The sequence below is a fragment of the Cyprinodon variegatus genome, unplaced genomic scaffold (assembly GCF_000732505.1).
Source record: "Cyprinodon variegatus isolate N-32 unplaced genomic scaffold, C_variegatus-1.0 Scaffold246, whole genome shotgun sequence".
NCBI lineage: Eukaryota > Metazoa > Chordata > Actinopteri > Cyprinodontiformes > Cyprinodontidae > Cyprinodon > Cyprinodon variegatus.
This window is the reverse complement of record NW_015150699.1, coordinates 901,638-965,019: the sequence shown is the minus strand read 5'-3', so window position 1 is coordinate 965,019 and position 63,382 is coordinate 901,638. Positions and strand designations below refer to the sequence as shown.

Genomic DNA, 63,382 nt, shown 5'->3' with positions numbered 1-63,382 from the left:
AAAACTGTAATATTACTTGAAAAAATATCAAAATAAATTTAAGATAAAATAAAGTAGAGATGGAGATCTAAACCAGTTGAAATATATGTAAAATATATGTCAATGCCGACAAAGTCAGTGCATAGATGCTTGAAGTCCACCAGCCAGTGGCAGTTCTCAGTAGGCTGCATCCAACTAGTATGCATCTTTGGACTTCTTTTTGACCTCTATCGGGTTTAGGTCAGATGGGTTTTTTTTGCCAGTGAGGCACAGTGTTTTCTTGGGCATTAAACCAGAACATGGCACTTTCACCTTGTGCACAGACAACTGTCGGAAAACACCATCTCCATTAACAGTGACAGCAGAAGATATATTGACATTCTTTAGATGGCTCCCCATTTAACTTATCTCATATTTTGATGCAGCAAAAGTGATTATCTTTATCTGCTTCTCGCATTGTGGAGTGTCAATGACTGCTGGTCAGCTGTCAAGTCATCATTCTTTTCATTATGATGTAGATTTCAAAATAAACATGACGTCCAAGTCCAAATGTAAATAAACATGACGTCCAAGTCCAAATGTAAACCTTTTTAGGGCCTTTTTTAATATTTTAATTTTCTTATAAATTCCACTTAAGTTTTCATTACATTTTATTCACAATATTCAGAGTTGAAACAAATATAAAATATGTGTATTAAATATTAAATTTATCTCACTTTTAAACAGTATTAAGCAAATTTCCCTTTTTCTGCTGAGATGCATCTGAGTCCATTGAAACCTCACAAATTAAACTTGACTTAAAGAGAAATAAAAGACATAAGAGGGTCACACAAATTAAGAAATATATTCCAAGTAATGAACATTTGTAAGAGGCTAGACATTTTAGAGAAACATTTTTTTCTTGCGATGACCTTCTTGGGCAAAACCAAATAATAAGCTCTAAAGAAATGATCGGTACATTAAAAAGAAAAACAGAACAGGGTAATTAAGTATAGATTTCACTGCAGGAATTCACAAAATGATGCCTTAAAGAATAGAGCTGAGAAGAAAAATGGTCTACTATTAATAAACTTCATGTGTAACAAAATACATTTGACAGATTTTAGCATTCTCTAGCTTTTAGTTTTGTTTAACCTGAAAAATAAATTGAGTTTTCATTACATTAGGCTAAAGAGCTTGTGATGCATCAGTGCAATGTCTGTGATTATTTCTCACCTGATGTAATTAATAATCATTATGTTGAAGTAATTAATTAGTTTCTTTTAAACTGTGCTATCTTTACCATTGTTTGTGTTTTTATTATTATTAATTTTGATCACCAAGCTCCCTGTTATATTTTATTTAAATCATTTTTTAAAATATGTTCATTTTTGTTTGTCACCTGTGCTGCTCAAACGCGTTATCTCTGGTGGGATTAATAAAGTGGTCTTAATCTAATATTTTTGAATGTTTCTAAACATTTCTCTCTTTCTCAGCCAGTGTAGATTACATAAAAAAAAGCTTTGTAACATCTGTATTAAATTTGGTAATTGAACTGATTCTGTGCACTGTAAGCGATTGCAATTTTTGAGCAACTGAGAAAGTTTTTTTTTATTTTTTTATATGAAATTCAATAATGTTTCTTATCCAATTAATATTGTTTAGACTTAACAATAACATAATAATTGAACTTTATTGATCTCAACGGAGAAATGTATCTCGGCATTTAACCCATTTCCTTGGGTGCAGTGAGCTGCCACTGTGTGGTGCCCAGAGAGCAGTGTGGGGTTGAGGGTCATAAAATCCCACTTGAAACTACAAAACAAAACAAAACTGAAAAACAAAAATTGACAGTTTAGGGCCAAAAAGATACCATAGAACCCTGTTGATAAGTCCTATAATTGGGTTTCATTTTAATGGTCTGAATAAAAGTTCAGCTTCTATGAGCTACATTATAACATACTGGAAAAACAAATATGCAGAAATTGCTGGGTGCTCTATCAGATGTTCATTTTAAAGCAAAACAAGAAAAAAAACTTATTAAATACAAAAAACTCATGCACAACCCCCTGTATTGGTAAATTACTGATTCAATTACTAGATAGATTACTTAGTTAAATTAATTACCTTTTTATAGAAGAACATAAATAGTCACTGCAATTTCCATTTCTAAAATCAATACCTGCAGTTCTCTCATTATTCTGATGAGCCTTCAGTTAAAATAAGGCATCTCTTTGATTCACATAAAACATGTCCTTAACAAAAAGGTTGTGATTTGAAAACATTAGAAGTTGCTATAAAATGTTTTCAAGAGAATAAATTCAGAGAGATTTTTGCAAACGGAGTTGGTTGTTCCAACTCAGATGGGTTCACAAAACAATCTAGAGTAAGAACAAAGACAATAAGATGGTGGGAAAAGGGAAACAAACACATTAAACAAATACAGGTAAGATATTTTATGAAGATAACTTAGAGTAATTTCTCTCGAAAATAAAGGCTATAAAAGTTAAAAGTTAATAAAAACAATGTTAGCCTGAAACATTGCAAATCTGCTGAAGGAAATGTGGACAAAAAAAAAACAAAAAAAACACGCTTAATCCATCATTTTGAGATTAAAGAAGAAAAAATGCAATCAAATAATAAGGTCATTTTTCAAGATGAGTAGTTACACCACTGAGGACAAAGCAATAAAACGTTTCTTTCTGAAAGTTCATCAACTAAAATCATCAACTAAAATCAACTCAGTATCCCAATAAACTAACGCAAAGGGCAATTTATAGTAGAGATTTCCAAAACTCCACCCTGGAGAGCTCATCTGGTAGCTGCAAAGCAATAATATTGGAAATTGATATTTGAGAAAATATAATTTTTTTCATTCTTTTGTTTGTGAGGATGGAGTCTATTAATCCCTTATATCTCAGTCTAAGAGTTGGGTCAGAAATCATTGTTTGTAGGTTTTCTTGCCCACCAGCTCTATCAAGGTTTTGGAGTTTTAATCTGTATGAACACATAACTGCCCTGTAAAAAAATTGCACCAGCTTAATGCATGCTCCAGCTGACAGAAGGAGCAGTGTCATTGTTGTCACAAGCTGTGCTAAAATATATCAAACCTTAATACAGTCAATCTTTTACTGCCCAGATTTCTGTCTGAGCAGTTTGACTCATATATCTTAGTTTTTGGGTGGTTGACTAATACTGTATGCTTCTTTGCATCATGTTGTTTCCAGGGTTGTCCACTAGATGTCCTCTTAAGTCATAATCTGAGTGCATACTGTGTTTGAGAAGAGGAACATATGACTCAGTTTTTTTCTGGTTTTATTTATTTATTTATTTATTTTTATTGAACTACGATTCAAATATTTTCCATTTTAGTAAAGGGAAGCCAAAATGTCACTACAGACATCTGAAATCTAAAACATTGGTGAAATATATCATCAGGCATTCAAACTTCATGTATTAACTAAGCATACATCACAACCATTCAAAGCAGCAGGCTTGGTAAACATAAGCAGCTAGGGGAGCACCAGAGAGATAAATGAAAAAGAAGCAGGAAAACATGGCTGTGACACACAACCATCTAAGAACTGTAACAAGTAACAAAACAGTACAGATAGACTTACATATGTACACTTATCAACTATCTTAATTGGTAATTTGTATTTATATCCCTTTAATTCCGAAACCCTAATGGAAATCCAGTGGAACCAGTCTCCTTTAGAAATCACCTTATTAATTAGTCCACTTGTGCCCAATCAGTTTGAATATACATATATATGTTCTGTGAAGCTCTTAGTGGGTTGGTTAAAGGACATCACTGTAAAAGAAGCATCACAAAAACAAAAGAAGACACCAGACAGACAAAATTTAGTGATTATATATAACACTGAGGGTTATAATAAAAAAAGCAGCCAAAGATGACCCCTGGAGGAGCCACAGAAGTCCACAGCTTAGGTCATGCACACCATAAATCACACTATATTGTAGACAGCCACTCAGAGTTTCCTTTGGAGTTTGCGATTGTTTTTTTAGATTGTTACATTTGTGCTAAAGTCAAAGGTTGGTCAGGGTTCATGGGAAGACTGATAAAACCCAATTAAAGGCTTGAGGCTGGGACTGAGGTTCCCTTTCCAGCAGTTGACCCTAAAAATATTGCCAAGGCTAATCTCTAATATTTTGTTTTGCAGCTGATTCATGTATCAGAATGACCCATTAAATATGGGTCCAAGCATCCAGGCTTGAGTCAAGTTGAGAAAAGTTGCTAGACTTGAATCCTTATATTTACAGATGCCTCCCATTTCACCAACTGGAATTTAGCTCTTTCCGAAGAGTCGAGGACAAATATCGCTGCCCGTAGATGCTCTGGTACAGATGAGCTTTAAAAGTTCAGTTTATGCAACTGAATGTAACGTTTTCTAGAAAACATTTCACCATTCATCCAAAAGGCTTCTTCAGTTCTAGCTGGTGGTGGAGAGCACTGAGATTGATATACATTAAAAGTAAAAAGATTTAGGGAGAACAAAAGCTGGCTCTGATCCCTCCTACTGGATTGTCCATGGAGGTCACCTGGGGGGTGTTAATGGTCATTAGAGGATTCTGTTGGGTTGTTAACTCACTTATCAGAGAGGTTTCGGTCACACACCTCATTGAAGTGTGAGTCAGGTGAGGGGAGGTGAGAGGTGGATCTTCTGGGTATGTTCCTAAAACTGCTTTGTTAGTAGCTGACAGGTCACTTCTCTGTTAAAAGATGGTTTCCCCAGATTAACAAAGGTGCCTTCTTTAACCCCTCGCTCAAACCACCTGTATTTCTAGGCCAGATATGGACATTTTTGTCCTTAAATGAGTGTCCTTTAACCTTTAGGTGTAGGTGAAGAGCTGAGTCCTGTCCTGAGGAGTTCTGTGTTGAGCCATGCACCCGTGTAGTGGTTGCCAGTTGCCTTAAAATGAACTTTTCAAGCTTGACCTAGATGACCAAATATCTTCACAGATTCTGGTAGAGACATACACCAAAGAACTTGGACCTGGAATTCAAGGGGAAAGTTTATTTTTTTGTTTTATTTTATTTTTTACAAAGAACTAATTCAGGAGTCTTCAAATAAAAGCAGTCTCTTTTGCATCTTTTATGCTATTTTTTTCATTATTAGCAGCTTGTTTTCGTTTTTCACATACAACTACCATAAAGATATTGTGTTTGTGCTGTATTACTCAAAACATTAAAATGAAAAAAAAAAAATCATGTTTTATTTGTGAAAATAAATGATACAACACTGCATTAATCATTACCAAAATCTTAATACATCAAAGTAAAGAAAAGATAGGGAAAAAGTAAGAAGCAGCATGTGGGCTCAGATATCATCTACCTACAAACACAACCCAGCCTTTTACTATCTCCCAAGGTGGTTTTATTATCATTTACATCTTAAAACATGTGACCAAAACCCCTGAGATGTTGATCAATTGGGTAATCTCCTCACAGGTTTCAAAGACTCAGATTAACAAAAGAAAGACTGGGTGGATCAGGACCACATGTGTATCTTTAACAGCTCTGAGGAATGTCCCTAATTATTTCTATGACTTTAAACCCATCATTGGCTTTATAGTCTAGAATAGTCAGTCGCAAATGAAAAAGATGTTTTGGAAGAGCAGTGAAGAGTCTTAGAAAAGCAAGCAGGTCCAGATGCACTTAAAAATGCAGGGCCATGTGTGAGTTGAAGGTTTATTGATCTGTCTGTGACGTTGCCTCATGGGGTTATAGGTTACTGACCTCATGAAAGGAGTCATCTGGAGGTCTTGTGCAGACCATAAAAAGAGGGAGCATTGAGGTTTTTTGCTCGGAACTAAAGATCATTGTTGATTTTTTAGTAAAGTGCTTTGTGTATATTTTTTGTTATTTGTGTAATATTTATTAATTTTTTTCTTTTTAGGTTTTAAAACATAACGACACACTTTATTGCATTTTATTAATTAGTAATATACATAACTGTCCACAGATTTCAACATTTCATACATAAACCTAAAAAAGTTCTATACATCTATAGCTTCCTGCATGGAGGATGACGTTTGATTTGAACCAAATATTGTAGTTTCCGATTTTGTTTTGATTTAGAGATTCCATAAAGGTTTCAGAGGTTCTTAGGCAACAATAGCAAATAAAATGCACCATAAAGGGCAAATACCAAACCAGGTGGATTAGATATATAAAGTTATCTAAAGTCTAATTCATGAAACAGCATCCCAAGATTTAGACTTGTCAAGGAGATGTTAAATCAAACATCTGTAAACGAATATAGCACCAAGGCAAACCTACTAAGACATCTGTCAACATTAACTGACTTGAGTATGAGGCATATTGTGGCTCTGAGGAAACTGCAGAGATTCAGTGCTCAGGTAGGAGGATCTGTCATCAGTAAAGCTGTTGTTGACTCAACAAATCTTGGTTTTATGTAGCCTAATAGTAGGAGGAAAAAGCAATTTGTTTAAAGAAATAAGTCCTTCAGATTGGTAGAGAAAAACTGGTCAGAGTTGAAAGGAAGCTGGATGGAGTTGAATATGGTGCAATCCTGGAAAAAAACCTATTAACACAGAGTGGAAGTCCATCTTCTGGGAGGAAAGGCAGACTAATACAAAGCCAGAGCTATACAATAGGAAAAAAACAAAAACACAGCATATTTATCTACTAGAGACCCAGAGTCAAAGTCTGTTCCATAAATTAAATCTCTGGCAATAACTGAAAATTAGCGTTTACACAGACTAGTCATCCATCTCACTGAGTTTCAGCTCTTTTAGAAAGAATGATGGTCAAAGAGACCATCGTTCTCAGAGTCGCAAAGGTGGTAGAGAAATGACAAGCGGCTGTAGATAATTTGAATGTTTCTTTCTGAGAAATGTTGCACTGGAGGTAAACAATGATGCATCAGCACTTTTCCTTTTTTATGTGTAGAAGATTTTCCTTTTATTGTATAGCTAAGTGCTATTTTGTGTTAGTTCCCCACATAAACCCCCAATGACTGATAGTCTAATGTTACAAAACTAAAACAGTTGCTTAAATGTTCTGAATAGTTTTACAAGGAGCAGTCAATTACTGGTTCTGAAAGGACAGCGTGTATTTCATGATTCATGGTTGTCTGCTATTAAGGAAACACATGGACTCAGTGGTGTTAAAGCTTAAGGGAAACATTTATGAAGGATTATGCAGATATTTCATTATGATTCAATTATGTTTTTATTTCAAACAGTCTGTGAAGGACAAATACTCCAAAATGAGGAGCTCCATCCAGGCATTGGATAGGGATCTATGTTATTTTTGACACTGCTGTATTAAAGATATGACAGTGAGGAACATGTGTTGGCTTGGTAACCAATCTAGTATCCAGTGGCAACAGAGGTCTATTGAATACCGGGTGGCTCTGTATGTGCTGCTGTGCCCACCACTCTCCTGTGTCATCAAGTCATGGAGGCACATTTATGAAGCAGATCTTAAAAACGGTGGGGGCTTTAGGTGTGTGTGAGACAAACCTGCGCTGCCACCACAAATGTTCAACGTGTAGAACAACTTAATGCTCTAACCTGCAGGTGGTAGCACTCTCTCTGTGTTGCTTCCTCCATTTGTCAGGTGCACAATCCTATGAAGGTCTATATTTAATTCCTGCTGTTAAACAATCCCCCCTTTAATCAACTGTCTTCTTTCTTCATGATGCAGTTGAGCATCGTTCTCATTTCTGGTCATCGTTGACTCCATTGCCATCTAAAGGCATCTGCTGCTGCAGAGGCAGACACAACAGGATAAGCGTCTTTGTCTCAGACTCCTGTCTGTCAGAGACACCCCACAACCGGCAGCCCCTACCCCCCTCCCAGCTTCCCTTCCATTTGGGCGGCTGAAACAGAGAGGGCAGATGGCTCATTACCATAAATAGGACAGAGAGAGAGAAAGAGAGAGTGAGTAAGGGGGCCATGTGCACCAAACCAACAGGACCACTATGCCCGAAAACCAAGAAAATGGGAGTCCGTTGCTAGGAGAGAGAAAAGACTGCTGTATGGCAACAAAAAACTGATTCCCCCTATCCAACCTCGGTTTGCTCCCGCCCCCTCACACCCCGGTTCTGGGGACCGAGACTTGAATCTCCTGGTTAGAGACAGATGGTCAATGGGCCCCACCATCCTACAGCTGGACACAAGCTGCACCAACACAGCAAGTCCTGGCAGAGCTGCATCACACCTAATCCAGTCCAACCTATGAGAGGAAGGAGTGGAAAGTGATGAAGTCGTGGCCATCAGCTAAGAATAGATCTGCACTTGTTGCCCACAGGAAATGTGTGGCTGCACAATAGATGTTAATTCTTTTAAAGAGGTTGTAGTGGTGCTTGGAAGAAAGCTTTCACAAGCGTAATCACAGCTTACCTTACCGCACTCAGATTTTTGCTCTATTTTTATCATTATGTTTTTTGTTTTTTTGTTATTGATGTGACGTCAACATATTTATGGAATTTACCAAAAAACAAAAAAAAAAAGAAAAGAAAACAGCAACAAAGTTAGGCTCTAAGAAAAATGTGTGATGAGTTGACGTGACTGAAGTGATGTGTTTTTGTATTTCATCAAGTCTAAGTTTCTCAGTGTCAGAAGATGGTTTAATGTAGGTATTTATTTCTTAATGTGTCCAAGATTAGATTGTATGGGTGGGATTTCTAGAAGGAGGGGGTAAGCATACGTGTCCTGAGAATCATTAACTTGTGTGAAAAACAAAGACCTTCAGAGGCCAGGAGAACCCTTTAGTCTATCTAGAGCAGGGGTGGGCAATTCCAGTTCCTCAGGGCCGGTATCCTGCAACTTTTAGATCCATCCTTGGTCCAACACACCTGAATCAAATAGCTGAATTACCTCCTCAATTTGCAGTCAATTCCTCCAGAGTCATTTCAATCATCTAAGTACAGGATTCAGGTGTGCTGAACCAATGGTAAAAGTTTCAGGACACTGACCCTCATGAACTGGAATTGCCCACTCCTATACAAGAAGGTTCTGGTTCACCCAGTGACAAATGGCTGGAAAACCTCTAAAAGAAATTGCCAATAAAATACTCTAAAACTCTCAGGCTACCTTAACTTATTTTTTTTGGTAGGCAGCAGAGCAACAGTTCTACATCAAGGTTCCAGGGATGAAGGATGCCCCCAGACCGCTGCTGCTGCTAAGCTCAGTCACCTGATGCAGCAAGTTTATTTCAGCTTTGTTTATCTTGGATTTTTGGTAATGATCTATCTATGTTTATGCATTTAGCGGACGCTTTTATCCAAAGCAACTTACAAGGTAGACACAATATTACAGTTATTATCAATATTACAATAGGTTCTCTAGGCAGAATCAGCAGTGACAGCAAAGAGAGAGAGGGAAGTGCAGAAAGAGCAGTAGAGGGTCATAGAACTATGGGGAAGAATTAGGATAGAAGATGCTCTTTGAAGAGGTTGGTCTTTAGGAGGTTCCTGAAGATAGAGAGGGATGCTGCTGATCTTATAGCGCTTGGTAGGTCATTCCACTATCTTGGAACAACCCATGGAAATAGTCTTGATTGTCTTAAGCGTGATGATGATGACTGGAGTGACCAAGTTGCGACAGAGGCCTTTGCTAGAGAGCTCAAATAGACTGAGCCGTACACTTTGTAAGCTAACATCACGGATTTGAATTTGATCCAGGTAGCCAGGCGTAACCAGTGAAACTTAATGACAAGAGGGGTGAAGTTAGATTTTTTTGGGGTGATTGAAGACCAGACGCACCACCGAGTTCTGGATAATTTGGTTTTACGGTACAGGCTGGGAGACCAGTCAGAAGTGCGTTACAATAGTCAAGGCAGGAGATAACCATAGACAGTACCAGTCTAGGTAACATTGTCTGTTAAAGCTAATCATCATTAGACCTCTCATGTTTAGTGACTATCGTAGCTAAGCCGAAGATTTGAAATTTTCCAAATCACTACTGAATATTTAAACCAAGTCCTTTCATTTTTTTATTGGTACTCAGGGTATTCCGTGACCTTTGTTCATTTGGTCCATCATTATGTAAACAAATCTTGCACCAGAATAGGGCAGGCTAGTCCCACAGGAGACTCTTCCTTTTATATAGGGAACCACATTAAAGAAACTACCTCTGAAAAAAAAGGCACATCTGTTCTTGCCTAAACTTCTGGTTGATATATGAACTGATTAGTTTAGAAAACAGTTTTATTTTTAGAAGACTGAGACATTTTTGGTCATATTGTAGATTTAAACATGCACATTACTTCTACATTATTCATATTTTGTGTCTATATAAATTCAATCTGATAAGTAGAGACTCTGGCTAATATATGGTCTAAGATGATGTAAATGCCATGTTTTTTGGTTCAAATTCTTTAAACAAAGAAAAAATAAAAAATGTGTTGTGTAAGATTTTTTAGCCCCTTTTGCTCATTGCCTTAAGAAGCTGCCTTATAAGTGCATCAGTAAATAAAGTCCACCTGTGTGCAATCTAATCTAAGAACACTAACTGCTGCTCTATGACAGCCCTTAGGTCATGGTTAGGAGAATATTGGGAATCAAACAGAAACATGAAGTCCAAGGAACCCACTGGACAGGTCAGGGATAAAATTGTACAGAAGTTTAAAGCAGGTTTTGTTATGAATAGATTTCCCGATATTTGAAAATCTCTCAAAGCACTGTTCAGTCCATCATCCAGGAATGGAAAGAGTATGGGACTACTGCACTAGATGCAGCCAAGGGGACAAACTGAACTCTGGACAAACTGAAGAGACCCTGAGCTCAGGTAGAGCAATCTGTCCACAGGAAAACGTTTTAGTGCACTGCACAAATATGGTCTTTATGGAAGAAGTCCTGTTTGCTGTTCCAACTCCTGTCACTAAGATGTAGAAGAAGAGCCTTTGGTCAGACGAGACCAAAATGTAACTTTTTTGTCAAAAGGCAAAACACGATGTGTGGCATAGAATTAACACTGCGTATCAATCTGAACACACCGGCCCAACTGTCAAACATGGTGGTGGCAGCATTGTGCTCTGGAGGTATTTCTCGTCAGCAGACACAAGGAAGATGGCCAGAGTTAATGGGGAGATGGATGGAGTCCCATAAAGGTCAATGTTGGAAGAAAACATGTTGGAGTTTTCAAAAGAGTGAAGACTGGGGCTGAAATGCAAAGGTATATAATAAAACATGTTTATTTGTTAAAATGTCCCAGTTAAAGTCCACACCTAAACCCAATCCAATATCTGTAGAGAGATATGAAAACTGTTGTTAACAATCACTTCCCATCTGATTTGACTGAGATTGAGCTGTTTTGCAAAGAAGAATGAGCAAAGATTTCAGTCACAAGATAAGCAGAGCTGATAGAGACATACCCTAAAAAGACTCTCAGCTGTAATTGCAGCAAAAGGTGGTTACACAAAGTATTGGCATAGAGGGGGTAAATACCTTTGAAAATGTCCTTTTTCTACTTTTTATTTTGAAGAAACTCTTTTAAATCAGGCACACTTTTCTTAGTTCTTCACAACTGTATATCACTTTGAGTGTGTCTTTCATATGAGATTCCAATAAAATAAATCAATTCTTGAGGTTTTAATGTGACAGGATTTAGAACGGTTCTAGGGAATTGAATACATAAAAGCCACCGTATGTGTGAATATGTAAATACTTACAAGTAACACAGTTTATGAATACATTTGCATGTAAGAACAGTATGCTTCTTTTTTTTTACATTTAAGACTAGAGTTGTTTACGATGAGCTAAAAAACCTTAGACAAAAAGACTCATGACTTGAAAATGTATGTACTGCTTATTACTGCTGATGAAGGTGCATCCCATTAGCTGCTAGAAGGAAACAGTGATTAAAAAAAAGGTTAAAAAAAGGAGAACTGTCCAAAACCAGGGAAAGACAGAATGTAAGTAGCATGAGAAATAAACAGAAAAGTGGCGTTCTTGCATCACCTCACCAGCCGACCTGGTTGCATAGGAACAAGAGGGCCATGCCTACCCTGCAGACACACTCCTTTCCTCTCTCATCTGCCATGCTTCATTAAACAGTGTTCATCCAGGCACGGAGAGGCACTGCACCACTTTCTCCTTGCTACAGCCATGTGCCCGCTCACAGCTTTGCCTCTCGACGAGGCTCCCCTCAGACCAAGGCAGGGTATATTCTGTTCCTCAAGCATCAGTCCACACTGAAGGGGGTCAGACAAGGACTTAACATGTGAAGCAATGGTTTTAAATGTTCTTTTTAGACATACTGTACCTGCATTATCAGATGTTCATATCCTTTCAGTTTGGTTATGGGATATAGGGAGTACAGTGAAATGTCTTAAATGCATAGACAAGTAAAGGCCAGAAAAACATTAAGGAACCAAAACAAGGAGAGAGTTAAAAAAAACAACAACCCGAAAACAGAAGTGTATCTTGTTAATACTTTGCATAATTTCCATTAGTTGTTTTTTACTTGTTATGGTATTTTATGTTGATTTTCTTAGGGGTTTTTTTCTTTCAGGACTGTTCAGTTTGTATGATCCTGTCATCTGAATGTTTTTTCCCCCCCATCATTGCTAGGATTTATGCATCTTACTTATTGCTGAATTACAGAACTGAAAAAAAATTCTGATGTATATTTTAATTTTTGTCCCTGTTCACCTAAACAGATTGTAGTTCTATCATGTAAATTAATTTGCCTCTTTTTTTATTTATCAGACCCAACTATTTCAGCCTCAATTAATTCAAACCTTTGATTCTTTTGATTGTTGACCTGCTGCCTAACCCAAGGGCTCTTGGGTCACAAACTGGACATTATCTCTTTTTTACTTTTAGCTTTCCTGAAGCAACACAGCAGCCCCACATCATAACACTACCACTACCATGTTTGACAATCAGTATGATTATTTATGTTTTGAATGTTAGTTATATAAATCTCAAATGGACCACACACCCTTTAACAATAAACCTTCGTTTCTTCTCAGATCACAGAATACTCTGCCAAGAAATCTTGTGGTTTTTAAGATGTTTTTTCAAGCCTTTGGTCAGCAGTAGTTTTGGCCAAAATCCAAAGTATCTACAAACCAGAGCAAAAAGTCCTACCTTTTAGAAAGGAGTCCAAACCAAAAAGCAAAGAGAATAAAAACACAAGACTTTCATTAGAAATTTAACAAAAAAGGAATGTACCATAAGGCAGACCCAAATAATAACAAACAACAGACCAATAAACAAGTGGGTTTTATATTGTTAAAACATTTTAAAGTACAGTAATTCATTTGTTTATTTTTTTTTCTTTCTAACTCTTCACTATTGTATTACATTTATACACTTTTCTAAGGTACACATTTGTGTGACCATTTTCTTCTATAATCTTTTGCTGCTATGAACACCAGAATTTCCCCATTGTGGGACAATAAAGGGATTTTCTATTCTATTCTATTCTATTCTATTCTATTCTATTCTATTCTATTCTATTCTATTCTATTCTATAAATTAGGTGAATATGTTGAGTCATTTCTAACAATGATAAACAACCCAGAAATGATCAAACTATCATAAAATACCAGGACACAAACACCAGTGTAAACAATAAACATTGTTTAATGATGCTCACTTTATAGACATGAGTGATTTCTCCAAACTAAACTCTGGAGGTGAGATGAGAGCATAGGGGATGGGTGGCAAAATGTGATCACTTTTTTGGGGTAATCTAGTCTACTCATAATTTTAATGGACACCGAGCTGAATGTTGGTATAACACTTTGCAGTAAATAATATTATTAATGACAATACTTTTGTAAAAAAAAATTCAAAGCATGGCAGAGAGTAAGTTCACTAAAGATAGCTGCTTACAGTTCTAGTTTGCTTAGGCTAGCTACAATATTCAACATTTGCACTTTTCCCAAGTAAATGGTCATAGAGTTATCAGAGGCAGGCACTACTTAACAAAGAGTTATGAAGTAACCTAGAGTAATAACCAGTTAAGTAAGTAATAGAAAAAAAAGAAGAAAAAAACAACATATAAATCCAGATGAAATTATGTCTCAAAATAGATCTCATTACAAATTTATTACAAAATTTTCTCTTTTTTGTGATTAATTTTGGGCTGCATGTTAGTAAAGATGTTAGCACTGCTGCAAAAAAATGTATGTTCTCTTTACCCAATCTGGTAGCCTTAGGTTAAGACAGTTATTGCTTTACCCCTGTTTGAAGTATAAATCCCAACCCAGTGTGTTGAGTAAAACCAGTAATTCTCCTCCTTTATAAATCAACCAAGGCCAGGATTGGCTCTAATTTGACTCAGAGCAGGGTTGGCAAAGAATCCAAATTGGTTTGTTTTTTCCCCTGGCATTTTCAGCTGTGTTCAACTTCAAACATACAGGATATTTAATTGATCTATTTGTTTGTTTGTTTTTTAGTGGGAATTACTCTAATATGGTAAATGATGGGATTGGTGATGTGAATATAAGAGTGAAAGGCTTTAGGGAGCTCGCTTATTGCAGTGTAAATACATGAGAAAACAAGACACCAACTCATTCACTGTGCCCGAAAAACACGAGCAATCCCTCTAATGTGTCACTGCCCACTACAGAGCTGGTTGTGTCAGACGACACTACAGGGCACAAGACGTCTATTGTCCCACAAGATAAAGTGCTCTTGTGACCAAACTGTGGTGGAGCCCAGCAGATGCTGTGAAAAGATAAGCGAATGTCAAAGGACAACGCTTTCGGTGTTGTTTGGTTGTTTATAGTGACACCCTCTGCTGAATGCTTCAACATACATCTAAACCGTATTTTTCATTGTTGGTGGGACTTGTCAGTCGTCTTTCCTTCATCATCCCCCTGCTTCACAGCTAATTGACTGCAAGTGTTCATTTGCCCAGAGGAGCAGTCATTAGGGCTGAATAACAAAATCTAGCTCAGCAATAAAGCAACTAAGGATCAATGGGTTAATCCAATTGCCCCTGCATGTGGTTTATGGGTATATTTTACAGGAGGTCAATTTGAAGATCTTTATACTTGAGTCATGCAGGTTTAATGTTTTTAAAGCGCAGCAAGATAGCATTCTGGGAGTGAAATAAAAAAAGAACAAAGTTCAGTCATGCATGCTTAGTGACATTTAAACCTGTTATATACTGATAGGTTAAAAGAGCCCTATGTGTACTGTATGTGTGCTGTCACTGTATTCAGGAATAAGATTAACAAGTTAGTGATTGCATAAAGATTTAATCACGGGAGTCAACCACACAAACGGATTTACCATCTGCTTATTTTGAAATAAACAAAATAAATTTTGAAATACATGAAAAATATAAGCTGATTTTTCTTTTCTTTTTTTTTTTTTTGAGCTCTTCATCTGGCCTGTCGACATGCACTAATAGTGTTTTTTGATTGTGACATTATGTGACAACCCATTAAAGCGCCATCTTAAGAAAATATGCCCCACTTCTTGAAACATCAGGCACATATTCAAATGCTTAACAGCTTTTCTTCTTTTTCCTTCATTCTAAGTAGCTGCTTAGTCTAATCATAACTTTACATCACCAGTATTACCCCACAGTGTGTCACAAATGTATTTTTTACCCTTGAACAATTTTACATGTTGTCACATTACTATTGTAAATTTTTGTGTTTTTTTTTTTTTTTTGCAATTATATGTGAAATACTAACATAAAGAAGAGCATGATTTATTTACAAATCTAAATACTAACAAAATTACCTGTATTTGTATTCAGAGCTCTTGATTCTATGTTTTGTAAAATCACTTTTTACTGCAGTCATAGTTGGAACTGCTTCGGTATGCCTGTAGAAGTCATTAATGTATCTAACACATTCTTCTTTTCAAAACAGATTAAGCTCAGTTAGATTGGAGAGGTCATATTTCTAAGTCTGGTTGGTACAGATTCTCAATTTCTTTGATGATTGATTCTCTGTTGGTATTATAGTTTCTACTTTGACTACACCATTCTAGCATTAATATTTCCCATTTATGCAGTTCAGAGCTGACAGCATCTACTGCAACTGTGTTTCAATTCAGAGATTGTGTGCTGTCTTGGTTTTCCATCATACACAGTATAGGGCCAGATCTCCAAAGACTCCAAATGGGAAGCTCCAAATTGCACGGGCAAAAGAGAGGGGAAAAAAATCAGCATGTGCAATAAGTGGCCATGTTGCGCGAGTTCTACAAAGCTTGTAGGTACAAAAGTTCAGATGTGCAATCTGTTCGATCCTCCCCACTTAAATGAGCGAACTGTATGCTACTGGCAGTTTGACAGTGGTCATAGAGGAAAGATGAAGTTCTAAGCCATGGAGTTGGAAGTAATAATGATTATATTCTATGTCTGCTTCTATCTCCCTGATCCCCCAGTCGGCCACAGCAGAAGGCAGATCACACTGACTCTAGTTCTGGTTCTGCTGGAGGTTTCTTCCTTTTAAAAGGGATTTTTCCTCTCCATTGTTGCTTTATGCATGCTCGGTTCGAGGGATTGCTGAAGAGTCAGCAACAAAAAATAAATGAAAATCGTCGCTGCAGACTCATCACAGAGGAACATGTCTTGCAAGTCAATGACTGGATACAATCAACCGGTTTTCTTTGACAGAAATTCTTAACTAATCTGACAGTATTGTTTGTGTTAAGTGCCCTCAGATGACATGTGTTGTGAATTGGTGCTATCTAAATTAACTGATCTGAATTAAATAAATAATATATATTTTTTAAAATGTTAATGATAAAGATTTTACATAATATTCATAGAGTGCTTTGAATGAGTATCTCAAAGTGCTACAACAAAAGTAAAACATACAATATGATAAAGAGACTGAAATTACAACACACATATCAAAAAGATTAAGGATCAAACATAAAAACTCCATAACCATTAAATAAGCTCCCGCCAACCCCCCTCTCTCAGAAAAGGAGCCATAGTCAGATTTACAGCAAGATTATGCTGTACAACAGCTGGATTAACTTCCAGAAACTACTCACAACGGCCGCTTGAACCAAAATGTTGCAAACCAAGGATGAACGGTGCCCTTAGCATTAACCTATACTGTCTATGCCACTGGCACTGAGGACTGGCACAATATGGGACTTTCAGGTGCCCCCGCCAAACCCAAATGCGCCTTTACAGCAGGGACCGATGTCAGTTCCTGAGGGACAGTAACCTGTAACTTTTAGATGTTTCCTTTCTCCAACACACCTAAATCAAGTAATCAGATGATTAAGATTACTGTAGAGAAACTGAGTGATACTGAGTAGGTAATTCAGCCATTTGATTCAGGTGTGTTGGACCAAGGATCAATCTAAAAGTACCCACCATCGATCATTAAAATTGTTCATCCCTATTTTTTAGGCTCTTTGTGGATGATCTCTTGTTTTGTTTTTGTTTTTCAAACATGCTAGAATATTTAAGTCCAGTCATTGTACTTTTTGTTTTGGTTTAATTGAATAGAGTTATTTGCAGTCCTGTTGCAATGACTGTTGATGGTGCGTCTATTTACCTACTTTTAGTCTTCTTTTGTCATTTCTGACAGTCCAAATATATTAATAATATTTGCAGACTCTTTGCATCGTCATTCATTGTACAGCATTCATTGTACCACGTCCGTTGTGGCTACAATGATAACGGAAATTTTTGAGTTTGAGTTTACACCTGACATTCAAATGTACTAAATATAAATGCAAAATTGGCACCTGCAATCACTTTAAGGTTTGATACACTGCTTTGCAAGAGGTAATTTGCATATCCTCCACCTATAAATGTGTGTAGTTTAGTCGTTAGAATACGATCTGCATATTCATAAAGGCACATGCACAATAAGCAAGTTTGCATGCGCTGTCTGCTGAATTAGATCTGCTTTATGGATGCAAACAGGTTTGCACATGTTTTAGTTCACAAGATCAGGCCCCAAACGGCCTAATATATTTTAGTCTCAGTCTTCCCTCCGTTTGTTTGTGATAGATGGAAAACCTCCCCTTTAAGGCTTTTTTAAACTATGGTTTTCTTCATGAAACTCTTCCATAAATCTCTAATTTCAAGAGTTGTTAAATAACAGTTGTCCTGTCAAGAGATTCTCCCACCTAAGCCATGGATCTCTGCAGTTTGCCCATAGTTACCATGGGCCTCTTGGCAACGTCTCTCTGTTTTCCTCTTGAATGGCCATGTCCTGATTGGTTTGCCGTTGCAATATACTCTGTCTTCTCCTCTAAGAGCCCTCTGTACAATGCAAGTGATGTTTTAATGATCTCAGCCTGCTATACATTTTTAATAGAGCTGATAGTCCTTTTCTTGTTTGTTTTTTTAAGATACTGTTTTTTTTTTATTATTGATGTTTTAGGCTAATTTTAACTAACTAACAAACTAACTAACTAACTGGTTGATTTTTATTCTAGCGTATCAGAGGAAACGGGGAATTGTGTCATATATTTATCAGACTTTATGGGTTTTGTGAATGTTTTAACAATTTTCTTCAGATATAAACCTAATAGAGTTTTTAGCCTTTTAAGAGATGACATAACCATTGAATCAATCCTTTGTAAAAAAAAAAAAAAAAAAGATATCTTTTTAAAAATTCAACCCATTGTTTATGAGCTAATTCCCAAAGTGTATTCCTCTGATGTTTGGCTCTGTCACTATTAGGGTTTTATCCAGTTTTATCTGCACATAGTGGAATCAATAGAGAATTATGGGACATTTGTTTGACTGCAGAAAAGATCATTCCTCTGTTAGATTTTATTGCATGTGCATTAAAGTAGGCACTTATCTGCTGCCAGATAGCAGACAATCAGCACACTGCTGACACAATTCATGAGACGAGGTTGGCTGAAAGGATAGTCAAACAAAGGCTTCTGTAGGCAAACACACTCCTTAGTTGTGAATAACTGCAGGCAACGGCTCCGAGACCCTCTAGAGAAAACAACCTGAGAGACAAAGGCCGAGCTGCATTGGAGACAAGCTGACCACACCTGACTGCAGAGCTTGTAGTTAAAGGGTGTGTCCAAGTCACATTTACAGTCTCAGACTAAAAACTTATAATTATCCTCCTTGTGTTTAATAGGTTATTTAACAGGAGACACTTAAAGAAAGAAATAAGCAGTCTGATGCTCTTGCTTTGAGCTTTCTCCCTTGATGAGATGCTTGTTCTCCAAAGCAATTATGTGTGCACCTCCAGTGTGAATCCTGTGTCCTTGGGTAGCACCAGAAACTTTGCAGTCAGTCGTTGCTCATGTTTTGGGGACAATGGATATGTTCACCTGTGTAACCAGCTATAAGAGTACTTATGTCTAGGAAAATGACATGCCACAAAGCCTCCATGCCCACATGCAAATACCTTTATTTCAACATGAACACCTGCACTTCTTCAGCGTTCATCCCAATTCTCTTTCTTCACAATTCAAATAGGGGTCAAACTAATTAGGTCAGGGGTCAGGTTTTCTCACAGTTTGCCAAAGAATCTTTCCTTTAATAGTGCACTCTAGAGAGCTTTAATTGGGAAAAATAAAAATGAAATCACCTTAATGAGTTACGTCACTATAATGTCAAATTACTGTGAATTAAAAATACATTGCAAGAGACTACTCCCCTATGCCACAGAGGCAGTGTGGTATTTCTTTTGGTTACAGAACAACACAAAGTAGGGCCTCTAGAAGTCACCTAATTTTTTACCAAAGTCAGTCTTTGACTAATTTATTTATAGTAAATATACAAATATTTTGTGGATATTTTTCAAGGATGGTGCCCTGTTCAGATGAGGCCAAATTTTAAATCTTTGGCATTGGTTAAAAAAAAAAAACACTCTCCCCATTATAAAACATGGTGTTGGCAGCATCATGCTGCACAGAGGCTTTTCTACACCTGGGACAGAGAAGCTAGTCACATTTAATGTGAAGACAAATTAAACAAAGACAAACAAAAGAAAACCGGCGAGGGAGCGTAAAACACTTGAGGTTAAGGTTCAGCTATCATCACTACATGACCCAATAAACATATACAGCCAGTGCTAGAGTGGAATGTTTCAATCAAATAACATTTATGGGATATATTTCTACCTCTAGAGACCTAACGTTGTGCCTCTTAGTCTATACTGGAAATAACACTGCAACTGTTTTAAAGGAAATTCTACAAATTATTTTGTCACTCAGGGAATATAAATTTGCACTTTTCATGCTTCTGTTTGTAGATGAAAGAAAGAAAATATTTTACAGAACTTAAAAAACATCAAGGTTTTCAAAACTCTATTAAGATCAACTTACAGATAAAATGACTCTTTTGTAATCACTGATTAGATTTCCTTAAAAAATAAAAGAAAAAACTGGAATCTAATTTTTATGTAACCACAAATGCATGCCTCCATTTTTAGGTATTTTGGAGATTTTTTAAATTCTTCATCATTTCATGAACAGAAGTCTTCTGGTGACACATACCCCTTTGACAGACTTTTAAAATGTAGAATACACTGAAAACAAAGAATGTTTGTTTTTTTCTCCAAACTGTGATTAATCCTTAATGTTTACACCCCATTACTGACAGTGTGTGAAAGTGTTTCTGTTCACACCCCTGGAAACCAAAGGTGCAATGACCAAAAAAGGGAAAACAGAGAAAACGAACAACAAAGGCAAGGGGTACATACTGAATAAAGAACGGTGAACAAACACAGGTAGCCCTTAAAAGAGATTTTTATGAGCTCCAGGCCTGCTAAAATGGAGTGCTGCGTGTGTGGAGCCACTCTTATCGGCTTTGCTGGAAGCAGGGCAAGGGAGGGCGAGAGCTTCCACAGTCGCGATCCGTAAAAATGGTCTGATTCATTTTCTGCATGAGAGGGTCTCAGAGGGGCAGCATCAGACCAGCCATTCCGCACAGATTTATGGACCATTAAAGCAGCAGGCCTCCTTGCCACTATGGCACTGTTGGCTGCCTTCTAAGACACACTGCCCCCTCATTCATGTTTGGTCAGTGCTCTCCATCACAGACATGCATCCCCATTGTTCATCCCTTTCTCAGTCACACTTTTACTGTCATCCATGAACTCCTCTCACAGTTTGTGATTCCGCTTTTATTCACAAAATGTTTAATAGATGGAGATGTCTGAAATAATTTTCTCCTCCGCTGATTAGTTCAAATGTTCTTTTTTATCCATCTTATACAGCACCATAACCATAAAGTGGCTATCATTTTACAGATCAGGAAAGGCTCTAGCATCACTATGAAAGTCACTGATGGTGGTCAATGGGCTATGTTGTTTTAGCCTAACAGTTTCACAATCAGATTAGCACCAGTGCAGGCACACAGACTAATGGGTCTGTCTTTTTAAGTCATCCTCAATCAGCTGTTTCCGTGGTGATTAATGCATCTTGCTCTCCTATTTCTCATTCGCCAGCTTTGTAACTTCATCATCATCCCTAGGAGTGATAGGAAAATGGGGCAGATTCTGTGCTGCCTGACACAGTGGCCCTAAGAATAGCTCAGTGCACAAAAGAAAAAGATGCAAATGCTATAGCAATACATTTGTCACTTTCATTTAATTATTCGCCTTTATACAGCTGTTTCATTAGCTCAAGTTTATGAAAAACACACCACAAACAATGAGTATATGTAACTGATAATCATCTTAAATACAATTGCAGGCTGACTCACCTGCATTCATTTGAACACAAAACACACAACTACTACCCAAGCCTGTTTGTCTGGTTCAAAGAAGAGGAAGGAGCGACGTGTGCACCAACACTGTTTCAAAAGTATTTACAGTGCCAATGCATGGCAGGCTCTTGGAGCTAAAAGAAAACAGAGGGGCTATTAGATCAGTTCACAGAGAGCTACTCATGTGCGCTTATGAAATGGAGTGGCTTAGATGATGAGTAAGGCATCACCATTATGTGAAAGTTACAGTTTGGTGTGAAGTCAGTTGGCCGGCTGCACTTAGATGATAGTAAGGCATAAACTGTCAAGGTACCTGTGGGGAGTTGGGGGCTCAAATGTTCAGCCTTAAGGTTAAAATAAGTTTATTAAGGAAAGTAACTTAAAAAGCTGCTTCTTTTTCATTAATATTTAGTCTATATGGTCACACATGTTTATCCAGGGGTCATGATGTCTGTATCATCGTTGATTCTAGGAGGGGCCCAGTTGAGGGTCCACTATCGTCATGAGGCAGGGCGCGGTGACACATCCTTTCTCTCCGCCCCGAGGTGTTTGTGCAGCCTGGCCTGAATAACGCGGGACACGTCCGGCTGCTTTGCTTTCACTCTTTAATAACAGACAAATCACCCCATTATTCCTTTCCAAAGACAAGAGTCTAAATGGTTCTTAGAAAACGTTGTTCTCCTTCTAATAAATTAAGAGCGCGGGGAGATAAAACTAAAAGAAAAAAAAAATCCACTATGCAAAACTGGACAGCGTGCGCGTTCGCGCCGGTGCGCCCCAGCGCTGCGGCAGTTGCCAGGGGAGATAGGAAGGGAGGGGTTTTGATTGGCTGAAGCGGACCTGTTACCATGACGACGGTGAGGGGTTTGGTAGCGTTGCTGTGCGCTGTGTGATCTGCGCGCTGCGTGTATGGAGGAAGCAGCTGCTGATCTGATCTCTGACATTGTGCGAGACAGACATCTGAATTAAACTCTGCCTTTACAACACACCGCTCCCGGGTAACGACGTGTATGATTGTAAGTATTTTTTTATACATATTATTTTAATATACGCGATCAAAAATGGGCTCGGCTTGAAGGGGGGTTAGCGTTCTGAACAAGCTAAAAGTAAAATTGGTCAAGTGACTTTGCTTAGAGGAGCCAGCATGGCATTAAGCGACAGCATGTGGCCAACCTAGTTAACGTTACTTCTCTGTTTTCTCCGGAAAGAGGACAGGGACACATTTAGAGAAAACGAGAACAAGATTTGACACTTTTTATGTAATCTTTTATTAAACCGCTAAGCTATGTTAAATACTTTAAATGTCATGCTAAAGCTAGCAGCAGTTTTACCTTCACTGACTCACTGCTAACGCTACTTCGCAGATAACGAAACATGGTGAACTTACTACAGTAAATAGGGAACCAAACTTGGTGAACGAACGGATGTAAAGTTACTTCGTTACCATTCTTGTTGCGTACAAGCTGCCACTTAACTTTGAATCCGTCTCTTTATTAGTGCTTTGGTTTCTGGCAAGTTGTGCTCTTAAAGACAAGAAGCTACAAAGCAAATATAGTATTTTAACGCGAGCAGCACTTTCTGTTTATATTTTTCTACTGCTTTGGGATTGAATTGCTTTGAACGCTTGTGTTTATCTTAAGCTGTAACTAAGTATATCCCGTTAATTCGTCGTTCCTTTTTTTTCAATTTTTTTCTATCTTAAGCTGTAACTAAGTATATCCCGTTAATTCGTCGTTCCTTTTTTTTCAATTTTTTTCTTTTTTTTTGCTATCTATAAATAGTTGAATATTTCATGGTATTGACAGCACCAGAGGTTGAGAGGTACAGTGGCTAAGCTAAGCACATGATGTAATGGATTATCACAAGATTGTCCCAGATACAGAGCTCTGCAAACAATGTTGGTTTAGAAAAATATGTCTGCTGGGATTGCTTTGCTTATACCATAGGTTAAAAAAAGGTTATAATATACCTAAATTCAAGTTAAAGTGAGATCAAGTAAAACATTTTCAAAATAAAATGGTCAAATGAGCAGGTATGTGAAATTGTTTACTAAACAAAATGGTTTTAAGATGGTCTTGCAGAAGTTTTGACAGGCGTCATAACTGTTTCAAAGGCACAAATTGTTTTTGAAAAGATGCATGTGTCAAATCTTCAACTTTGTTATGGAATCTATAATAACTATCTATATTTAAAAAAATATTGTGTATTCCCCATAGGGAATTTGTAATGGACTCATAGAGGTATGCAGCTACAGTCTTTTTATTGTTTAAACAGGATATTTACAAGATGTAGGATGGTGCAAACAAAGCTGGTGTTAAGGCCTCCAGACCAGTAGGGGGCCCACTGGAGCATTCCATGTGTTAAACGGGATACAGGTTTCAAAACCTGTAGTTATGTTCATGAAGAGTCGGGATACTTTTATTGCTTTTTTTTTCAGAGGATTTATAAATGTCAGATATAAAAGATTAAAAATTGCTAAAATGTCAGATTTCTTTTGGATATACAAATGACAGGTGTTGTACTTGTAATTCTATAGAAGAAACAGTAGTTTAATATTAATTACTTTAGTCTACTGAATTAGCATTTCCTACTAGACTGTACTTGTAATACTTTTTTCTTTTTCTTTTCATAAATTGGTTTTATTTTGTCTCGCTGGTAACCCCGTAAATATTGGCTTCTTAAATATACACCACTCCTTTAAGTGAAACTTGTGGAAATGGAAACCTTATATTATTGGTGCAGTAATAGATAGCCAGTTCTGTATTGTTTATTAGTCTGTATTTACAATTTCTTTGCATATAAGAAAGCCTTATTTTTTAAGCGTTTTTGTTGCATTGTGAATTTTCAGTTGTTTTTATGAAGGCTGGAACTAGCGATTATTTCGCAAATTGATTAATCCGTTGATTATTTTTTTGATTAATTGATTTATAATCGGATAGCCAAAGGTTCTTTACAGAAGACTTTTTACAAAAATAAACCAGTTAAAACTAAAACTTTCCAATTGTGGAGTTCTGGATAGAGCATATTGACAGATGAAAACAGTTTTTTTTTATCTAAATGAAAAATGTTTATATATAAATATTTTTTTATAATTTTGATATAATTACTGCACTAAGTGGGTCGCTCTGTCAGCTAAAGGCCTGTTTTAGAGTTTCTATACTCCACTTAACGATTAATCAATAACTAAATTAGTTGACAATTATTTCAATAATCCATTAATCCAATTAATTGTTTCAGTTCAGTTTTTGTTCACTCGGACTTGTTGCTGTGGGTCAAATTAATACATCTCTTAAGTTCTGCTGCTGGGTTTTAAAACCAGGGTTGGTGACATGAACGGCTTTTTTTTTTCTCAAAATTTTGTAGTTCCATTGCCCTTATACCCAGAAAGAGAACAAATTCTTATCCAGTGTTCTAAGTTTATTAACAATATGAAAGATAAATATCAGGATCTTCATAATAGATAGCAGCAGGAGGCATAGAAGTAGTTGACAGCGTGTTTGCCCTAAACCTACCGTCATTTCATTTCAGTTTACGTCCATTCTTTACCTCTTGATTAAACCTCTTTTTAGTTGTGCGTTTTAACATTATGTATCAGTCGATTTCTATAGTATTAGAGAAATGGTCTTACAAAGTCTAAAATCTTACTATTTTTGGTTATTCATATTCATCTGTTTGTGTTTTTATTAATTGCAGCTCTGACGGATTTTTTGGCCGTTTACTTATAAAAACATGTTAATAATGATCAGTGGTCAAACGAGTATTTATTTTATCGCCACGTTAGATGCATTCAGCTGTAAAAGTCAACCTATTAAAGTGGTCGATTACTGACTAAACTTATTAGAAGAAAAAAAAGATTTAACCGTCTACCTGATAGCTTAGCCCTGACAACGTTGTACTGTACTGCTGTGCTTGATAGGTTTACTCTCTCCAGGCGTTTAATCCTCTTTTCTTGTTGTCTGTCACGATTGGACTTAGTGAATTGTTAAAACCTCATCTAAAATTTATTATGTGCTCCAAGGTTTCTCTGTGTTCTTTATCAATAAATTATAGAGAGTTTCTTGTCCGTTTTGTGAGGTGCCGACTGTACATGGAAGTTGTTCCTTTCTTCATACTTGCCAGTTGTTCAATCTCGGTGGATAGATAGAGGACACGGGGAAGTGGACCTCAAGGGTCAAACACAGACAATGAAAGGAACAGATGTTGCCAGTCTGCCATTATTTTAATGCCAGAACTTCTGTGGTCGAAGCATCTGTTGTTTGCTGTTGTTTTGTTCCACCTTGGCATATATCCTCTTGTGAACCCTGTTTCAGTTTTGAGCGGCATCCAAAGGGGCTCTTGTGGTTGCCAGAACTTTACTGACGTTTATTACTATAAATAGAAGCTACTGTATCTCAGTGGAGTGAGCGTTTTGATATCACAGTAATTTAGGGACATTGGAATTGTAATGTCAGGGTTGAATTGTTCTTAGATATTCAGGATCAGCCTTTAAGCTACTAAACCGGCTCTCAGTGTGTTGGAAACTGAGGTTCAATCCCACATGTTCAGGGTTGTTTTTTACCATTTTTTGAAATCCTTTGTTTGTGTGGTTTAGATTATGATGTTACAGGTTTTTCTCTCGCACTCTTTTTGTTGTGCACTGCCTGTCAGCTGTCTGAAAGAAGGCCTATGCTTTTTCATTGGGTGCAAGAAATACAAATTCACCATTTTGATTTTCCTTTTACTTCTTAAGTAATGTCCGACCGAGAGCCAGCTGCTTAAGCAGATAGTTGATTAAGTAAGCAACTATTCTGTTGACCTGTTATATACTCCCCTTTGTTACCCAATAATCAGCAGAACGGCAAAATGTGATGCCATTCTGTACAACAAATACCCTTCAAGGCTGCTACTGAATTAAATTGGATATATTTTGTAATAATGTTTTTTTTTTCTCTGCCTTTTTATTGTGGTACAAATACTTTTACTTTCTGTTTTGAAGAAAAGCTGGTGCACAGTGTTTGTTGTGTCTTGACCTGAAGGTGAGAGGGTTGCAGAGATGATACTGTAACTTGAAGCGAAAATTTGCACGAGGTGATATTATTTTCTCATCCTAATTTCAGATTTTTCGACATGTAGCCTTGATGATAAATGCATTCTAATCGGACTGCTTTTATAGCTAGGACATCAGAGAAAGTGGTTGCTTGATGGTTGGATACCTCAGTGAATCTATACACATCCATTTCCTGTTTTATCTTGTGAAAAATTATCTTTCTCTCTCAAAGTTAGCAGTTTCTGATTAAAAACAAAGCTAACATAAGTTCTTATTTAGGTTAAACTACTTTGTAATCTGTTTCTGTATTGTTACTGTGGTATATCTTCTTTTATTCTCTGCTGATAGCAGCACAGAAGATGCTTTATAGAGGATGTAAAATGATAACTATAACAAGACTAAATGAACTAACAGAGTATCCTGTTGACTCCATTATATCTTCAGTTAAAACATTTTGAAATGCACACTTTTAATTTGTGAGGAGTGACTCTGATCCACTGTCCAAGCAAGGATGACACCATTGATCAGTTTAAAATCTTGCTTCTCGGTTATCTGTCTTATCACAGCATTGTGCCCTTTGACCTCTAGCAAATGAAACGCTGAGTCCTGTGGAATTCACCTCAGTCGAGCGTCTGTGGCACTAAATTCGTTACGAAAGCTGATCCCTGTGGTAGAAACTTTTCAGCCGATTGCTCAACACAGGCTCAACCTGATTTCTTTTGAATGAATTGGCTGAATAGAAAAAAAAAACTCCTTGCTTAGTGACGCTCTGTTCTCTGAGAACCCTGTCATTACCAAGTCAATGTGACTTTGATTATTCAGAAAGATGAAGTAGCTGAATTTTTGGTCGTCCTTATTCTTGTAATGTAAATTTATAGTTTAACAGAAACAGGAAGTTGGTGATTGCACTGCTGAAGTGACTGTTTCTGCCATAATTATGTGGTGGGGGTCCATTTTGCACTGATTCGCTTCTAACAAAAACTGATTATAAGTTGGCTTCTCTTTTTATCACCTAAATTAAAGTGTGAAAAATATTTTTTTTTTCTGAACAGTTCTTTATTCTTTTTGTTTGTGGAGTAAAGTTGTTGAACTCAAAGTGATATTTACCATAGATGAATTGATGAACCCTGAGCTCTCTGTTAACGCTGGCCTGTGTAAACCATGAAGTTGAAGCGCTTCTGTAGTAGCTCGCCTGAGTGCTCACCCACGCGTCCCCCTGTGTGATTTAGGAGGGACGTCCCCAGGAGGATGTAGTCTGCTGTCTTTTTGGGTCCGTGACATTCTGCTGATCAAACATGCGTGGCGGCTCGGAATTTCAGCTGCAAACGTAAACGCCTTCAGAGATGTGGCTTTCATGTTTGCTGCCTCCTCCGTCAGGTTCCGGTAGTTGTGATTGTTGTTTTTCAGACAATCATTCTGTTTTTTGATTTTTTTTTTTTTTCTTAATTCTGATGTACTAGTTCTAATTTATTTTGACCTTTTTTATTGCATGGCTGTCACATCTGTAAACTGGGAGAAACCTGTTGTGAGTTTGATTCCTAAAACTGGTCAGACTTTGTGGTTTTGTTGCATAAACTCTATGTTTTTATCCTTTCATTCTGCTCCACTTGTTCTCTTACATCTCTTGATTGCTGGACGTTTTGGTCCCTGTGAGCTGAATCCCTCCTCCTTTCTTCCATTTGCTGATCCTCACTGTCTTCTCATTTCTGATGGGGTGGACGCAAGACACATCCCATTAGGGGCAGCCTTACCGAGGGCAACAGTGACATGAGCGTTTCCTTGATTGGGAGAAAGGAAGAGGGGAAGGCGGCTGTGTCCTGCCTCACAATAGGTCTTTGTCTTATCTCTTTTGGCTGAAATAACAGCATTTGTGGATGAGAAAGTGGTCGGATGATGAGAATACAAGCTAAGCTTGTATTTTACAATATTATGGTTTGGAGTTTAGGCTCAATATGTGTTGAAAATCAAAGTTTAGTAGTTTTTAAAGCAGCTGTGCCTAAAATAATCTCGCCCTTTGAAATGTTCTGCTTCATGTCCCGTTAGATTTATGTGGAAGACCAACACGATGTTATGTTGTTAAGTGGAAGGAACTGATTATCTTAAGAGTGGGCAATGTTTTTTTTTGCCATACCTGTTTTGTATGTTTGCCACAAAGTTTAATTTTTGTCTTTGTGCATTTAAAAACACATGAAAATTTATTTTGTCCTGCTCCCGATTCAGCCGTTCATGACCGACCCAAACAAGGCCAGCCAATCACTTTGCTGTGCTTTGAGTTTATATGGGAACTTTTGCTGTGAACCGGCCAAGCCCACAACCAGGATAAATATGGCCGCTAACAAGGATGCACTCATAGCTATTGTCACCACATCTGTTAATTTTCTTTTCAGAATCCATGATTTCATAAGTGAAAAGAAGAAAGCAAACACATAAAATCCTACGCTGTTTTGATTTCTATTGGCGTCTGCTGCTATATAATGTGTAACTATGATTGGCTAAAACCAAACTTTAGTAGGTGGACACTAAGTGTTGCTTCGCCCAATAAGCCGGAGAGTTCCACTAAAAATCCTTTTCTTTCCCAGAACAGAATCAATTGAAAGATTCTCAGATTAATAATGTGTAAAACTAAACCGAGTGCTGAACATTATTAATCCGACTTGCCAGGTTAATGTGGCTGGTGGTAATTCGCACACCCCACCCAGACAAGAGAATGGAAAAAATACGGTGCCCTGGTCTTGACTAAACAGTATGAGCTCTTTCAGGGGCAGAATACCTTCTTCCAGGGGTAAAAACACACATTTGTGAGGTGTGTGAAGTGTAACATTCAACTGTGACCCCAAAAACAATCAGCGCTTCCTCGGTTATTGCAAATGACTCGACATTTGTGAAATAACTAAATCTCAGCATAATCAGTTCTAATCAGGGCAGTGGCTTTTATGTTGACCCATGGCCTACTTTCTTTCCTATTTTTAGTTAATCTAAAGTTGGTCTACTTTCTTTTATATTTTGCCTTTTTTCTCATGAGCACACTTCCAATCAATTAGGTCCTTTTAAGCACTGCAGAGGACATGTTAAATAAAGTTCAGTCTGTGTTTTATACCCCCTAATATTTATGTGAACTAAATGGATTAGTGCTTAGTTTTAAATGTTGCAAAACTTTATTAAAATGAGAAAATATTTGGTTTGCAGATGCTGAATATATTGTAAGGATCCATGCCAGGTGGACTGTTTAAACTAGCATTTATTTATTCAGGGCTGCTGCTGTTCAGTAGTGAGGAATGTCCCATGTAGATAGCAACTTTTCACTGAAGCCCAATGTGGAGTAATGAGCTTAAAAAGTTTGTGTTATATAACATCAAGCTTCTGTATGCAAGCCCTTACTGCTTTCAACATATAAAAGGGTATAGATGTGAGGATGTAGCTCTGAGGCTATAAGTGGGGCTGTTGATGGGGGTTGAGTGTTGGTACTCTGAACCTACAGACACATGACCAAAGAGATAAGGTTTCAGCGTTGGCTGAAGGGGGGGTTGGCGTGTACTTTGGAAGGCCTCACCTCTGTTTACAGTCACAGTGGAGTTTATATGTGTTTCAGTTTAAAGTCCCCGTGTGAACTTATGGTCACATTCATCTCTAGTTTTGAATGCCTGCTTGGTTACGTTATGCCTGCGGCAGGTCGATGACGTTCATCAGCTCCACTGACGGGCTCCTCATCAGCTTTCTCTTGTGTTTTAATGTGGAAAAGGCTTCGCCATTTTTTGTGCGAATTAGTTTTTTTAAGAGCGAACTTCCTCAACAGGCAGGAGGTGCTTCCTTCCCTCCGAGGCCCCCGTTTGAAAGTGCGAGGTGAATACTGAGCACTTTCGGAAACATGATTAGAGGAAAAACAACTGCGTCTTTGTACCAGCTGAGTGTGGGGCCAGTTGTAGTGTTTTGTGTGAGCTTTAACATACTTTCCTTTTTCTCTAAAGAGCTTTACTTCTTAATGTAGCTTTAACTAAAGCTTGGAAGCACTTTTTAGCTTAAATAATGTCAGTATATTTTGACCACACACTGGAACAGCTTCTCCCTCTGTCCCACTCTGCCTCCATTCTCCTTTGTGTCATTCACATATTTCGAGCTCCAACCACACTGAGTAGTGAACTAAAATATCAGTTAGGGTTTCAAATAACAGCCGTCGTCAGCGTGAGGCTTTGAGACACACCTTTGTATAACTGGTTTGTGTCAACTGCTTTATTCCATGTGAAGAGGGTGTGGCGTGGCTATGTGAACACAAGGCAGTTGTATCCATATTTTTTGCTTCTTAATCCTTCCTCTATCTGGCACCACGTAAAAGATGTGTAGTAAGTAATCATTGGCCCCAGCTGAAGCATCACCTTTTATGGCATCGATGGGGCGTTATGAAGTAAACCCTAATGGCCCTTAGAACGGAGCGCCATGGCATCCAGGTTGGCAGCTGCCTTTGTCAGACAGGTTTGTGGAGAGCGGCAGCAGACTGCTGGCCTCAGCAGTTTCCGCTTGTATTGATCTCCCCACATTAGCTCTCTCTTCATGCACAGACATGAGCACAATTGCTTCCCTCACAATGCTGGCTGTCGTGGCAACTGAGTCTCAGTCATGAGATTCACTTCTAGGAAAATATCTCGGAGCAGCTCTTCATTTTGGAGCTCCTGTATGTTCTCTGACAAAGTAACTCTGCTGATTTGCCACTTAAAGCCATCTCCATATGTCTTTGTGTGTTTTGAATAGGCCAAGTGCTTAACAGGATAAAAGAGCAGTTTGATGGGGGGGGCAGCGAGGGGGTCCGGTGGCACCTGCTGTTAGCCTGCCCGTTTGCACATGAATATGATGAGTCTGGCTGTGTGCAGAGCTTTTTTAACTTGCAGATGAGCCATCAGGTCAGCACCATTAAGGCTGGGATGTATTTTAAAGGATGGGCAGCAGTCAACAGGCCGGGCTGCCTTATTAGCTGCCTCTCGACTCCACTCACTAGCGCTCCTTTATTCACTGCCGTCCCAGCCAACTCTCTTTGATGCCTTTTTCATAAGAGCAATAATAACTGTGATCATTGCAAAAGGACTGGTAATTGAACAGCTGCAGTCGTGGCAAAATATTTCCTGTGTTTGGAAGGATGGAAGACGGCTTCCTCATGTGTCCATCCTCCTTATGTTAATATTCCAATCAGTCATTTCAAAGAAGCGGCTAAAGGATGAAATAATCTCTCCGACACGCAGGAAGTCCAACAAAGAGGTAAAGTTTGGGAGAGAAAAATACTGATGGGAAGCTTTGTGGTGATTTTAGAGGTGGAAAGTAGCACCTGCCTCTAATGTAAATTGATTGAGGGCTTGGTAAAAATGGTCAGGTGGCAAGGCACAGTGGGAACAAGGGGTAAATTTCAGGCCGGTATGGTAAGCACCCAACATCACTTAACTGGTTTACAGCAGGTGGCAATAATAGCGAAATGTTCTCAAGAAAAGCAAAATCCTTTAATAAAGAAAAAGATTGGTTTGTTTTTGACAAGAGCAACTAATCTGGGTTTTGTTCTCATCCAATTCCCATGTTCACTTTTTTTATTATTTCCAAGCTTTTGGGGCAGTGGCAGCCTAGTGGTTAGGGCATAGGGCTTGGAATCCTGAGTCTATAAGTTTGAAACCCACTCCCGCAGACTGCCACCCTGGGTCTCTGAGCAAGACCCTTACCCTCGATTGCTCCCGGGCGTCCCACAATGGCAGCCCACGATGGCAGCCCACGATGGCAGCTCTTACTCTTTTAAAGCTCTTTTATATAACACGCTTTTGCCTTTTGTAGGAAAAAAAATGTTTGTGTGGCTCCATTTAGGACTTTTCACAATCTATTGAAAAGTGGTAGATAATCTGATTCGTGGTCATAATCTGTAAATTGTCATGACACTATTCTGAATCAGAAAAAAAAATTTACATTTGGATACATCTGTATATGTGGTTATTTAATTAGTTAATGTACCAAAAGTGCTTAGAAAAAGGAATTGACAGTGATGGGTTTACACTAGTTTGTTTACTCAAAGAAGTCAGACCAGTTAAAGAGAGAGCTGATGGCTACATGCTTCTACCAGCATCACTATTTGTTAGAACCTCTGGCATTTGGACCAATTGCTTTACTCATTTTATAACTTCACAGCCTCCCTCTCCCATAAAACTCCACCAGGTTTACAGGCAGTCATGGACTGTTTAAGTAGAAACAAAAGCCATGTGGGTTGTTTACAGCGGACTGCTTGGATAAACCTTTTCATCCATTGAGACAGCACTCTCAAGTTTGTTTGGCCACACCTGAGTACGTGTCTGGTATAGTCTGACCTACTTGTCATCAGAAAGTGTCAGGACAAACAGTAAGATTAGGTCGGTTGTAATGATCTTTTTGCAAAACAATATTGCAAAACTGGCTGTCGTGGTGGTCAAATTAAAATTTCCAACAATGTTGTAAAACTTGATCAAACAGATTTGATCTAAAAAGGCTAGAATTAATCCTTCCACTGCACACTTGTTTGACAGAGTGACTGAGTGTTATAATTATACCAGAACTTGTTCACAACTTTATTTTAATGGACTGACTCCAGATGGAAAAGCTACCTGATTTAGGTGTTACTTTTATTACCTAATGTACAGATATATATTCTATATACATTTTGCTTCTCATAGTAACAGGAGGATTTAGGATAGAAGTGCAGAAAACCTTAAGTAAATATAAGTGATTTTGTTTTAAAGGATGTGCAGTGATGTTTCATATAGATTTTAGTTAGTGCCAATAAGGCTAAATGAACAAATATCCTACAGCAAAACAAGAAAGAAGAAACCAAAAGTATGTTTTCATGTCATCCTTTCTCTCTCTACCTCTTTTTTTTGTATAACATGGAATAAAGGCCATTTGTTTCACAGAAAAACAAAAAAAATTGCAACAACAAAAGTGCCGCAAGAAGATTAAAAATCTGTTTGACTCAAGCACATTTGTACAGTTTTGATAGACTTCAGTAAAAGTGTGGTTTTGGGCCATTAAATTGAGCAGAACCTAAAGGCTTGTTTTAGGAGACCTGAGGGATCGTGGTGGTGGGTCCATTAAAATACTCCTAATTCATACAGCTTGTCAGCTGATGTGACCAGGGAAGAGGATTGTGGTCTTCCTTTAGCCTGCTGACTGGCAGAGATCAGGAACAAGTGGGGGAGGGGCAATGCTGTCTTTGCTCTGCTTATTATTTTTTTTACCTTTTCTCTGGCATTTTATTCATGGGACTTTAATTTGTAGGAAATGTATGATGAAGAACATGTATTAGTTTTGTTCCAGACTGAGAAAATTCATAGAAACTATTCAGCAGCTTAAGATCTTTAGCATACAGCAACTGAGCTCGATCTCTTTATCTCTCTAATATCTTTTTCTGTCTTTTATTGATATACAGAAAGAGACATGTATAGCTACCTTACAGTACCTGACTTAATAGTCTCAGGCAGACCTTTGGCCTGTGCAGACAGACCTATCGTCAATGTGCTTTTTAAGAAATCAGGTAAGATGACTCATATCTGGGGTTTATTATAACAGAATGAAAACCCTTTTCTATAGTTTTTAGTCTTTTCAGAAGCTGAAAATACAGTTCTTTGTCTGAGAATGTGGACTTTTAGATCTTTTTACTGTTTTGTCAATTAAATCGTGAAGAAAAAGCTGTCGAGGGATATCTGTGATATTTTCTGGTGACAGAAACGGGCAGTCCTCATGCCTGAGAGCTGTGATTCATCACAGACTGGAAAAGTTGCTCAGCCTACCTTCGTACCACTTGTTCTCTGTTTTATTTATTTATTTATTTTATCTTTTTTCAATTCATTTTTTCCAGTTAGTCCTATTCTCATCTCGTTGTTTGCTCAAGGAGTCTCTCCATTTGTCTTTGGAAACTTGTCTTTTTTTTTTAGTTTCCACCAAATTGCAGAAGTACCATATGTGCAGTGCAGCAATGCAATACTGTTTTGCAATAGTTATAGTTAGATGTATGACAACAACAACATGAGAAAAGCAAGATGTTTTATTAGTATGGATGTAAAAACAACACATCCTTATCAGGCAAAATAAATCAGATTAGAACGTTAGTCTGCTGTATGTTTATCTGCTCAGTGAGAGTCGAGGTTAGTCTGTAAAAGCACTGACCTCCCCCCCCCAGCCCCGTTCTCACTGACTGGCTTTTACAAACTGATTAATGTGTATGCTCACTCCCTCTCCTGTCTCCGCCATACACTCTTGAGTTTGACCCAATTCCTAGCCTATCGCAGAAATGAAAGACATGGCTCTCCACCGCACACCGCTTCTTCACCTCTCCAGCCTTCTTGACTTCAATCCAGAACTATGACCTCTCAGACCAGTGTGACATGGTCTGAGATGATAATGGAGGATAATGTTTAGAATTGGTCTAAACCAATTGGAGTGCAGTCATCGTCTGTGTCAGCCAGCAACATGGATTACTTTTATTCTTTCCGACTCTTGTTTATGGGATTTTTGGTCATGTTGAAGGGATGACATGGTTGTCATGGTGACAACTGGGGCATAAAGCTTGTTGTGAGCCGAGACAAAGAGTGAGCTCTTTATGCTCTTGGCCTCACTAAGCAGTGTGCTACACCATCACTTCTGGTTTAAAAAAAAATCAGAATGACAAACGCCAGGATCGCACCAATCAGAGTTCTGGAGCACATTTTCTATCAACAATTTTGTTTACAAAACCGATTTTAGTCGATTAGTACTTCTCTATTTAAAAAATTGGAAAAGATATTATTGAAAAATATTCCTACTCCATAAGTGGTCCTTAATTATTTATGTTAAGAGCAGAGGAGAGAACATTCTGGATGTAGAGAGTGGCTGTTGCACCTCAGGGTTTTACTGATAATTTAAGGTCAATCTAAACCATTAGATCCTAAAATGAGTGGGTTGCAGTTTTAGCAGGTGAAGCATTGCTGAATCTTTTATCTACAGATATTTGATATAAAATGTATCTCTTAAAATTAGATGTATCATGTTAGGTGACAGATATTAAATGCTTAGAAGAATAAAAATGGATCACTTTTATCAATTTAAACCTGGCCTTGTGTATTGAGCTCTCTCTTGCTCTCTGGCAGCCGGAATAAGACACAGAAATGTCTCAGCGTCTTTTAGAGAATATTATGTCCTCTAAACTTTGCTGATATCAATACTAGCTAACTGCTAAGATGGAATATAAATATATAGCCTTCTTTCAAGATGAAATGGTACATAACACTGGGTTTATGAGGTTTTGGCATTTTCAGGAGGAAAACTAAAAATCACCAGTTACTTTTGGTTTTCTCAAACAGGCATTAAGTGGGTATTTATATTAGTTTAAATCTAAAGAGATGCTATTTACAAAGCCCCTTGATATTGTCTTTTTTCATAAATGGAGTAAAGCTTTTATAAATCTCCAACTATTTTGAAGAATCACTTGTTCTGCTATAATTATTCCATTGAGAATTGACCAGTCTAGGATTTCAGATTTATGATTTTTTTTCCCCCTTTAGTTAAGTCCTGATAGGAGTTTGCAAATATGACATCAGCTTCAATGGCTAATGGTAAGCTGGGAGCCATTTTCCCAGTGCTTCCCAGTTGTTTGTGTCATGTTTAAACAAAAGGTGTAGGAGCCTCCCTCTGCTGCTCCTGATCTAAAGTTGTTTGCCTTCCTTAGTCTTTTCTAGTTGAAACTGTATATAGAACAGGGCTGCATCTGAAAAAAACACAACTACCTTAAATACTTTAAAATAAAAGGCTCCTGCATAGATATTGAGTGTAACAAGTATAGCTTTTACCTTTACATCCATAAAAGATTTGCTTTGTTTCACAAGATGGCAGCAACCAAATGGAGCAATCGTTCATTCTGCTGGGTAGTATTGTTATGTTGTAATATTCTAAAAACTAATGCCATATTGTCTTGTCCGCACCCTATGCTCACAGTGAGTCTTATTCCCTCAGTAGTGGCATCTACATCGATGATGTTTTTGATGCCAACATATGGTGCCTAGAAATGTTGTGTTTAACATAATAAAAGATTCGATTGAGTAAAAAACTTGTTGATTTTGACTAATAAATTTTTTTTCCCCGTCCATCTTTAGTAAAGACTTGTTTAATATCCAGTAGTAAATGTGTCTTTGTGTTTGTCCGGCTCTTTTTAGCATTTAATAGTTGAAATTTAATGAAAAGCTGTGATAAGATCTTAACTTCTGCTTAAGATAACCTGCTTCCTCACTGCCATTGTAAAGCACAAGTGTCATTGTCTAAATAAGGGTACTTGGGTTGCATTTATTAATGATAAATCACTACTAGGGTTGAATTGTGTTGTGCCGTTAAATGGCTGATATCTCCCGGATTTGCGGCCTCTTCATGCCACTTAATCTTGCATGCAACTAACTGAGACTTGATCCTTGCTGAATACTGAGCAGTTTTTAAGAGCCATCCACTCTGTGCGACGCAGGCCTGCAGTGGCTGATGGTCTCCTGCTCATTTACACATAATGAGCAGCTGAATCTTGGCTGGAAATGAGGTGGGTGTTGAGGAGTGGAGCCTTAAGTCAGTTGAGTTGCTTGAGATGGTGTCCTCGAAGGTCCTCAATAGGAGTTGAGAGAAGGCGGTGTGGGGCTAAGAGCCCTTTTCGTTCTATCCAGGCATGAAGGAGAGGAGCAGATAGAAATCTGCGGTAGAGATGGTCACAGGTGATGGGCCTCTCGGAAAACATTAGAAAATGAGGCCATTGCATGGAAATGTTGCACGGAGTTGTGCGCATCCTATTTTAAGATGGCTCTACTGTCAAAGCTCAGCACTAACAACCTGTCTCTTCTTCCTCCAGAACTCTGTGGTTTAATGGGTCCAATCATTGGGATGTCACCAGATAAGAAAACGGAAATTCCGGGTATGCAGGACGAGCGGACGGGCCTCAGAGGTGTCTGCGGTGTGGGAACCCTGCCTGAGGCAGAGTGTGCATCCAGTCCGCTGGCAACAAGTGTGGATCGCGCTTCAGGTACAGAGGATGAGGAGCTCACCAACCTCAACTGGCTCCATGAGAACCTGCTTCAGAACTTCACTCTAGGGGGCCCAGAGGCACAGACAAGCGGCAGCCCCCTCTTCGACATCGAAGGAGACTACAAGCCAAACCAGGGGGCATCGTCATCCTCGTCACCTTCATCACAAAACAGGGGCAGGGATCGGGACTCGCTAAAATCGAAGCCCCCTTTCTCATTTTCCCTCCTCATCTACATGGCCATCGAGCAATCTCCCAGCAAGTCACTGCCTGTTAAAGAGATCTACGGATGGATTCTGGAGCACTTCCCGTATTTCTCCAACGCTCCCACAGGCTGGAAGAACTCAGTCCGTCACAACTTGTCTCTAAATAAATGCTTCCGCAAGGTGGACAGGAGTTTGGGAAAGGTATGTCAGAAATGTGTTTCTCCTGATTGTATTAAACCCCACAGAAGAAGGTGCATTTTCACAATGAGAAGGAGGGGGGCTCCTTTTGTATGAATTGCTGCATCAATACTGTTGAAGGTAGCTTTAATAGCAGCTTATCTGCATCTTACATCCACATTGGCAAGCTGTGCTGATTGAATCTATAAGTACAAGTGGGTTTGTTGGTAATATGGGGTGAATATCCATTGGACATGACTTGTAAGCATATGTCCAAGTTGTGAAGGAATAACACCAGGTGCTCTAATTTATAGGGGAGAGGTGACCTAGTGGTTAGAGCATTGTGCTTGGATCTGCACAATGGCAACCAACTGCTCCCCAAGGGGAAGGGTGAAATGCAGAGAGTACATTTTGTTACTCTGTACTTGAAAGTGAAAGTGTAATGACAGTAAAAGGAAAAAAAAAGATGTACACATACTATGGTCTTTAAAGCAGGTGTTTGACACTGTAGGTAGGAGCCAAGTTCAATTTGAAAATGAAATCAGTTCCATCATTGAACTTGTCAGCAGAGGGAATCATGTTGGCTCTAAATTTAACTGGTAGATGTCTTAGCTGAATTAGACCTTAATAGAAATGAATAGACCAGCAGATCCTCAGCTGAATCCTCAGCAACTGTGAGACCTCACACTGACCCATGAACAACTTACATGTCCAGCCTCTCCCATCATCTTCTACAATTTGGGAGATTAATGATAAATCTTGGTTCACCTGAACAGACGATTCAGCAAACTGAGCTACAGCTCTGATATTTCTTATTATTAATCTTATATAGAAGGTCTAGAACAACTCTGGGGTTGAAGAGGAGCTTAATAAAATGAATGTAGCAGATGTAGTTCACAAATGTTCCTCAAACTCTTGTTGGGTTTTGTTTCTAAAGGTTATCACTGTTGCTTGTACACATTTTTTTTTAGTTTCTCCTTCCAATTAGTTTTCCATGACATTGCTAGGTTAGTGTTCTATGAATGGCCATCTTTTACAGCAGTGACCTATTGAGGCTTATCGTTGTTATGGAGGATTTTACTGACCGCTTGCTTGATAATTGTGGAATCAGCAGTCTTCCCTGTGACTGTGGACCATAACAAAATATTTCAGTTTGTTTTGGTCTTAAATACTGTTTAGTTTTTCTGAGGAAATAGCTGGAATTCTTAATCACTAAAGATAAAAAAGACAATAAAAGAAACACTTTAAAAGACATTTCATGTGAAATAATAAATATCCTGCACAGGTTTAGCTGTTTTAATTAAATTACTAATGCATATCTTCTTTTCAGTTATATTCTAATTTATTAAAAACTAAATTTTACTGAAATATACTGATATAAAGTATGACCTTATTTGATATTAGTATAATTCCACAGACGTGGCTGTTTGTAAAGGCAGAAAGCGGGCAGCTTAAAGCTGCAGCACAGCTCATGTGGCAGAGTACTAAGCTTTGACGCAGCTGCAGAGACCTCTGTGACTTTGCTGCGATAAGAGTGGAATCCGGTCAAGGTTACAGATACTCCTACAGAGGAAACGCAAACACGGCGCACTAATAAAGGATGTTATCTCGAGAAGCACCTCCAGGTAGTGCAACTATTTTGGTCCGGTGTCCAGCTGTTGAACTCATAGTGGCCAAATTAAGGGAAGGAGGTGAATAAGAGTTGCTGCAGCAGCAACGCCTACTGTTATTTATGTCTATTTAAGATGCTGTCTTGCTTGAAAAATTAGCATGGTGTGATTGTGCAAAAAGAAAAATCACACATCTGCCGTGAACTATTCTCGCAAGCAACGTTAAACATTTTTAGTAACATACATTCACCTTTCAATGTATCAAACATGGTCCCATAAAAAAAAAGATAATTCTTTATTAAGCTGATATTTAGAAAAAAAGATGAATTGAACAGATAACAGCATGAGGGCGACGTAGAGCTCAGGCCTTGTAGAGAATTTAACTGAAGAAACATCTGAGAGCAGAAATAGTGATCAGAATGAAAAACGATTAATTTCTAGGATTTGTACATTTTGTTAATATCTTTGATTGGAATGCATTTTTAGTTTTAAACAAACTTAGGTAATTTTTACTTTCTTATTATTTGTGACCCGTATAATCTGTGGTTTGTGGTGTTGTACTCTTGAGATGACATTTGAATAATTTTAGATCTGGTTAAGGCCAAATCATTCAGATCTTATGAGTTCAATCTTTTTCCCTCTTTTTTCATTATGTTGCTTTAAAAGTCCAGTTTTCCAGCATGGTTTTCCCATTTGTCACAAATGATGTTCCCAAACTGAAAATTCCAGTCAGAAATATACCAACACATACATCTTAATATTGGGTCAAGTAAAAAGAATAAAGAAAATATGTTTTATTTCATTAATACAGCATCATTATAAAATGGAGGGGAAATTATTAATCTTTTTAAGCCTCGTTTGTGACTCTAGTTATGTAAAAGTGGAGTTTGGTTGTGTATTTCGTCTCTTAATTCAGTTATGTGCAGAACCACTTTGTATTCCAAGTACTTGGGCAAGTATTTACCACAGGATTAATTTTTATTTTCTTAATTAATTTTCATCTGTTTTATCTTTTTTTTTTTTTTTTTAAAGGATTCGTCAAGTTTAGTCAGATTAGATACAGTGTGTCTAACTTTAACTGGACATTTGTTGGCCCTTTCCAACACTAGATATGTGTTGAAGTTATGTCATTGTAGTAATAACTTCATGTTTAGGGTCACTGTCCTGCTGGGAAGTGAACCTTCTGCTGGTCTCTGGGTTTTTTCAGCCTCTAACTAATTTTCTCCCCCAATGAGCTTTAGCTCCCTGTATTTTGTCCAAAAACCCTCTCTGTCCCTGTTAAAGAAAAGTATCCCCACTCCATAACCTAGTTTCAGCATAAGGCTGTGTGTTTAGAGTAATGTGCAATGAGATCTTGTATTTTCAATATTTAGGTCTGTATCATGAGCAAAGCGCCCTCTGCCACTTATTTTTATTTCTTTGTTCAGTCTGCTTGTAGAAAACGGCAATCAGACTCATCCTATTTAAAAAAATCAATGCTTTCTAATTTGTTATAATAAAAAAAAACACCATTGAAATTGCTTGGTGTGTTACTCCATGCAGTCTGTTAACACCTTTTTTAAATGCCTTTGAAGAATCTTAATAAGGTTTTCCAAGTTAACATGCTGATTCTTATTGTAGTTTAAGTAGTGGTTTCTATTCTTTGAAACATGCAAAATTACACTCCATTTCAGGTAATAATAATGTGTAATACAGTTTGTGCACTGTTGTATGGTGGCATGGAGGGAGGAAGGCTACTGCTGCTCTGTAGCACTTTACTTCATGTGGAACGATTCTAACCAATAGTGGATAATACTCCCTAATGAACCATCATTTACTCCATAAGCTTTGAAATCAGTTTGCATAGCTTTAACTATCACCAGCTCCTCCAGCTTAGTGCTGTGTGGGTGCAGGTTGAGCCTGTGGTACCTGGGCTGTGTTTGGCCAACACCTGATTTTTTTTCCCACCTTGTGAGGAGACGGCTGTTAGTAGCAGCGTCGAGCAGTGCAGGCTGCTCAGCATGCAGGTGCACAGTACGAGTCCTTCGTCTGCTGAGACACCAGCACCAGTTTCACATGACACTGGCTGGTGGTTTTTCGTTGCCATGGAGACATTTCCTTCTTCCTGCATCAGAGCCGGTTGGTAATCTGAGTCAAGGTTATTCTTCTCCTCCTTTGCCTCGCTCTGTTCTCCCGTAACAGGCCCAGAATATGCCACTATCAGATCAAGCGGCGCACAGTCCTGCTCTCATCACTCTGGCTGTTGCTGTAACACAGTTGAACTGAGGCTTCCTGTTTGCAGAGGCCTGTTTGGGTTAGATTTTCCACAGTTTGTGAATGGGAGAACCATTGTTTGGCTGTTCATTTTGAGGTGGGGCTGTAGTTAAATTGTGTAATTATGCATCTTGTTTGGATAAGAACAATCCTTTTTTTTAATACAGGGCTGTACTATTGCATCCTTAATAGTAGATTTTTCAATTTTTCATTCATCAGCTATTTTACTTTCTCATCACTTAAATTAAATTCTAACTTATTTATACAATTTTGTTATAAATGAACATTAATTATTGTGCATTATCCCTTTCCTCTGATCCTCCTTCACTGCTGTCAGTTCTACTAAATAGCTACCTGAACTGGATATACTGTCCTCATCCGTATCATTACTTCTCAGTACAAGTACAGCTGTTCTGTAAAGTCATAACAGGTTTATTAGAGAACATTGAACAGCATCAACAGGTCAGTGACAAAGTTGCAGGCAATTTTAAAGCAGGTTTAGGGTATGAAATCAAATCTCAAGCTTTAAACATCTCCGGAAAACGGTTTGATCCTTCAGCTGAAAAGGCTCAAACTAATGAGAGTGGTCGTCAGTTCAGGTGAACAAACGGTGGTCAGAGTTGGAGAGACAGATGAGCAGAAATACCTGGATGTCCCGGAGAAAAACCTGTAAGAGGCTGCAGGATCTCTGATACAGGGGCAGAGGCTCTCCTGCCAGGTGCACCAGAACTCCTAACATATAATTAAACCTAAAATGGTTTGAATCTAAACATAGATGTGTCAGAATGGTCTAGTCAAAGCGCAGACCTCAGTTTAATTGAGATTCTGTGGTAGGTAGAGTGCTTTTACTTTCTTGTTCAGTTAAATAGAGGATTTTTAACCAATAAGGCAAACATCTAGATGCCTTGTCCTGCACACTTAAATCAAATGGTTAAGCTACCTCACTAGCCGAAGGTCAACAGGTCCATCTGAATACAGCACATTAGTAAGGACTGTTAAGCCTAAGCAGAAGTGAGTCAGCAGTCATCATAAGTGCTGTCTGAGTAGTGCTGGCAGTAAGGAAGGCTGTAGGAAAAGGAAGCAGGATGCTTCCTATTGATAGTTAGTGTTGCACAGGGACCTCCCGCCGTTCCAATCTGGCACTTAGGAGCTATAAGGAATCCCACAATCCTTTGCATGACAGAACGTATAGGTGCATCCCACCTCACAGGATTTAACGAAAACACATAATTACTTCACATGTCCTCCATGTTACATGCTAATGTTAACACCTTCATATGTTTTGGGTTTTATGATGGAGAGCTTCGACTGTTCATTTCTGTAACTTTTGATTTAGCAGACAGTCCTGGAGAACAACCTGTAACAGGCTGTAGTCCCGGTTTCACAAACATTACCCATGTGTGTTTCTGTTGCACAATGATGTCTGGAACGGCTTCGTCTGTCTGGAATCAGCACAGCAGTCTGGAGTTCCTCTCCTACCCGCCATATCTCTACTGTTGACTCCAAGAAAGATGAAGGAATAGGAGCTAAATTTTGATGTATTTAAGCTGAGCTTGGCTAATTAGCTCATGTTGGACTCGGAGACCAATTTAACTGTTGCAGGACAGCAGCTCTCAAGGACTGAAGTTTCAGACTTTAAACTTTAGTCCTAAACTAGGAAATATTACCTTCTTTTGTTTTGCAAAGGAAAACGAACTCCATACTCTTCATTATTACATTTATGATTAATCTTAAAAACCATATTTGCCTTCGCTATACAGTTCTTTATACACTGTTGTATGGTTCTCTCTGATAGAATTCCAGTCAAGTACATTAAGGTTAAAATAAAGTTCAAAGGTCATGAAAACATGTTGAAGGCAAAAGTCCAGTAGAACTGAGTCAATATTTGTAAAAGTTGGCTGTTTAAATACTTAACACTGGTTCTTTTTCCCTCTCTAATCAGTGATGTAAGAACGAACTGAGTATGATTGAAAAGTTTCCGGTTAGGAAGTCTTGCATTAACGTTCAATGCCTCTTAGTTGGACGAATAAATGGGAAGTAGTCACCGGATCCATTTGTTTGCCCCCACAGGCCAATGGAAAAGGTTCCCTCTGGTGCGTTGACCCAGAGTATCGCCCCAACTTAATCCAAGCTCTTAAGAAGCAGCACTTCCCAGCCGTTCATGCCTTCTGCACGCCACCCGCCTCCCCACCCAGGTAAACTGACGATTACAGTAAAAGTGTTACAGGAAGTCCTTCTCAATGAGACAAAGTAAAAGCAACCTTAATATCTGTATCTTTTATAAAATATGTATTCTATTTCAAAGTCTCTTTAAAGTCAACATGTTTTGTTTTGCAGTGCCTCCTCACCTCCTCGCCATCTCTTTCTACAAGGCTGCTCATTCAAAGGTGAGACTGAACCAAACTCTTTTAGTTTGTGTCGTTCTGTCAGCGCTGTAAAAAGCCAGCGACCGTATTTTCATCAACATCGTCCTAATCAACATCTGTCTGTGATGCGTTTTCATTAGTTTTTTTGATTTTACATATTTCAGTCTCAGCCACATTCAGCATCTGTTCTTTTTTGCCCTTCGACTCCCGGTTTGGCGTGTTGCTTTTAGCTCATGGATGCCTCATGTACACCACAACACTGAGAGCTCACAATCGATCTTGCCACCCCCACCCCCCTTTTTTAGCTTCTTGGATTTGTAACCTTGACGACAAGCAGAGGTTTTGCTGGTGCGCGGTGTCGAGCACTCAGTCTCAGTGTAATCATTAATAATTTAGAGCTGCAGAAGTGAGCGATGAGGCTTTCAGACACATTGTCAGGTCTGGAAGGATCAGATGTGCTCTGGCTGTCAGTAGTTTTTTTTTTTTTGTTTTTTTTTTTTGTTTGTTTTTTTTTACCCCCGCCCCCCTCGGGGTCTCCTTGCTTGTTGAGTAGAACTCCTGACTTTGCCCAGTCATCCAGTCCTAGTCGAGATTCCATTCTCCCATGCTTCCACGGCGTAGGATTTGACCATCATGCATGTTTTCTCCTCTTCCAGAGTCTGACATTGATGCTGCCACTGCCATGATGCTCTTAAACTCTGCCCCTGGGCACCACGTTGACCCATGTAAGAGAATGCACACTCATCAATCGGTTTTCGGTCTTTTTCATACCACCCTGTCATTGCTTACTTTTTGTGTTGCTTCTTTGCCGAGTCTGTGCCTTTATATGTCTGTATCTGTTTAAACGTATTTCAGGGTTTTACTCTGGGAGTCATCTTCTTCACATTCAGCAGCGGTCAAAAAATATCCACTCATAATGCACCTCCCCCAATATTTGGTTAAATATCCCTCAGAAAGTTGCAGAGAAACCACTTTTTGTTCTAAGGTTGCACAATATTAGGAAGGTGTGCAATCATGTTGGTAAATGTCACAAAACATCTTAAATAATAATTAGCAAATATTTATTGGAGTGGAAGTACTTCTTAGTTCTCGTTGTGCTTACAGTGTTAATGCAATATGGTTATTTGTGATATGTTGTGCTGTCCTATTTCATTGCGCTTAACAAGCTTCTTGCATATTTCTGGTTGGACATTCAACCACCTTTCTATTTAGGTATTGGAAAGTTTGTATTAATTGACACAGAGCTGAGTTTTCCCGGTCAGCTTCTGAATCTTTGGGTATTATTTAACTTTTTCCAATTAAAGTTTATATAATTTATACGTATAAAAAGTATCAGTAAAGTATTTTTTAATTGATTTTTGTTACCGGTATTCCGAACCTCTCAGTTTGCAAGTTCTTCTAATTGATAAACAGATTCTGGACATAAAGCTGTCACCACCATGCTTGACAGTTGGTACAAATGGTTTGAAAGTCTAATCTGTACTCGTTGAAACTTATTTTGTTTTATAGGAAACTGCTTGGTCTTTTTCTTATTGAACCATAAAGCTTTTCTACAGTGTGTTTTTTCTAATTTTCGTAAAGGAAAGTAGTTTTAGACCGTTTTAAAGTTGCTGTTTTCAAAACTGGGGAAATTAAGATACTTCTGAGTGGATAAAGATTTCCTTGTTGATTATAGATGAAGAAAAACGTCCTTCTGCTTTATACTGTCACGATAAAGAACATGTTTAAACTTGCATGTCAAGGTCAAGTTTGATTTTTTTTTTCTCCCAGAATGTCAAATAACCATCATTTCTTGCTTCCACTGCTCTGTTCAGGTAACTCCGATGGGCCGCTGGACCTCTCCCGACCCGACTCTGTCCTGGTGAGCAGTGATCCAAAGCAGGACCACAACTACAGCAGTGCAGCCCTGCAGCGCTGCTCCTCCCGCTCCTCCTCCTCCTCTCTCTCCTCCCTGGAGGAAGGCGGCTGCGGGCCTAGGCAGTCACGGCGCGCTGGCAGCGAGGGTTTTCACAGCGACGAGGACTCCGACCTCTGGGACGAGAGGGCTGTCCAGCAGAGTTCCCGACGTCCAACCGCCATCAAGTGGCCCATCAGCAAGCGACCCCGACGCGAGGTCAAACCAGAGCTGGACGAGGAGCTAAAAGAGGCGGCAGGGTCGTTGCTACACCTCGCTGGTATACGCAGCTGTACAGAGGGGTCCAAACGTACTGTCAAAAGCACAAAACTTAACAGGAAATGAAGTTCCCTTCACCCCAATAAACTCTGGACCCTGTGAATCCTAACCCCTGACTCCCGATCTTGTGCCTCCTTCTCCTCACCTGATCGTTCACTGGCCATTTTGAGCCTCTTTTGGTTGGGAGCGTCCTCGTCCAACTAACAAATGGCAATAGTATCGTTCACACGGGAGAACAAAGCCATATAGAGTAACTCGGGAGGGGGAGCGGATGTTTGGGCTGTGGAGATCCATCAAAAAGTACCTATCCAAAAATGACCTGCCTGTTTTTGTCAGATTTCGAAGACTGTGATTCAAGAATTTCTTTCAAAGACAAAAAAAAAATTTAAAAAATGGGGAAAAAAGCTTAAGGTTTTTCTAACTCAAAGCGTTGCATGCTTCCTCCTCAAACTGTATCCTCTTCCAAGTGAATCTATTTATGAAGCGAATGAGTGCATGTTTGTAACAGACAAAGCCTAACCTCCTGGTGTTATCAGTTTCTCCTCTTTGTGCTACAAGATAGAAAAAAAAAAACTAAACAAAAAACAACAACAACAAAGTAATGCCACTATTTGGAAAGCAACCCTTTCTCTTTGAATCCTCTTAAAACATGCAATAATAAATCCACAACCTTAAGTTTTTTATTTTTCATCCTTTTTATTGAAAAGTCGAGTATGCCAGATCAGGTTTTCATAAAAGAAAATAAATGGAGGAGTATTTTATTCTCTGTAGGCCATCCACTTACTGCACACAAACTGTGGCTCTTTTTCAGGATGTGAAAGCAGTATTTCTCCACAGCTGCCAAATTCAGTTAAACAACTTAGCATTACTGCTTTGAGTAAATAATTTTGTAGTGTAAACCCATGGCACATTTTCATGTTTGGTTAACATCTGACTGCCATGCAACGTCAGACTCCTAGCAGCATTTTCATGGGTTTCCCTGCACAGATTTTTATTGTTGCACATCTGTAACATAGCTCACCCTTTTTTCAACCCGACCCAGAAGATCGGGGTCTTTAGCAGCCAAAATCCATGCTCTTACTTTCTTGACCAAAGCGGCACCAGTTAAAAAAACAATGCGGATCAGACCGACTCTGGGAACCAGAACCATGATGTCCTAATCCCCTTTATGAATTTTGCACCATGGGCTTGTTTATCTTCTGAAGCAAATATAATTTTCAGCTTAAAGTATCAGTTTTTATGAAGAGATCCACTGTTATAGTACAGTCCATGGGGGGAGAGCGAAAGCTTAAATTTACAGTCACTTTAAGCAAGTTACTATAGAGCAGTGCTGACCTCAGGGCCGTCTGACAGGGAGTGTTTCATCGTTGCTCTTCCCGCTAGAACAAAATAAGGAAGTGCACACTCTTCCCACAAGCTTGTAAAGTCGGTGTCAGCTGATTGCAGCCAGCTCTCAGAAGGGAAGTCGTCGATCACCGCAGTTGTTATGTTGGAGCATTTGGCAAGGCTGCAGACTAACAGGATTCATGGTAATCTCTGCAGGAATGAGGGTCAATAAGTGAAAAATGTGGATGTTTTACCTCAATGAAACAGCCAGTGAAGCATATGTGGGTGTTGCCAAACCTTTTTTTTTTTTATTTCATTTGTGCCACGAACTTAAAAAAAAGGGGGCCTATGGTCTCTGAGCCGGTGCCTCTTAATAAATAAGAATATCATTGTGTTTATTTTACAAATTCAATTTCAAAAAGTGAAATATTTGTGGCTGAATACCATGCAGAGTGATGTTTTTTTCATTCCTTTTTTTTCCAAATATGGCTTAAAACAATTGACATCCCAAAATACAGTTTCTGATAGATTTAAAAATGAATTAATTTAAATAAAATATTAGTTTTTGTCCAGTATATGCTCTAAGAACTGGCCGCAGCTGTTTTCTGCATGAATTACTGCATCTGTGCAGAGAAGCCAGGGCTTGATCAGCATGTGGCTCTGCTGAGGTAGTAGGAAAGCCCAGGTTGCCTTAACAGAGCTCTTCTGCTTATCTGCATTGTTGCAAGTTCTCCTCATGATGCTCCTCTCTTTGCTGTATAGGATGGTTAGGTTAGTGGCAGTGAAACCATGCTAGTTAAAACAGCACTAAATTTACTTTTTGTTTGAAATGGTAATATTGCACCACCGAGCAGCTCAAATATTTTTTCTCTTTAGTCCAGGGAGTACGCTTTCAGAGTCTCTGACTCAGAGGGGAAAGTGAGTGTTTTAATCCCTGTCCTGGTCATATTGGTTTGTTGGAACTGGTTAAACTCAGACTCCTGTTAGCTACTTTTAAATCTCTGCCAAATTCCTGGAAGCTTTGCTTCAAAACCCTCCAAATCATGTGTTTATGTGCCTCTTAAAAGCATAGTTTCTCCTTCCACTTAACTTTCTGTTTAACATGCTTTGATCCATTTTAAGGAAAGTTAGCCATACAATAAATCTTCAGCTTTTCTAGTTGGGACTTTTTGTGGGTTTACCTTCCTTATGGAGGGTTTTACTGACGTCCCCTGGGAAGCTGTCATAACTGTGTAACATAACATTTCTTTGTTCATTTTCTTTAACTAAACCTTCAGTAGTGTTCTGATGTTCTGAGAAACCTAATGTTGTTTTTCATAATAAATAGAACTAAATGCTTAAAACATACCACTCTGTAATAATTATAAATTACTCAAAGAATGATATTCTGATTTATTAAGGTGTACCTGGATCTCGCTCGCTGCCACACTGTAGTTAAGTTTTCTGTGAGAAACTGGAATCTGGTGATCTCACCAGTCTGGTTGTTTTTATTACTTTTTATTTTTTTCTGCCACTTTAGAGTGGGAACTATCCATTGAGGTAAAAGCTGTGGTTCCCAGAACTAATACTTGCTTACACTGGTCTTGTTTAGCTGTGAAAAAAACAGAACAAATAATTTGTTCGTTAATCCTCATCTTATTTATGACTTTAATTTATGAGATAATTGAATGCATACTCTATCAAACACTGGTCATGTCAAAAAAATGACTTGAGCACATTTCTGTTCTTTACTCTGTGAAGTCTTGAGTTTTTTTTTTCCTTGTTTGTTTTACAGCAATACCCTTTTTTTCCCCCTTGTTACACTGATTACATAATTTGCCAACGTATGTCTTTTGAGCGGGTTTCCTCAGTTTAATCCATGACTGCCAGTTTTTTATGTGTTTGTTTTGCTTTTTTTAATAAGCTGAATAGAAGCAGTAAATTAACGTTGATCCGGGACGTTTTTTATGTTGCCAAAACTGATGCACGCTGGGATTTTGAATTAAAAGCTTACTCATCACCCTTGTGTTGTAAAAATAGTTTAAGGCTGATTGAGTAACTCTCATGATACGTTTGGTCTGTCTTTAACTTTTATCAGATTGATTATTGGTTTTACAAAATCAGATTTGGCTCTTAGGAAGAAAACAACTCCTGCTCATCACTGATGCCAGGAACGTTAGCGATTTGCTGTAAAGCTGGATCACAACGGCTAAAGCCAACAAGGCAGCTTCAGTTCAAAGTTAGATCAACGTTCCATTATGATGAGTTCAGAGTATTTATGGGAAAACATCTTTAAAAAATCTGATTCTGTAGCATCTACAAAAGTAAAGACATGTTGGTCTTAAAGCAACAGTGTGTTTGCAGACCGGCCAGAGGAGTTTTCACTCAGCTAAGGTAATTAACTCCTTTGTTTCTGCACAGCAGTTTTGAACATGGTTTTTTGATTTATATTTTAAATCATTCTATGTTGCAGTTCCTTTGGGTGTTCTAATTCTCACACTTGACAAAGCTGCCAACCCAGTATCAGTTTGTCTGTTGTCTGCCATGTCCAGTGGACTGACACACCTGTTGTTTTTTTTGTATGCTAACCTCTGTTGATAAAAATGTTTATAAGATTTATTTTCGCCAAAGATATGCAATTGCATTATATATGGTATTACAAAACTATTAATAAAATCCTGTTCTTGTTATGGCCTGTGTGAATTTTTTCCTCGTGTTTCCTCTTTCTAGCGTCTTAAAAATCTTCCAAGTTTCCATATTTTGTTGTGAATAATATGGTTTTATGCTGTTAATTAACAAAGTAGCACACTGTTTCATAGGTAAGAAACGATGAACAATTTCCCCTTTTGTTTAGGACAAAACACCTGCTGGTTTTGCACACCTTTACACCTGAGTGTTGGCCCAGTGCAACCTGCGGCTCCAGAGCCACATATGGCTCTTTGGACCCTCTCCAGCGGCTCTTAATAGTGGCTAAAATGTATATAAAGAGCTAAATAATTTACTTTAATATATACCGGTATCAATAGCTTTAGCGTTTTTTATAAGATGGAAAAGAATGAGATTAAAAGAACCAGGAATATGTTTTAAGAGACATTTTTCTATGAATCAGCTTGAAAATTATATGTTTTAACATTAAAAATACATGATTGTTGATTGTTTGAGATGGCAACAACTAATTTCCTATACAAGATAAAAAAAAAAAAAAAAGTTTTCTAGAAAAAGTCATGTTACATTTTGCGGCTCTAAACAACTTTTACTTGGGCGGACTCTGGGCAAAACGGCTCTTTGGAAAGTGGTTAAAGCAGTGTGCTTGTGCTCTTGAGAAGGTTGCAAGAACCCGTTTCAATCCCTACAGCCTGCACTCTGGGTCCCTGAGTAAGACCCTTAACCCCTGATTGCTCCCCTGGTACCACACAATGGCAGCCCACTGCTCCCCAATGGGATGGGTTAAAATGCAGAATTGAATTTCTCCATTGTGAGATTAATAAAGCTAAATTATTATTATTTTATCATTAAAATAACTCAAACTCACTTAGATTGGAGGTAGAACATCTGTCTAATTGGTCCCAGATTCTTAGAGCATTAGATTTTCTAAAAAGAAAAAAAAAAAAACAGTTCTGATCTGATCCACTCTCTAGTAGCTGTAACTATGTTTAGGTTGGATTCCTGCTGGAAGGTAACGTCGGCCTCAATTTCCTCATCTGCTGCTAAAATAAGAAAATTTAGCAGAAATCAAGCTTTCTTTTGAGTTTGCCAAACCTTAAATTGTATGTGAGATTGAACGTTAAACTTCTTACATGAAAACCATGTGTTTATTTTGTGCTGATAGTCCCTTCGTTAGGGTATATTTCATCTGCATTTTAACCCTGATTATCCCTTCGTTAGGGTGTTTGTCATCTGCATTTTAACCCATCTCCCTCTTTTTGTTTCAGCGACAGTAACAGGGTTTAGAACCACCAACTTTTGCAGGTGCTCCAAGAAGCTATTGCTCTTCTTTCTAAACACTAGTTCATCTGCTAATAGTATGAACTCTGCTGGATAAGAAGCTTTATTGTTAGTGTAAAGGTAGTACAATTATTTCATTTGGCAGCGATGTTTATAGTTAAAATTACACTACAATGCAGTGTAACAAAGTACAATGAGCCTCTACCCTAAAAGCAAACTCCAAATGTTGTTCTGCATTTCACAACAAAAACATAGGAGTTAGGAGAACTTTTACCTTTTGAAATAACCTACAGCCTAAGGTTTAAATACTGAAAATGTATTCAATATGGTTAATATAACTGTTTTGGTTTTCTGTGTGGACTTAACTATTTTAGCAGCATATAAGGCTTAGTTCTTCAGGCTTTTGCAACTGAAAATTTGTTTTTCAGACTTAAAAATAGAATTTAAAAAAAAAATTAATAAATCTTTTTAAAGTGCATTCATCTATATTCTGGTGCTTGTCCATCAGAATCATGAGGATTGGTTCCTATCTCCAGCAATCTATGAGCAGAAGGTGGGGTAATGGCCAGTCCATCATAAGGCAAAAATAGTTGGACTATATTTGCTAGTTAGGAAACTCCTGTAGGAAGTTAGTTGCAGAAGATTTTTTAGCGTCAAAACCAACAGAGGCAGGATAAAATTGCATATCTCAATTTTGATTTTTGTTTTCCTTCCCCTTTGCAATTTTGCACCTTTTTAAGATTGTTTAGTGCAGAACAATCTAATGAAACACGTGTTTAGTGTTTTTAAGGGTGATGTACTTCATTACCTATTTCTTACAACATTTAACAGCTACTGTTAAAGTTCAGCCTTCTCAGGTTGTTCTGCTTTTTATGCTACACCTTGCAGGATCAGCTCTGTTTTGGCTGCACAGGCTGTCCTCAGCGCTACAACTTCCAGCTCCACATCCCTTATCTTTTTTTCTCCTGTATGGGACTGCTTTGAAACACACCTTGCACATGGAAGTGAATTCCTGGGCCTTGCGACGGATGCAAAATCAGATATTCTAACGACACTCTCCTCTGTTAGTTAATTAGTCATGGAGGACTGCGGGATGAACATGGTGTGACCCTGAACAAGGGCCTGTCTGACTAGCCTCGGGCCCTCTGGCACAGCTCTATTGTTCAATAGAGTCCTGTGTGTCGACTGGAAGAGGGAGAGGTGGGGGCTTCTCCCTACTGACTGCCTCAATTCAGCAGGAAATCAGAGCAGCATCATCCCCCTCCTCTCCGCCCTCCCACACAGGCCCTAGCAACCACGCCACGCCGACAGTTGCCAGGCAACCAGACAATGCCGGAGCCACTCGCTGTGGTGTGAGAGAGTTTGTGTTTTGCATGTATACGTTTAAGATCAGGAACGGTGAGTCTGCAGCAAAGGATGGAAAAGGAAACACTTATGTGGTGAAAAATCTAAAGAGATTAGAGTGGATTAGGCCAAATTAATCATGTAGGATTTGTGATGATAGATGCATTAGCAACATATAATTTTACCTCTGGGCTAAATGAGGTCATGTGTGTTATGAAGTGAAATCAGAGAGACTGTCCCTCTTATCGAAACAGAGCATCCAATACTCCTAGTTTTATTTTAATTACTGCTCTGAATATGCAACTAAAATCTGCCTCTTATTTCAAATGGGTTTATAAAATGTGTACATTTTTCAGCAGCTCCATAAATAACATATTTTAGAGATATATATATGTATATACCAACAATAATGTAATAATATATATGGTTAATAAAGGGGGAAAACTGATACCACAAATGTATTGCTTTGTATCGTAACTTTCACATTTTTATGTTTAAATAAATATGGTTATTTTGAAAATCCTGTGTCAACCTGCTTCAAAAAAAAAAAAAAAAAAAGGAACAAAATTTTATTTATTCATATTTGGCATCAGCCACTGTTCTCAGTTCTTAGAAATAATTTGGCTTTAAAAGCAAAATAACATGTTTCACACATTTAAACTTGTGATATAAACTATTAAAGCTAAAACATACATATTTTCTAAATCTTACTATTTAATGTTTATTTATCTCACGGATTATTCTAAGCAGCTTTATTGTTGTTGATTGAGCGTTACTGTTATTGATTTTTTATTCTCCAGATACAGAGCATTATATTGTAAAACACCGTGCAGTACAATACTTTATTTTTTTATTTTTATTTTTTATATATGTTATTTTTATAAATTTTTCTAAGGTACACATTGTGTGTCCACTTCTACTATAACCCTTGCTGCTTTAAACACCACAATTTCCCCATTGTGGGACAATAAAAGGGATTTTCTATTCTATTTCTATTCTAAGCAACTGAAATTTAAGGAACAACTAATAGAGCAACAGAACAGCAGGATGATCATTAATAACAAAACCATTTATAAGAGCAATAATTGTGTTTATCTTGAATATAAAACTATACAAAACTGCTTTGTCAACATTTTATCACTCAGATATAATCAGAATTCTTTTTTTCAAAATAAACACCTTTATATCTTATCAGGTTGTGCTAAACCTCAAAAAGGAACAAAACATTATGATTAAATATGTTTTTTTTTTACAGAATAAAAACAAAACACAATTTTGTGACAGACACACGTGTGCAATTATCTTTCCTCTGACAATTATTGAACAAAGACAGCAAACTTTCTTTAGAAGTCAATTTATTGATTCACTCTATGGATAAATACAGTGCTAATAAGAAAATAAGTTAGAAGTTTTAACAGACTAGTTGTTGAGGTTCAGTTTTCAGCAAGAATCCAGTCTATCTGAATCTGCTCCTTGTTTTGCAAAGACAAAAGCTGAAATTTCAGTCCTGAATTGTGTGAAACTGGCAGAGACGCGCCCCTATAATGACTAGCAGCTGTAACTGCAGAGAATGGTCTATCCACCAAGTATTCACTCAGGGAGGCTGAATGCTAATCACATTCTGCGTCTCAGTGCTTTTTTTTCTGCTTTTTAATTTAAATAAAATCATGTTTTTTATCCATAAATTTCCTTTACATTTACTTCTACTGTATTTTTTAATTACATAACATCTGAATAGATAGTTTGTGGTGACAAAGGGGAAACTTTTTAAGAGCTTGAGCTCCCTCTTACAGCTCTGGGCATAAGCTGTTCTTCACTCCACACGCTAGATGGCGCTCTGCTCACACCAGCTAACCAGTTCCTCGCACTTTGACTTGAGCTCTGGTATGTAGTTTTTTGTTGTTGTTGTTTTTATTTAGTTTTTTTCCCCTCCTTATTATTATATGTATATATGTTTATCAAATAGATAGTCCATCACGAACCACACTCCATACCAGTAAGTGGCGGTAATGCTACTAAATGTTTGTTGCCAACCGCCAATAAATCCAACAAGAAGAAGAAGTAGTAGAAGAAGAAGAAGAAGAAGAAGCTCTGCTGCATCTGATCGGCTCCAGCAGGACTTTGCGGGTTAACAGGATAATGGAAGTCTCTCTGATAACATGTGGATAGTTATCACTGCATCATTATCTAAGCTGTGGCAGCGCTCGCTTTTAATATTGACTTACGGACTGTGTTGGGTAACACGGCTCCCTCCAAATAATATTGCCTGTTAATGTTTCTCTTTGATTGAATTTGTTTTGCTACATAGCTAGGTGGCTGCTAGCTAACAGCGCTAATTTACACAGTTTAAGATAGATTAACTATCCGGGTTGAATTAAGTCTGTAGTTTAAATAGGATAATGGAAGCGCTATGACCTCCTCTCCCTGTCATCATGTGTCTCTCCTGAATAACGGAATAACCAGTTTCGGAGTTAGCGACCTGAGCTAGCCTGCTAGCGTTGAGCTGCTCTGACAGTCTGAAGGTTCGGGCTGTGGCGACCAGCCGATCCGCTCTCTCTAGACATCTTCTCTCAGCATCAAGTGTTTGGGACCAGCTACAATGGCTAACGTTACAGACCTGCAGACTAAATACAGCAAGCTAGCGCAGGAGTACTCAAAGGTAACATAAACTGTCCATCAAACAATCTCCATTAACTTGCCTCTTGCCATGTGATTCATCCAACATCCTGTCATTTTTATCAGAGGGAATTAGATTGAAATTAGAAATCAGAATGATTTTCTGCAACATTTTTACAGCTGCAACACATCACAGGTCATGTTCTGTGATTATACTAAAATAGTAATTAAAAAGTTTGGTTTTGTTAACCTCAACTTTTGCAAACTTAGTTTAAGTTCAAGCATGAAAGGGGTTTCTTTCTATGATTACAATGGAGGCTTTAATGAACCAGATGCAGTTTGAATTAACCCTTTATAGGGCAATCAGTGAAAGACTTTAAACATCTAAATTTCAAGCAAAGAGTGTGCACTGCAAAAAACTGAAATTTAAGTAAGCCAATTTTCTTAAAATAAGTGAATTTTTTCTTGAATTGAGCAGGTAAATGAGACACTTTGCAAATGGAATAAGAAAATTTACATTCAAAATAAGGGGACAAAATGCAGTCTCCTATTTCAAGTGCATAATATCAAATAATCTGATTTTAAGGATAAAAATGCGCCTTCAACTGGGAGATTTTCTTATTTAGATACTCAAATTAAGGGTAAATACACTTATTTTAAGACATTTTCACAAATTTATAGATCCTTTTTGTAGTGTTTTTGGAATCCAGGACAAGACCTTATTACCTTTGTAACATAAAAAAATATGTATATGTTGATGGCATAAATGAATGTCAATGTAATAACATGAAACGCCAACTTGCCCGCATATATTAAGAAAAATAACAAAAGTGCTTCTATAAGAAATGTGTGAAAAACACTCGGAGTAAAAGAAAATTGGTACTCCATTTCTAAGGGGTATGCAAGTGATCAAAAAATGGAAACTTGCCCTATAAAGGGTTAAAGAGCCATAGGGATCCCAAATGATTAGAGGATCAAAAGCAGTTGCATAGTTTACTAATAAATCTTAGGTGTTTTGATTTGATGAAAAATTATCATATTCATTCATATTTCTTAAGATTGGCAAGGGTTAAGTACAAAATTTGTGTACAAAGAGATAAACTAACACACAGCCGATCAGGTTATAGCAAACCCTGACAGCACTCAATTAAAAAGAAGCTTGTTTCACATGTCTAGAGTTCTATGTGTCTCTGATGGAATAGGTTCTCTAGGTTCTCTTCAAGTTTAGTTTTACCCAAACAAAGAACCGTTATGTATTTTTAATTGGTGCGGAACACACCGCAATAGAAACAAGCTTACCATGTTTTCTATGTAAAGAGATCTGCTCAGTTTAAACATTTAGGTGTATATAGTTTAAACTTGTGCATTTGCTTAATTAGTGGTTTACATGCCCTAATTCCTAAAGTGTTTGATATGAAACATTAAAAAAGCTACAGCTACTGTGCCTCACTAAGGTTTAGCTTTGCTTAGCTGCTTTAATGTTTTAATTACCCAAAACACATGATGGGTTAAAGAGCTGTAAACACTCCACAAGTGGTTAATTTGTGATCTGGACACAGTAAAGCCTGCTTGTCAGTGTATTCTGTGAGGCATTATTTGAGCCCTTTGTTTCTTTGTCAGCTGACATCAGGGAGAGTGAGCCATTTCCTCTTCAGCTCTCATATCTCCATTAGCCAGGCACCATGTTCTGCTCAGGAAGTGCTGACTGTGTAACTGTCAAACATGGATGTTCCAGTCTATTGATTTAAAAAAACAAAAGTAGTAGCTTCAAGTTTTTACAATGTTTTGAACTTCGATCTTGGATAGAGATGATCAATAGCTTCATAGTTGGAAATATTGTTTTAGTCTAATATGCATCCCTATTTTTCTGTTTCTGTTTTAAATGCAAGTTTTCTTTCACTAAGCTGTTTACCATCATCTTCCACTTTGTGTTTATTCTCAGCTCCGTGCCCAGAACCAAGTGCTGAAGAAAGCAGTTGTAGACGAACAGACTAGCACTGCCTCTTTAAAGGTAAATAACAAATATTGACCATTGAGTCGTCTTTAGGCAAAGTGCAAAGGCATGGCTTCGCTGCAAGCTGCTGCACCTGCCAGCTGTGTGAAAGGATGCTACTGTGCTTTTTGCTTGTACCCCTAACATGCTTTTGTTAAATGGGGAAAAACAAATCTTTTGCTTTTCAGTTTAAAATAAAGTAACCTGATAATAAAAATTAGGCATTTTTTTTATTAATGTTATGCTTTGAGGATCTAATATATGCTTTTGTTTTTTTATATCCACTGGAAATAAAGTATTTTTTTTGTTTTGTTTTTTTAAGATCCCCCTATAACATCATGATTTCATATGTTAGCTTTAAAGGATTAATAAATCAATGCATTTCTTCTGATTTTGTTTATCTTTTTGGGAGCATATTTGTGCTTATTTTCAAATTTAGTTTTATTAACTTCAGTTTTTTTTTTTTTTTTTGTCTTCATTTATCAGGACCAGCTAAAGCAGAGGGATCAGAGTCTGAGAAAACAGGAGCAGGAGATGGACAGCCTCAGTTTCAGGAACCAGCAGCTCGCCAAAAGGGTGGAGCTCCTACAAGAGGAGTTAGCTGCTTGTGAAATCAGGAACAAAAAGGGGAAGGTGAGTTTTCACTAGAAGCAGGGCCGTACTCGGGAAATTTTTTCAGGCCAGGAGTCAGTCATGTAACCAGGCCGCCCTGGCATGGCTACATGACGGACTGACATCACTGATTTCTTTTGTAGTAAAATAAAATAGAGCTTAGTTCTGTTTTGCTTTCTGAGGACCCAACTGAAAAATTAAACAAGCTTTTATCAATCAGAAGAAACACTGATCTAGAAGGACCTACTCTCATTTACAAGGTTGGAATATACAGTAACATATTAAGTAGTTCCAAGGTTACAGCTTTACATAGGCAGATTATGTCATATCAATGGCAACCATCATAAATTGTAATGAACCCCAACCTACAGTAAATCCAAGGTTGGAATAAACAAACTTTCATGTTTGAGTTGGGATTCCTAACTGCAAGTCTGGATCAGTCAACAACACAATCACTTAATAGAATAATGCTGTAGTGCCCAGAAAGCCAGTATTAGAGCTGAGAGACATTTATGTCAAATAGTAGTGTTTGGTGGTGTTCATGTCACTTGGTGCATGTTTTTGCTCTACTGTAAAAATGGTTCTGTACCTTCTCCCAAATGCTCTACTTCTCTTGAAGCACCAGCAGGAGTGATGTCATCCCCACCTTTGAATTGCAAACATATGCACTATGCAAACAGTGTTCTTCCATTCACTGACCAGAGACCTTTGGGGTCTCTGGATATCATACTGTTTTGTAACTTTAAAATGCATTTTTTTTTATGACTTACCTGCATCTTTTTTTTTTAAATGGCACTATTTTTGTCTCTCCCTCTCTGTGCCACCTTTCCTCTTCCTTTTACTACGTCCGAGTCCATTGCTTCTTATCCTCACTTGCAGCGCTCACTAGCTACACACACCACAGCAGCCGGCACCAGACACACGTCACACCCCTTCCTCCACACGCTGCTGTCTGTGTGGTTAATACGGACTGTTGGGACGGGTCTTAATTGAAATAAACCAACCAATCGTCTTTCCCTCCTCACACGCTATTGGCCAAAGTGGCCTGGCCTGTTTCTCAGATCTGGCCCCTGCACCTGCAGACTTAACAAAAATCCAAGGCCAGCGCTTCGGGAATACTCCCGGTTCTCCCTATGAGCAGGGACTAGAGGGAAATCAGAGTTTTGGTCCAAACTGTGAAAATCAGAATATGTACACCTGTTTGACAATAAACAATTAGGAGCGTTTAATTAAAATTTTCATCCAAGTTAATAGTTGCTGTATTGCTTCCAGGGTAAAGGGGACTCTCCCTCACAGCATGGCCTTCAGACTCAAAGTGTTTTCAATGAAGATCTACAAAAAAAGATAGAAGAAAATGAACGCCTTCATATACAAGTAGGCATCTATCTTGTTTTTGTTTTATCACTATTTTCTCTGTGGTGAGTAAATCGAGTTAAGTGTGATGCACATTAATCTTCTGTATGTTCATCAGTTCTATGAAGCAGATGAGCAGCACAGGAAGAAGGAGGCCGAGCTGAAGACCCGGCTGGAGCAGCTGGAGAGAGACGCAGAGGAGCACCAAGCTGTTATTGACGGACTTACAACAAAGTATACAGAAACGATTGAGCGCCTGCAGGGTGACAAAGCTCGTTTAGAGGTAAGGAGAATCCTATACCTGATCAGAAAATGATTGGCTTTGAAATTGTTAAAGAATTATGCATGTATTTTTTTTTTCTTAAAGGTGAAGACACAAACTCTGGAGAGGGAGGCAAAAGAGTGTCGACTTCGAACGGAAGAGTGGTACATTTACTTTATGTTGATGATTTGGAAATGATTAGATTTGCTATGGAGATCATAGGGATGCTCTTACTTCTGTGTTGTAAAGGTCAATTGTTTCCTATAAATTACCTGGGTTTGATTGGATGCATTATGATTTATTGCAGTTCTGCATGAAGGTTGTTTAGATAACTGCCTATTTGCACTCAGAAAAAATTAGTGTGATACAGAAATATTGATAAGCCTTTATAGGGTGGTTGTTAAATATGCAGACCCTAATCTAATCATCTTCTTGGTGTCTGTCTGCCTGCAGCCAGCAGCAGTTGAGACGGTGCCAGTCGGAGCTGAACAAGCAGGTGAAGCAAAGCAGCAGCGTCATTCAGGAGAAAGTGCCCTTTAATGACACCAGTAAGTGACTGGGATTGTCCCTGAGCAGACACCTGCTTGGCCCAGGATTTCACCGACACTCACCATAGGCATGACTGTTGGAGGAAGTTTAATGATCCATTTAAATGATAATTCAACAGCTTTAGGTTTAAGTGCACACGTTTGAATTTATTGTCAAAATTATACAAACAGCCTGAAATGTTTAGATAAGAATAGGAAATCCCTTTATTGTCCCACAATGAGGAAATGTGTTGTTTATACCAGCAAAAAAGATTATAGAAAAAAATTGTCACGCAAATGTGGACCTTGCTTGACTTATTTAATGAATAATTCTACATTCAGACCGAAATCACTGGAAGCACCTAAAAGCTTCTGCTGCTTCATTTTTCATGCTTGTACACATTAAGGTCAGGCATCCAGTAAAGTGTGTCCAGCATCTGCTGCTTCTGTGTTCAATGGCAGAGAGCGGTTTTGCTATATTTGCTGTGATCAGTGGGTAAAAAGCAGTTTTAAAATGTTTTTAAGTGAGAAAGTCCACCTGAAAACATAATCTGTGCTGTCAGTTCATCAAGATTACGATCCTGCCTTCAAATATTATTTCTCTGTCGGAACCGCTCAGACCCCCATACACCGGAGGTGCGCTGTCACTAGAAATCCTGTTCAAAGGCAGCCTCTGGCCCAGTCGCCTCTTTTCGGTTTGCTGTGGCGGCTGGAAGGCGGTTTTCATGTACGTAATCCAAACGGCACCAGAATAATAAAATTGAACATATTTTGCCAGCAGGTTTCAGCATTTTAAGTTAATTTAGGCGTTAATAAAATGTTTCAGAGGAGTGATCATAGCGCTCTGCATCAGCAGTACTGTGTCTGTCTCCCTGTCAGCTCCCAGATCAGATTCTCTGATTGGTTGATGTGGCGCGTTGAGCAGCAAAGGTAACATTTTTCCAACTCCAGCAGATGCTGCTTTTGAGGCGCATCAGATGCTCAGAAGCTCATGACGCGCTGCAGGACCTTTTGCTGCACTTTGATGTGCGTTAACCATTGACTTTGAATGTAAACTAGCTGTTTCTGCAACGTGTGGTCTGAACGTCGTATAATGGATACCAGAAACATTAGTTTATATGTCTAACAAACTGCACCTTAGCAGCAACATTTTTGCTGCCATAAACATGGCCTTAGATTAATTATAGGACCCAGTCTGATTTCCTTTCCGTGTAGAACTAATTAGATATTGCTGTTTTATGGCTCAGATCCATCCTGGCATTTTCAATAAGGGTAAGGTTGGGGTTAGGAGAGAGAGAGACCATACAGCAGTCAGTAATCAGTTTTGATGTATGTTTTGGATCTTTTTTTTTAAAGAAAATTATTCTTGTCAGATGAGGAAAAAAAGAGCTGTTTTTCCAAAATGATAAAATATGTGTTTTGAGGAGTCGAATGGAAGCTTCAGAATTAGTGGCTCTGTGCTGCTCTGTCAAACACGGAGGTAGTAGCAGCATGCTTGTTCCAGTTTCAAATTCTTCTAATATATCTCAAACAGTGTGACCCCCTGGTGTGCTCTGAACATAAAAGCTGGTTTTATAACGAGTACAGCATACTAACATTTATCCTCTGCAACAACTCTGACCCTTAACCCTGGGTGATTTTGGGGGTTGTGCTTCAAATCTGCTCTATGACAAGAAACCACACAACTTAAATGAACCTTTTTCTTCCTGTTAAGGGGAATCAAATATCAGGTCAGAAAATCACCAAGTGGCTCTTTGCTCCTTGCTTAGAGATGTTGATCCAGATTTCATTAGGAATGTCAATTTTAGCTTTATGTTAATAAATTTTGTTGTTACACCCATGATAAACTCCCCTCCTCTCCTGTTCTACAGAATTTAGTGACTACAACAGCCTAAATGTGCCGTCTCACAACCGTCGACACCAGGTTAGTGGGAACCAGGTCAGAGGTATTCAGTGCTTTCATAGGTGCAACATTACATTGAATTTTAGATTTAAAGTTCCTGTCTAAAAGGGATGCCCTTGTCTTTGTTAGGTTAACTCTTAATTTGTTTTAACAAACCATTATTAAAACAGCGTTTAATTTCTTTGGATGCAGCTTAAGGCTCGGGATGTAACAAGTCAGGCCTTGAGCTTCATCCAGGACCTGGTGGCTGCTCTGCTGAACTTCCACACCTACACGGAGCAGCGGGTCCACATTTATCCCCTGGATTCCTCCATTGAACCCATTTCTCCTCTTAACCAGAAGGTGAGGCAGATGTACATAAAAATGCAGCCATTTTAAAGATGACTAATTATTCTGGTTATTTATAAAGTTTTAAAAAAGGTGAAAATTAAGGTAGAGAGTTTTTGTCTCACCAGTTTTCTCAGTATCTTCATGAGAACGCTGCCTATGTGCGCCCCCTGGAGGACAGTTTCCTGCAGTTATACCAAAGCATCACAGAAGACACCGTCACAGTGCTAGTAAGATTCTAACCTTTCTGCATATTTGATCAATAATAAAAAAAAAAAAATCTCTAAATACATTACATGTTGAAATGAAGGAGACTGTGGTCACACTGAGGCATTTCGCTGAGACCTTCTCCTCCTACACCCACTTTCTACAAAAGATTCTTCCCTATCAGCTGAAAAGGTCAGCACCGTGTTTGAAAGAAAGCATGTTGGACAGTGAAGGAGGCTGAACCGATAACCATCATTTCTTCTTTTTTCATATCAGCTTGGAAGAAGAGTGCGAGGCGCCGCTTTGCACGGATGCCTTGACTGCTAAAAACCGGGACTTGCAAAGTGACATGAAGAAAGTAACGACAGTGTTTGAGAAACTGCAGAACTACATTAGCCTTTTGGCCTTACCAAGTGAGTTAACTTAGTGTCATTATTCAGCCTCGTTACTGTGCTGAATTATGGAGCAAGAGCTGTTTATTTTATTTATTTATTTTTCAAACATGCGATTATGTTAAGTGGAAAAATGTGAAGATGATCAGAAATATATATATATATATATATATATATATATATATA

At 38.2% G+C, this 63,382-nt stretch overlaps 2 protein-coding genes across 3 annotated transcripts in view; both read left to right on the top strand.

Annotated features, from left to right (window-relative positions):
• Positions 1 to 22,238: 22,238 nt before the first annotated feature.
• Positions 22,239 to 50,396, top strand: foxn2 (forkhead box N2). Of its 2 annotated transcripts, XM_015381996.1 has the most exons (6): positions 22,445 to 22,595; positions 37,455 to 38,032; positions 43,942 to 44,066; positions 44,209 to 44,258; positions 44,894 to 44,962; positions 46,052 to 50,396. In XM_015381996.1, exons 2-6 carry the CDS (start codon positions 37,469 to 37,471, stop codon positions 46,474 to 46,476), a joined length of 1,233 nt encoding a protein of 410 aa, XP_015237482.1. In that variant the 5' UTR covers positions 22,445 to 22,595; positions 37,455 to 37,468; the 3' UTR covers positions 46,477 to 50,396. The 2 variants fall into 2 exon arrangements, with proteins under 2 accessions (XP_015237483.1, XP_015237482.1); XM_015381997.1 differs by lacking the exon at positions 44,894 to 44,962 and having other exon boundaries at positions 22,239 to 22,595.
• Positions 50,397 to 55,088: 4,692 nt separating this feature from the next.
• Positions 55,089 to 63,382, top strand: part of ppp1r21 (protein phosphatase 1 regulatory subunit 21) — a 22,947-nt gene continuing 14,653 nt past the window's right edge. Inside the window, exons 1-12 of the mRNA XM_015382024.1 lie at positions 55,089 to 55,663; positions 57,563 to 57,631; positions 58,100 to 58,246; positions 59,498 to 59,599; positions 59,697 to 59,861; positions 59,946 to 60,004; positions 60,294 to 60,388; positions 62,239 to 62,291; positions 62,463 to 62,612; positions 62,726 to 62,827; positions 62,908 to 62,996; positions 63,081 to 63,217. Coding sequence (XP_015237510.1) covers positions 55,604 to 55,663; positions 57,563 to 57,631; positions 58,100 to 58,246; positions 59,498 to 59,599; positions 59,697 to 59,861; positions 59,946 to 60,004; positions 60,294 to 60,388; positions 62,239 to 62,291; positions 62,463 to 62,612; positions 62,726 to 62,827; positions 62,908 to 62,996; positions 63,081 to 63,217 — 1,228 coding nt within the window. The 5' untranslated portion in view covers positions 55,089 to 55,603. The remainder of the gene's footprint in view (positions 55,664 to 57,562; positions 57,632 to 58,099; positions 58,247 to 59,497; positions 59,600 to 59,696; positions 59,862 to 59,945; positions 60,005 to 60,293; positions 60,389 to 62,238; positions 62,292 to 62,462; positions 62,613 to 62,725; positions 62,828 to 62,907; positions 62,997 to 63,080; positions 63,218 to 63,382) is intronic.

Coding starts and splice junctions, on each gene's coding strand:
- foxn2 (XM_015381996.1), top strand. CDS start 37,469: ATGGGTCCAATCATTGGGATGTCACCAGATAAGAAAACGGAAATTCCG. Junction 44,067..44,208: donor CCACCCGCCTCCCCACCCAG/GTAAACTGACGA, acceptor TTTGTTTTGCAG/TGCCTCCTCACCTCCTCGCC. Junction 44,259..44,893: donor ACAAGGCTGCTCATTCAAAG/GTGAGACTGAAC, acceptor CTCCTCTTCCAG/AGTCTGACATTGATGCTGCC.